The 69,072-nt window shown below is 54.2% G+C and overlaps 4 protein-coding genes and 1 long non-coding RNA gene across 6 annotated transcripts; 1 reads left to right on the top strand and 4 right to left on the bottom strand.

Annotated features, from left to right (window-relative positions):
* Window positions 1-1,794: 1,794 nt before the first annotated feature.
* CIST1 (colon, intestine and stomach enriched 1) lies at window positions 1,795-4,291 on the bottom strand. The gene is given in 3 exon segments (XM_072722130.1): window positions 1,795-1,934; window positions 4,014-4,179; window positions 4,181-4,291. Coding segments are annotated over 3 exon segments (417 nt in total).
* Window positions 4,292-8,209: 3,918 nt separating this feature from the next.
* Window positions 8,210-21,050, bottom strand: IQCN (IQ motif containing N). Its single transcript, XM_025989775.2, has 3 exons — window positions 20,967-21,050; window positions 16,087-19,767; window positions 8,210-9,150 (listed from the first exon to the last, which is right to left on the bottom strand). The coding sequence occupies exons 1-3, from the start codon at window positions 21,048-21,050 to the stop codon at window positions 8,224-8,226; spliced, it is 4,692 nt and encodes a 1,563-aa protein (XP_025845560.1). The 3' UTR covers window positions 8,210-8,223.
* A 6,733-nt stretch (window positions 21,051-27,783) lies between these two features.
* On the bottom strand, window positions 27,784-29,933 carry JUND (JunD proto-oncogene, AP-1 transcription factor subunit). The gene has a single exon (XM_025989629.2). The coding sequence runs from the start codon at window positions 29,889-29,891 to the stop codon at window positions 28,503-28,505; it is 1,389 nt and encodes a 462-aa protein (XP_025845414.2). The 5' UTR covers window positions 29,892-29,933; the 3' UTR covers window positions 27,784-28,502.
* Window positions 29,934-33,252: 3,319 nt separating this feature from the next.
* On the top strand, window positions 33,253-35,455 carry LOC140593953 (uncharacterized). Its single transcript, XR_011994444.1, has 2 exons — window positions 33,253-33,733; window positions 34,072-35,455. It is a non-coding gene; the product is annotated as an uncharacterized lncRNA (long non-coding RNA).
* Window positions 35,456-46,081: 10,626 nt separating this feature from the next.
* On the bottom strand, window positions 46,082-59,007 carry LSM4 (LSM4 homolog, U6 small nuclear RNA and mRNA degradation associated). 2 transcript variants are annotated; one of them, XM_025989627.2, is made up of 5 exons: window positions 58,786-59,007; window positions 54,022-54,063; window positions 51,668-51,766; window positions 48,495-48,678; window positions 46,082-46,724 (listed from the first exon to the last, which is right to left on the bottom strand). In XM_025989627.2, the coding sequence occupies exons 1-5, from the start codon at window positions 58,786-58,788 to the stop codon at window positions 46,633-46,635; spliced, it is 420 nt and encodes a 139-aa protein (XP_025845412.1). In that variant the 5' UTR covers window positions 58,789-59,007; the 3' UTR covers window positions 46,082-46,632. The 2 variants fall into 2 exon arrangements, with proteins under 2 accessions (XP_025845412.1, XP_025845411.1); XM_025989626.2 differs by having other exon boundaries at window positions 58,463-58,794.
* Window positions 59,008-69,072: the final 10,065 nt, after the last annotated feature.

Raw genomic sequence — 69,072 nt, 5'->3', positions numbered from 1 at the left:
GTATGTGTGTGTGAAGGGGGAGGTAGGCTCAGGGTGGGCGGGTGTTAAGTCTAATTGTTCCTGTGCTTGTAAAAGAGGGAGAGAGATGGAAAAATGAAGAGCCAAAGAGAGAAAAAAGAAAGAAATGGAGAGACTCAGAGACAAAAGGAGAGAGATAAGGGGACAGAGAGACAGAGACAGAGGCAAGTGCAGATTTAAGGTAAAAATGGAAAGATTTTGCCAGTTCCGGGGCTGGGACACGGTGCTTCATAGGACAGCCCATGAGGTGTGGCCTCAGGAGTTTAGGGGTGGCCTTCTGGGGTCCCTGGAGGCTCCAGGAAAGTTGATCACCATGCTGTGCCACCCCAGGCAGATAGATGACCCTCTCTGGCCAATGCACTCTTCACAAACAGCAGGGACTGGAACCATAGTGGAACCAGAGCCCCCAGGAGGGGCTGGCGGGGGGGTGGATGCTGTGGCCCAAGGAAAGGGCCTTGTGTGGCGTAGCCACCTCCTGAGCTACAACAAGTTAATGTTTCACCAGAATGGCTGCCTGCCCGGAAGGCCCCGTGGTCCGTCTGCCCCCAAAAATCATTAAAGCATGACCCTCCCCATGGGAGGCTTCATCCCCATGTGCTGTGTGACCTTGACCCCCCACCTCTGTCACCACCCATTTCATAGAAGGATAAGCCCAGCCTTGAGGGGGGGCAGCTCCTGCCAGAGTCCCAGCCAAGGCACAACCTGGAGCCTCCTCGTCCCCACTCTGGTAGAGAAGCCTGGAAGGTCCTGGGGACAGGGTCGGTGGGAAGCAGGAGGAACCCACTAACCCACCAAAAGTCCCTAGGCCCAGGCCTGCCCCTCCTTGCACTATTTTCCCTCCTATGCAATGGGAGGGGAGAAAGTGGGGGCCCCGGGCTCAGACCCAAGGAAACAGAACTGAGAAAATCAGGTGGGGGAGCCATTTGGACTCCCCGTTCTCAGCCTGCTTCTGGTGCTTTCCTGCCTCCAAGCCTTTGCACAGGTTGTTCCTGCCCCAGGAAAGCCTTCTCCCCCTGCCGATCTGCCCTCCCAAAGACTTGAAGGAAGACCTACCAGATTGTGGAACTTACTGGCTGGTGATGTTTGGGCCAAAACCCCTAGCCAGTGCAGCGCCCCACTCACCTCTCCCTCACCCTACTTTGACTCCACTCACTTCTTTGTTGTTTCCCAAATATTTCAAGTTCTTCCTACCACAGGGCCTTTGCGCTTGCTGTGCCTGCTTCCTGGACGCCTGTTCTCTCAACTTTCTCCAAGGAGGGTCCTTCCCACCTCTCAGGTCTTGGTTGAAATATCAAGCCCTCTCCACCCTCTCAAAAAACCTGCACACATAGGCCCTTGGGATGTGGCCACAGCCCCAATCTGTGACTCCATGACCCTCTGTGCCATCTGAAATGATGTCATTTGAGCCCCTGGCTATCGTCTGTTCCCACCTTTGAGACTATGGGCCCCATGAGGGTAGAGAAATGGTCCCCACTTTGACCCCAGCACATAGTAGGCACCCAGAAATGTTTGTCACAGGAGTCCATGACTCAGGAGGCCACAGAGGAACAGTAAGGGCTTTACTCTGGCAAGGCTAGCCCCTCCCAGGTGCTCTTGCCCCATCCAAGCCCCCCTCCTTCTCAGCCCCATGGAGATCACTCTGGTGGGTGATGGGCAAAATATGACCTTTGGCTCCCAGCTCCCTGGAGGAGGAATGCACACACGAGGACATTCAGGGCTTTGGGAGGGCCATCCCTGTAGCCCAGCCCCACCTCACCACGCTATCTCATGCCACTTCTAGGACTTAGACACACCCCGGTGGTGGCACCTCACAGCCATTAGCACAGCCCCAAGGAGCAAAACAGACACCAGCAGACACACAGCCACCACCACGCCTGGGTTCCTGTGCAATTCAGGGGCCCCGGTGTCACCTGGAGCTGAGAGAGGAGGCGAATCAGCCCCAGTCCCCAGTCCTCCCAAGGCCAAAACACCCACCAGGGCCCAGAGTTTTTCAGAGCCTCCTTCCCAGGAAGCCGTGCTCATTTCCCTCTCCTGTTGCAGCTGTCACTTTTTTAAAGCACATTTTTGTCCTTTTCATTTTCAGTATTATTTGCCAATAAGGCATTCGTTCCATTCTCTGTGTTTTTGCTGCCCTCGTTGGCCACTCTCAGGTGTTCTTGCAAAGTGAGAAAAATCTAGTCTAGAATTCTGTACCCAAATGCAGCAAACAAGCTGAGGACACATGCAAAAGTCAATGCTTTTCTGAAGATGGTTCATACTCTGCGACTTCAAGCATGTCATCACCCTTTGGACATTTAGGAGACAACATATGGGGCAGCCCGGGTGGCTCAGTGATTTAGCCCTGCCTTCGGCCCAGGGTGTGATCCTGGAGACCCGGGATCGAGTCCCACATCGGGCTCCTGTCATGGAGCCTGCTTCTTCTCCCTCTGCCTGTGTCTCTGCCTCTCTCTCTCTCTCTCTCTGTCTCTCATGAATAAATAAATAAAATATTTTTTTTAAAAAAGGAGACAACATATTATTTTGAATAACAAATTTTCCTAAACTCCTTAGCAGTGCTTGGCTTCCGCTGAATCCCCGGGGCCCTGTGTGGTCGCACTCTGCAATACCCTGCCCTCGCTGCCCCGCACCAGTACCCCACTCAGTCGCCCCACTCACCTCATTCTCATATGGACCAGGCACAGTGTAACCTCTGGACCTTGCTGCAGGCTGTGCCTCCTACATGGGCTGCTCTCCCTTTAGATGTCTATGTGACTCCCTCCTTCACCTCCTTCAAACTGAGACATTTGTTGACCGCTCTTTAAAACTTTCAATCCTAGCATGCAACTCTTGATCTTGGGGTTGTGAGTCCGAGCCCTATGTGTGGGTAGAGGCTACTTAATAAATAGAAGTTTTTAGGGACACCTGGGTGGCTCAGAGGTTGAGTGTCGTCTGCCTCCGACTCAGGGGGTGATCTCGGGGTCTTGGGATCAAGTCCTGCTGCATTGGGCTCCCTATGGGGTGCCTGCTTCTTCCTCTGCCTATGTCTCTGTTTCTCATGAATAAACGAATAAAATCTTTTTTTAAAAAAATCTTTTTAGGGATCCCTGGGTGGCGCAGCAGTTTAGCGCCTACCTTTGGCCCAGGGCGCGATCCTGGAGACCCGGGATCGAATCCCACGTCGAGCTCCCTGCATGGAGCCTGCTTCTCCCTCTGCCTGTGTCTCTGCCCCCCTCTCTCTCTGTGACTATCATGAATAAATAAATAAAATCTTTAAAAAAAATCTTTTTAGGGCAGCCCGGGTGGCTCAGCGGTTTAGCGCTGCCTTCAGCCCAGGGTCTGATCCTGGAGACCCGGGATCGAGTCCCACATCAGGCTCCCTGCATGGAGCCTGCTTCTCCCTCTGCCTGTGTCTCTACCTCTCTCTGTGTGTGTGTGTGTGTGTGTGTGTGTCTCATGAATAAATAAATAAAATCTTTTTAAAAAATCTTTTTAAAAATGGGGGGAAAACCATTCAATCAGCCTGTATTTGCATTCTGATTCCTTATCCTGTTTATTTTGTTCTTTTAGAAACAAGTCTATAATTTAAAGATTTCATATATATATATATATATACATAGAGAGAGAGAGAGAGGCAGAGACACAGGCAGAGGGAGAAGCAGGCTCCATGCAGGGAGCCCGACGTGGGACTCCATCCCAGGACTCCAGGAACAGGCCCTGGGCTGAAGGCAGGCACTAAACCGCTGAGCCACCCAGGGATCCCCTAGAAACAAGTCTATAATTTACTCATAATCTGTCTCCCAACAAAGCTGTGTCTCCAGGATCTGATACACACTAGGTGCTCAATTAAAGTGCATAGAATGAAGGCCTGAGGGCTTTAGGTGACACCTGGCGGAGGGTGGGGAGAAGCCCTTCTTGCACATATTCGCAGGTCTGTGTCTCTCCCTGGTGGCCGATCGCAGAACTGCAGCCTGGTACCCCCAACCACTCCCCCAACCTCCAAAACTCTCAGCACTCACCAGGGCCAGGGGCCACAGAGGTCCCATCAGTGGTGTTGGACGGCATGGAGGGGGGCTCTGTTCTGGGGCTGGGAGAAGAGGAGCTCCAATGCAGGGTCAAGGTGGTGGAATTTGGGGAGTGGGAGGTAGTGGTGAGCTCTGAACCGGGGGAGCCAGAACTGGGAGGGGGTGACTGTTTCTGGTTGTGGGAAGGTGGGCGCCAACCCTGGACTTGTGGAGCTGGAGCTGGGCTGGATGGTGGGGTTTGCCTCTGAACTTGAAGACCTATGGGAGATCATGGAGTCTTCCCCTGAACTAGGGGCGCCGCTCCATTGAGTCTGCTAAAAAGGAAACAGGTCCAAAATGGAGTCACTTGTGCTAAGCTCCACATCAGCAAACCAAGACTTAATACCTGATCGAATTGGGGTTTCCACACCTCCCACCAAAGTATGACCTTTGCCCCATCGATCTGGATTGATCTGGTCAGCCCGTGGGAGATAATCTGCCCAACAGATGCCTCTCCTCTGCTTTCCCCCAAAGGAAGGTAAACTTGCCTTTGCTAGAAACTTCCCTTCTCTTCCTATAAGAGGCTATAAGAGGCTTCTATTCTGTACAGCTCCTCAGAACTCCTTTGTATCTGCTAAGATGGGATGCTACCCAATTCATGAATCATCAATACAGTCATTTAGATCTTCACATTTTACTCCATTGAATTTTCTGTTTTAACAAGCCTGTCTCCAAACTTGGGGTTCTGGGATGGATGGTCGAGCCTGTCTCTGAACTCGGGGGTGCTGAAGTGGTTGGTGGAGGTTTCCACTGAACTGGAGGAGCTGTACCTTGGAAGTTGGCTTCTCCACCCCGCTCTCCAAGAGCACCAGCAAAAATAACCCAGGGAAGGAAACCACCATGGAGGGTGTGAGGAGGAGATGGTCGGGAATGAGGGTGTGCAGCCCCAGCTCCAGCCCCAGCCCTGGCCCCAGCCCTTCTCTGGATGTCAACTTCCTTATTATCCCAGATAGCAAACACCTGCCTCTCAGCAAGACCTGAGGGATTTAGTGCACCATGCAAGTGCTCAGTGGAAAACAAAGCACCCTTGTCCGAAGTCCCACAGCCAGGGTTCCAGGCCAGGTCAAGCCCTCCCAGCCCCTATTCTTGTTTCAGGGCTCTAGAGGTCCTCTGAACCCAGGCAGCCTGCTGGGGAACTCTTTCTTTAAGTAAACCCCACCCTCCCAATGTGGGGCTTGAACGCATGACCCTGAGATTAGGAGTTGCACACTCCACCAACTGAGCCAGCCAGGTCCCCCTGGGGAACTCTCTTAAACTTTCTGGGACTCAGTTTCTTTGTCTGTCGAATGGATATCATCATGAGGCAGAGCCTCTGAATGCTCACATAGGTTTGGCACCTAGTAGGTATTCAGTGGTGCTCATCTGCACGGATCCACCTCCGAGCTCTCAGGGGTGGGGTGGGGGTAGGAATCAGCCCTAATCTTCTTCACCAGATACCTGGAAGGTCCCCAAGGCTAAACTCAGAGTCCTTAATGAGGGCCTGGCTTAGAAGTCTGGGCTCTGGGAAGAATCAGAGGATTGGGTCTCTGGAAATCTACCCTGCTTTGTTCCAGCCACTCCCTGGCTCCTACCCCATCCCAGGCACTGAGCCCAGGAGCTAGACTGAGGGTGGGTAAATGTTTTACTTCCCAGTTCTGGGCTCCTAGGCATTTTAGCAGCTTGCCAGTTCATCCATCAACGGCTCCCTGCCCCACCCCATCCACTCTGCCCTGGGTGAGTCTGTATGCTTCCTCTTTTGCCTCACCCCAGGCATCAAAAATGCAGAAGTAACATCCAGTGCTGGCCCCAGGAGGGAGCTGGGTCTACACACAGACACCTCACCACCACCACCACCGCCGCCGCCAGTTCTCTGTCCAGTCTCCCAAGCTCTGTGGGGAATGACAGAGAAATCTAGAAGAGGCACCATGCACTGGCCTGATGGCATTCCCATTTCACACATGGGGAACAGAGGCTCAGAATGGTATGAGTCTGGCCTCAGGTGACTGGGAAGATGGTAAGAGGGCCCCTTAATGACCTCCAAGGAGTCAAGGACCAAGAGGCCAGCTTCCCCAGACTGCTTCCCATCACTGAGGAATTTCTGCTGAAATCAGAAGATTACTCAGGGCCACAGTGAATCCCCAGCCATGCCAGGACCCTAGAGAGCCAAACTTTTCACGTGAACGGGAGAATAGCAGTGGGACTTGAAAGAGGAGGCGGAGGAGGACACAAGCTCTGCTGAGCGCCCAGCACAGAGCTGGCAGGTGCACATGAGCTGCGGGAGACCTGACCGGAAGGTGAAGGGGGGCTCTTCCCACGCACTGTGCCAGGAGTTTGCTTTGCCCAGAGAGTCCTAGACCCGGAGGCTGGCAAGAGCCAAGTCATCTGGTTCTAACCTGGGCCTGGCACAGCTGGGAGACTCGGCTTGCCTCCGCCTTGGTTTCCTGGGCTCCGCAATGAGGGTAAATGTGCCTTCTGAGCAAAGCCCTTGCCTGCAGGAAGAGTGCCATGCGTGGTGGTGTCCACTGGATATTCCAGATTTGGGGCTGGGGCATGGGGTCAGAGAGAGCAATGGCCTGGTGGGAGATGGAGGGCGGGGGGAGGAGGATCTGAGCTAAACCATCCTGCACTCTGGGAACCATCTTAGGGAGCAGCAGATGGAAATTAAGTCAGGTGCCAAGAAAGTCTCCTGGGAGCCATAAATGCTTTGCGGCCGGGAAGTGAGCTCTCGTGTCCACCCCCCCACCATTGCCCTGGGGTCCTCACTCCTTTCTCTGGCGGGGAGGGGGGGGGGGCTGGCTAAAAGAAACGGACTTTTGAAATCCGGCCCTTCAAGTTTTGGGGGGAGGTGGGGGGGGGCAGGCTGCCCAGTGTGGCCTGAAGGAGGGCTCCAGAAGCCAGGTGTGCAGCTGGGCCCCAAGTCTGCTCCAGCTTCCTGGAAGCCAGGCCACCTCCTTCCCTGTTCTTACCTCTGGAGGTGTCTGTGAAGAGAAATTCCCCAGCAGCACCAGAACCAGCAGCAGAAGTGGCGGGGCAGCTGGGAGCCTGCCATTCCTGTGTGGGAAGGACAAAAGGCGGGTTCTTCGCAGGTGTGGGGCCAGGTGCTCTTTACACCTGCAGGTGCACACGCACGCTGCTCGCGGCATGTGGGGCTGTGCACATGTGGGGCCTGGGGATGTGGGGCCTCTGGGTGCTGCTACTGTTGCATGGGATGCCACTCCCCGCCGGCTCTCCACCTGGACCCCTTACCTCTCCTAGAAACCGCTCCGGGACCACAGTCCACCCTGAAGCCCTCAAACTCTCCCTATCCCCTCAAGACCCTCCTGCCCCACCTGCTCCCCTGCCCCTTCACTCTGTGGCTCCCTCCGCAGCTGCCCCAAATCCATGCCACCACCCTCCTCTGCCCCTCCTCCGCCCAGGCTGCCCCCTCTGGAGTCGCCCTCTCCCTCTCTCTGTCCCCCGTTATATGTGTGTCCCGAATCAGGAAGTGGCTGGATCTGCCTAGCATTTCTTTTTTCTTTTCTTTTTTTTTAATTTTTATTTATTTATGATAGTCACACAGAGAGAGAGAGAGAGAGAGAGGCAGAGACACAGGCAGAGGGAGAAGCAGGCTCCATGCACCGGGAGCCCGACGTGGGACTCGATCCCGGGTCTCCAGGATTGCGCCCTGGGCCAAAGACAGGCACCAAACCGCTGCGCCACCCAGGGATCCCCCGCCTAGCATTTCTTGAACGAGGCACACACTCATGCACCTGTAGGATTTTTCTAGGACCAACAATCTCATGGCAGCCATTTTAGGCCAGCCTTCCCAACACTGGCTTCTGGAATGTACTGGGGACAGCTTTCATCTGGAACTGACTGGACTCCACCCCATTAGGCCCCAATAGACACAGTAATATATGTGGGGCCACATGGTTGGCTCTGAGCTCTGGAAGAGGCTGAGGGTTCCGATCCCAGCCACAGACCCCATGTACTAACTGCATGGCTGGAGGGGAAATTTAGGGCCTCTCCCATCCAGGATGCTCCAGACCCTCCCAATTCTCCTACCCCCCATCCCGCCAACCATGCCCAAGACACCTTCATGAACACAGGTGGACCAAGACCCAGGCTGTGGAGGGCTTTATTCATTAGACCCAGAGAGCCACACTGTCCCTCCCCTGGTGTCCCCCCCCACTAGTCAGCCGATGTTCTAGACACCTGGCCACTGCATGTGCTGCGAGCTGTCCCACGCTGCCGGCCCCAAGAGCGCGTCCGTAGTGAGGGAGGCCCGGGTGCGATGGCCGCGCCAGGTGGCTTGAAGCATCTTGGCTGCCATCTGCTGCTGCTTCAGACGGCGGCGTACGCTGAAGCCTCTCCAGGCCGACTGGATGGCCGTGGCCGCCTTAATCCGGCGACGGGACAGCCGGGGGCTCCGGGAATTCATCTGGGTGGCGCAGCCCCACGGCAAGCCAGCCTGGACTATGGAGCCCCGGCCCATGCCATGCACCACCCGAGTGGGCAGCGTGTGGCCACACATGTGGCACGTGCGGGGGCTGGAACCCACGAGCATCACCACGCTGGGCGGGCTCCCCAGCCTGGGACTCAGTGACTGGCAGAGGGCGCAGATGTGTGGCTGGCACGACTGGAAGCAGCGGTGGTCGGATGCTGACCTGGTCCTGCTGCCCATTTTGCACCACATGGCCGGGAGCATGGTTTGCTGAGTCTCGGGCCGGCGAGTGAGGAAGCCTCGCCACACAGCCTGGATGGTGGTGGCGGCTCGAGAGAGCCGGGCTAAGTCCCGCCGCACACGGTAGCCGCGCCAGGCAGCCTGGATGATGATGGCCCACTGGTGCCACACCTTGACGGTACGGCGCACCAGGTAGCCACGTGCGCATGCCTGGATAGTGACCACAGCATGGATGATTATCTTCTCCACAGCCTGCATCGATGCCACCAGCTTCCCCGACTGTCTGGGATCCGCCGCTGCCTCTCTGCCCACGGTGTCCCATGGCACAGAAGCCCTGGCCAGATCCCACGCGCCACCAGGGGCCACTGCGCTGCTCATGGGCCCGACCGCTACACTGGGGACGGCAGAGTTCCATGCTTGGCCACCAGCTATGCCAGCATCCACGGGGCCCTGGAGTACAGTGGGAGTCAGGGATGCCCTGTCACTGTCTACAGGAGCCCCGGCGCTACGGAAATCCAGAGACCCCTCCATCGACTCCTGGGCTAAAAGGGGCCTCCGGGAGCCGTCAGGTGAGGACTCATAGCCCAGAGACACCCTCCGAAGCCCTGGGTGCAGCCTAGAGGTGGCCGTGTTGTGTGCCACCTCAGTGGTGCGGATGATTGGTGTTATGACGGGTGGCGCACTCTTGGAGTGTTTGGGACTTTCCTGTGAGGACCTGTAGGTGTGCTCCTGCACTTCATGCAAGGGCACAACCTTGGCTATGTTACTGTCTAGCATGTCTGAGACGGAATAACCATGTATGGACCTATAGGATTTTCTAGAGCCAAGAAACTTGTGGTTGTTCTGAGCCAGGTCCCCAGACACTGGCTTCTGGTGTGCCCTGGGGACAGCTGCTACCTGGAACCCATCAGATGCCATCCCACTAGTGCTGGATGGACAAAGCGACACATGGGAGGCCTTGTGGGTGGTTGCTGACCTCTGGGAAGTGCTTGGGGTCCCCATCCCAGTTATAGATCCTGGGTGCAAGCTGAATGCCGTAGGACTGCTATGGGCCAGCTTGGGTGACCCTGAAACTATAGTAGAAGCCCCCATATTATAGGCAGGGCTCTGGGGCACCTGAGTCACTGTGGGGCTCTGGGGTATGATGTGAGCCACCGAGGGGCTCTGGGGTATGATGTGAGGCGCTGGGGGGCTCTGGGGTATGATATGAACCACTGAGGGGCTCTGGGGTATGATGTGAGCCACCGAGGGACTCTGGGGTATGATGTGAGCCACTGAGGGGCTCTGGGGTATGATGTGAGCCACTGAGGGGCTCTGGGGTATGATGTGAGCCACTGAGGGGCTCTGGGGTATGATGTGAGCCACTGAGGGGCTCTGGGGTATGATGTGAGCCATCGATGCCTGTTGAGCCAAGAGGGCCCCAGGAGCCCTGACAGACTCCATGAGCACACTGGGGACCCTGCTAGCAGTCACAAAGTGGGAGCTGGGGGGCCGCCAACTGGTTGCTGACCTCTGCTGCAGAGTTGGGGTGGCACTACCAGCCATGGAGTGGTTGGCAACATTCAGGGGCTGGGGAGGGACAGGAGCCATGCCACTGGTCAGAGATTCAGTCTGGTTGGGAGCTACCTTCTCCAACAGTGGTCTTTGACTGTCGGGAAGGAATTCGTGGCTGTCGTTAATGTCACCTGACAGGGGACTATGGAACATCCATGGGGTTGCATCAAGGACCATGGAGTCCCCACTGGATATGGACACCTGGGACAGACCCTTGTCCAGGCCCTCTGGCTTCATCACGGCCTGGTCATCTGTGGCCTCAAATGGCATCGTCTCAAGGGTGTGGTTCAACTGTGAGGCTCTTTGTAGAACTGTGGGCACTTGGTGTCCTCTCCTGGTTGTGTCACTAGCTTCCAAGCCCTGGGGATGAAGCTGAGCCAGGCTAGTGGTATGGGATGCCTGGAAGGGGGCTATAGACCCTTCTCCAGCCAGGGCTCCATGGTAAGGACGGGGAGTGATCCCAACCAGCATGGACCCCTGGGGAAGGCTCTGGGCCACATTTCCGACTGTGGAGGGCACACCGGCTGCGTTAGCTGTGGACCCCAGAACCAGTCCCTGATTCAGTTCTCCAGCCACAGATGTTGGAAACACACTAGAAGCCACAGACTCAGGAGAGATATTTGTGTCTGTCTCGTTTGACACTGAACCTGGGATTAGGCTTGGAGCAGTGAAACTAACTGAGGGTCTCATGGAGAGGGTTTGTCTCTTCCCACCACCCCCAGATGCTGCCGTCAGACTAGGGGACTCCCTACTAGCCGCAGAACCTGGAGGAAAGCTCGGGGCCACAGCACTGGCCATGGGTTCTGGAGGAAGACCCTGGCCCATGCCGCTAATCACAGATCCTGGGGGAAGGCTGTGGCTGATACTACAGATCACAGACCCTACGGGAAAGGTTGGAGCCACACCACTGATCACGTAACTGGGTGGAAGGTGGGGAGGCACACCACTGATCACCGGCCCTGGAGGCAGGCTCTGGCCCACGCCCCTGATCACAGACTCTGGGGGAAGGCTGGGGGCCACACCACTGGCCGCAGTACCCGGGGCCAGGGCTGCGGGCATCCTGGTGGCTACAGAACCTGGCACCAGGCCACTAGCTGTGCCCATCAGGGGCTCCTGGCTGAAAGCATCAGCTTGTTGGTAACCGGATGCCACAACTGTGGACACAGGAGGATGCTGGTTGTTCAAAGATACTGGTAGATCAACATTGACCTGAGACATGGTGGGGTCTGCATTGGCTTGAGAAAACCTGAATGGCCTCATACCCAGTCTGTTGGGCACTGAAGCCTGAGAGAAACCAGGACCCACCTCTGTGGCTTGTTCGTGAATCAAAGGGGCCCCTGCCACGGAGGCTGGGAATGCAATGGGAGCCATGCCGCTGACTACTTGAAATTGGCCCATACTAGTCGCCACACTCCCCTGGCACACACTCCCTGTCATGCCCGGAGACATAGGTCCTGGAGACATACTGAGGAACATACCAGCAGCCAGGGTCCCCCTAGACATATTTGGGAACATGCTAGCAGCCATAGCGCCGGGGGAGATGCTTGCAGCCATGCCCCTGAACAGAGGCCCCGGAGATATACTGGTAACTCGGTCTAGACAAGAGTCCTCTCCACTAGCCCCGGATGTCTGGTAGATATTTGGGGCGGAGAGAGTGACAGCAGAATGTTCGGTTATGTTTGGGTGCCCCCCACTGACACTGAGTGGCTGATGAAATGCCAGGGGCACCTCCTTGAACTCAGGGGCCTGGGGGTTTGAGGCCACCCCATCAACCATTACAGGCTCTTGACATAGGGCCATCTCAGTGGCCACAGATGACTGGTTCAGATCTTGGCCCATGCTGCTAGTTGTAGGGGGATATGATGTACCCGCAGGGATTTCAGTCACAAATGATGGATGATGCAGGCTAGAGGCCACTGCATCCACCCTTGATGGTACATTTGAACCCACCTTAGGCATCCAATTTGACTGGCCAGCAGTGCAACCAGCACCACCAATTACAGATGGCTGGAATAGGCTGAGGGGCCCCCTGTTGGCCACAAATGGCTGGGCTAGGGTGGAGACCACCACACAGGCCACTGATGGCTGGCCTAGGCTGGGGGCCACCACACAGGCCACTGCTGGCTGGCCTAGGCTGGGGGCTATCCCACCAATCATAGATGGCTGTGCTAGGCTGGGAGCCACTCCACTGGTCACTGCTGGCTGGCTTAGGCTGGAGGCCACCACACAGGCCATGGATGCCTGAGCTGGGCTGGGAGCCACTGCACCAGTCACTGGTGGCTGGGCTACGGTGGGGGCCACCCCATCAGTCATAGATGGCTTAACCAGGCTGGGGGTTACCCCACTGGTCACAGATGGCTTAGTTATAGATGGTTTAGCTAGGCTAGTTACACCACTTGTCATAGACAGCTTAGTTACAGATGACTTAGCCTGGCTGGGGGCCAACCCACTGGTCACAGATGCCTGAGATAGGCTGGGGGCCACCCCGCCACTCACAGACGGCTGTGCCGGGCTGAGGGTCACCCCACCGGTCGTAGATGCCTGAGATAGGCTGGGGGCCACCCCACCAGTCACAGATGCCTGAACTAGGCTGGGGGCCACCCCACCAGTCATAGATGCCTGGGCAAGGCTGGGGGCCACCCCACTGGTCACAGATGCCTGGACTAGGCTGGGAACAACCCCACTGGTCACAGATGCCTGGGCAAGACTGGGAGCCACCCCACTGGTCACAGATGGCCGGGCGAGGCTGGGGGTCACCCCACCAGTCATAGATGCTTGGGCAAGGCTGGGGGTCACCCCACTGGTCACAGATAGCTGGGTGAGGCTGGGGGTCACCCCACCAGTCATAGATGCCTGGGCAAGGCTGGGGGCCACCCCACCAGTCATAGATGCTTGGGCAAGGCTGGGGGTCACCCCACTGGTCACAGATAGCTGGGTGAGGCTGGGGGTCACCCCACCAGTCATAGATGCCTGGGCAAGGCTCGGGGTCACCCCACCAGTCATAGATGCTTGGGCAAGGCTGGGGGTCACCCCACTGGTCACAGATAGCTGGGTGAGGCTGGGGGTCACCCCACCAGTCACAGATGCCTGGGCGAGGCTGGGGGTCACCCCACCAGTCATAGATGCCTGGGCAAGGCTGGGGGCCACCCCACCAGTCATAGATGCTTGGGCAAGGCTGGGGGTCACCCCACTGGTCACAGATAGCTGGGTGAGGCTGGGGGTCACCCCACCAGTCATAGATGCCTGGGCAAGGCTCGGGGTCACCCCACCAGTCATAGATGCCTGGGCAAGGCTGGGGGCCACCCCACCAGTCATAAATGCCTGGGCAAGGCTGGGAGCCACCCCACTGGTCACAGATGGCCGGGCAAGGCTGGGGGTCACCCCACCAGTCATAGATCCTTGGACAAGGCTGGGGGGCACCCCTCTGGTCATAGATGGCTGGGCGAGCCTGGGGGTCACCCCACCAGTCATAGATCCCTGAGCTAGGCTGGGGGCCACCCCACCGGTCACAGATGGCTGGGCTAGGCTGGGGGATACCCCCTTGGTCACAGATGCCTGGGTGAGGCTGGGAGCCACCCCACGGGTCACAGATGGCCAGGCGAGGCTAGGGGCCACCGCACGGGTCACAGATGGCCAGGTGAGGTTGGGGGCCACCCTTCCAGTCACAGATGCCTGAGATAGGCTGGGGGTCATCCTTCCAGTCACAGATGCCTGAGATAGACTGGGGGCCACCCTTCCAGTCACAGATGCCTGAGATAGGCTGGGGGCCACCCTTCCAGTCACAGATGCCTGAGATAGGCTGGGGGCCACCCTTCCAGTCACAGATGCCTGAGATAGACTGGGGGCCACCCTTCCAGTCACAGATGCCTGAGATAGATTGGGGGCCACCCTTCCAGTCACAGATGCCTGAGCTAAGCTAGGGACCACCCCACCAGATATAGATGGCCGGGTTAAGCTAGGGGCGATCCCACTGGTCACAGATGGCCGGGCTAGGCTGGGGACCACCCCACCGGTCATAGATGTTTGGCCTAGGCTGAGGGTCACCTTACTAGCCATAGATGGCTCAGTTAGACTAGGGGTGACCTTACCAGACACAGGTAATTCAGATGGGCTGGGGGCAACCTCACTGACCGTAAGTGGCTGGCCTGGGTTTGGAGCCACCTTACTGACTACCGATGGCTGGGACAGGCTTGAGGTCAACCGAGTGGCTATGGATGTCTGCTCATGTGTGGTAGGGACATTATCCAAAGACAGACTTCTGGTCAGTCCTGTCCTGTAGGATTTCTGAGATAAGCTTTCCTTCAGACCCATGGAGCTTTGACCTGAGGACACATCCCCATCATCCTGATCATCTGAGCCCCAGTGGACACTCAGGGTCACGCGACCGGACACTGAGCTCTGGTGCAGAATGGGGATCAGCTTTGAGCCTGCAGAGGGCTGGTGGTAGAGGCGTGGGGTTGTGTGGCCCCGGCCCACTTTCTTAGTTTCTTCCCTATCTCTAGGCTTCTGGAGCCTCCCCACAGCCTCTCCAGAGAGGAGGGTATCTAGATTAATTTCCCCATCCAAGTTGGCCTCCCAGGACTCCTCCTCTACCAGGTCGACAGCAGTCAGACTGGCCACAGACATGCTAGAGAGGCTGAGCGAGCTGCAGCTAGGCAGGGAGCTCTGGGAATTACTCACATTTAGGCCATAGTCTGTGGAGCCTTGAGAGAGCCTTCCAGGCAGGTCATTGTCTGGACCCTGGGGCAAACTGGCCACCAGTTCAGTGAGTATATGGCCAGTCACTCGCTCCTGTGGGCAGTACGTACTGGCAACGGTGCCCTGGGTTCGATTCCTCTCCTGCCTAGGGACGGCCGAACGGGAAAGAGTATGTGCCAACTTATTGCCTGGGGGGGCTGGGAACACACTGGGATCAGCCTGAGTCTTGAAGGCCCAGCGATGACCAGGAACCGTGGAGCCAGGCAAGAGACCCAGGGTGATGTCACAGGCCTTGGGGATCTGTGGTTGAGTCAGAGACATTTTGCTCATACTGGCAGCCCTCAGTGGACCTGGGGTCGACTTGTTAGTTCTCTCCCTGGTAGCTGCGGAGGCCCGTTTGTGATTTGGGGACGGGGTTTTCTGTGTGGTCTCCTCACGGGCCACAGAGGGCTGTTGTGACACCTTGGCAGCTGAGGATCGATACACACCGGGGGGCACCCTGTTGATCCCGGAGGGCTGACCCCAGCAAACAGATCTCCCGTAGGTAACGGTACACTGCTGGGAATGGGCAGCCCTCCCACCACCCGCGGCGCAGGGAAGTGTACCTGAGGCCCCCTTGCCCTCCCCGGTCGACGCCCACCGACGTGAGGCCACCCTGCTGACCATGTGTGGCTTATGGGCGCTTGGGGCTGTGCCACCAGCCACCAATGGCTGGCTGGTGCTTGGGCCCACGCCATTGGCAATGAGCAGCTGCCACAGACTGGGGGGCAGCTGCAGGTGGGGTGGTTTGGGCAAATTAGGGCCCAAGTCACTCTCCATGGGGTTGAGATCTGATGCCAATTCACTGGTGCCTGGGGCCAGGCACGCATTTTCCCTACTGACCTCAGGGCTCAAATAAAGGTTTGGGGAGGCCCTGCTGGGCTCCACCTCCCATAACAGAGTGGGGTCCAGGGCAGCAATCAGGGGATACTGATGAATCGTGGTGATCACTCTACTAGCCAGGGAGGCACCCATAAAGACCACCGATGAGCAGGGTGACCTCCCGAGCATGGCCCCATCCCCCATCTCTTCCAAGAACCCGGCAGGCCAGCCTGTGACGAAGCCCTCCCAGGCCCCGTCCTGGGGAACCCTGACCTTGCTGGGCTGTGGTCTCACGAGGCCTAGGTTGGGCACCCACGCGGCCGATGGGCTCCCCCTGTAGTCCACCTCCACCGGGGTGGGGACCATAGTCATCCTGCTTCCTGCTGTTTTCGAGGCGGCCTTGGGGAAGACTCCAGTCCTCAGGGCTGCCTGAGACAGAGACTGGCTCAGGACAGCGCCCAGCTCCCCCTGACATAGGGCTTGGCTCAGAGCAGCCCACTCCTCCTCTGTCAGGGCCTTGCTGAGCACGTCCGCCAGTTTACCCTGCTTGGCTTTAGTGAGTTCTGCCCGCAGCTCGCCGGGGGACAGGGTGCGCGACAGGGCTAGGCCCAGCTCGCCCCAGGACAGCACTTTCATCAGCGCTGCGCCCAGCATGCCCTGGGGCAGGGCCTTGGCCATCGTGGCGCCCAGAACTTTCTTGGACAGAGCCTGGTTCAGGGCTGCCCTCACTTGCCCCTGGGAAAGGGCTTTTGCCAAGAGGGCACGGAGGTCCTCCTGGGAGCCCAGCTCGGCAGCCAGCTCCGCGCACAGGGAGGCCAGCTGGGAGGTCGCCAGGTCTTCCTGGCAGGGTGTGGCAGGGCTGGCCATCGATGACTGGGTCCGGGTAGCCCCGCTATCGCCCCAGGATTCCACGTTACATGCGGGGTGTCCGGCAGACGCCAGCAGAGGCACTAGCATGCTCTGGGCCTCAGAGACCCCCTGGCGTGGGTCCTGCGTGGCTTTGCCTTGCGCACAGTCATGGGGCTGGATCTGGGTCAGTCTGTCCTCTGGTGTGGGTCGGGGCAGAGGGCCAAGAGCACCAACGTGCTGGCAGGGCTGGGTGGAGGCCTTGAACCCAGCCAGGAACGGCTGCGACTGGGTCTTGTTGCTGAGCTCAGCAGGTTGGTGGGCTGCGTAGAGGCACTTGGCTGTTTCTGTGACCAGCTGGGCCTGGGATTGCACCTTGGTCAGCCCAGTGGGCAGATGTGCCTGAGATTGGACCTTCATCACTCCTGTAGCCAGATGAGCCTGAGACTGTGCCTTGGTCAGACACGTGCCTAGATGTGCGAAGGACGGAGCCTTGGTCAGCTTGGCGGGCGAATGTGCCTGGGACAGGGCCTTGGACAGACAGGAGCCCAGGTGTGCCTGAGCCTGAGATGTGGTCAGCTCAGCAGGTGGATGTCCCTGGGACAGGGCCTTGGCCAGCTTGGCCGATGGATGTGCCTGGGACAGGGTCTTGGCCAGACAGGTGCCCAGATGTGCCCGAGGCAAGGCCGCAGTCAGTTCCGCAAGCAGCTGTCCCTGGGACGAGGCTGCGGTTGAACAGGTGGCCAGCCGTTCCTGGGGCAGAGCTTTGGCCAGACATGTATCCAGATGTGCCTGGGGCAGGGCCTTGACTGGACATGTGGCCAACTGTGCCTGGGGCAGGACCACGGCTGTTTCTATGGGCATATACACCTGCGACTGAACCTTCACGACATCCGTCCTCAGGTGTGTCTGTAATGAGGACTTGCTCCTGTCTTCAGCCACTTTTGCCCAGGGTGAATCCCGGGGCATTTCAATGGCTATGGTGGTATTAGACATTGTTCCTGTTTTCACCTGCTTCTGGGAGACGGCCTTGAGTTTTTCAGCTTCCAAAGGTGGTCTGGCTGGAGCCTTGGGGGCCCCAGCTCCCAGATGTGAGGAAAAGTATTTGACCTTTCCATTAGCCAGGTATGAGTGAGAAGAGATCTTGACCATGCCTGCTGTCTGCTTTGTGCTCACCACAGCCTTGGCCTTTGGTCCATTTAGATATGTGTGGGATGAGGTGTTGGGAATTCCAGCTGCTGCCACTGCTGGAGGCGAAGACTTCAGATTTCCAGCTGCTGCAGGTGGCAGGCAGAGGGTCCTGAGGATGGCAGCCATTGAGCGAAATTGGGCTGGGGTTTTGGTGACCATGGCTGCCAGACGCGTCTGAGGAGGGGTCTTGGTCACTGTGGCCCCTGGGAGTGTCTGAGATGGAGTCTTGGCCACACCAGCTCCTGGACACGTCTGCAGTGGGGTCTTGGTCATTGGGGCTGCTGGGCGCACCTGAGTTGGAGTCCTGGCCACAGCAGGCACTGGGCACGTCTGGGGAGGAGTCTTGGTCGTCGCGGCCACAGGCCTTGCCTGTGTTGTGGGCTTGATCATAGAGGCCAACAGGCATATCTGTGGTGAGATCTTGGCCATCATGGCTGCCGGTCGTGTCTGGGGTGCAGTGTTAGTTGTTGAGGCTGTTGGTCGCATCTGGATTGGGGTCTTGGACATTGGGGCTGCTGGGCATGGCTGGGGTGGGATCTTGTTCACCATGGCCGCCAGGCATGACTGAAGTGGGCTCTTGATCATTGTGACTGGCTGGGATGCCTGAGGTGAGGTCTTGGCCATTGTAGCCACTGGGCATGTCTGGGGTGGGATCTTGGCCACTGGGGCTACGGGGTACGTCTGGGGTGGGGCCTTGGTTATTGTTACCAGGGGCACTGAGCACGGCTGGGGTGGAGTCTTGTTCATCATGGCTGCCAGGCATGACTGGAGTGGGGTCTTGGTCATTGCAGCTGCTGGGTACATCTGGGTTGGGGTCTTGGTTATCCGGGACACTGGGTATATCTGGGGTGGGGTCTTGGCTATTGTTACCGTGGGCACTGGACATGGCTGGGGTGGGGTCTTGGTCACTGCGGCCACCGGATACATCTGAGGTGGGGTCTTGTTCATCACAGGTGCTGGGCCTGTTTGGGGTGGGGCTTTGAGGACCTCTGCTTCCATGTGGGCCTGAGTCTGGGTCTTGAGTGATCCATGAATGGCCTGAGCATACCTTCCACATGGTGGAGGCCCTGGGGCTCCTGCCTTGTTGACTCTGGCAGTTACTTGCTTGGCCTTCACCGTGTCCCCTTCTACATGGACAAGGCAGGAATTTCTGACAGGTCTGGTCAGCAGGCATGGGTGGCACTTTGTGTCTAGACTCACTGGACATGGAAGTCTGATGGCAACGGTCTGGTGTGGCAGGAAGGTGACGCTGGGGCCCCCAGTGGCACAAGGAGCCTGCATGCCAAGCTGTAGAGTACTCTGGCTCTGGAGCAGGGCCAGCTGGTGGGTGTAGGCAGCCAGGCTGTCAGAAGAAGGGAACTGGGTCTCTTTGCTCACCATGACAGGCTGGGTCAGAGGGGGCTTGCCCTCTCCAGGATGCTGGAACCGCACCTGCTGGGGGGCATGGTAAGGGATGTCCCCCTCTTCCATGCTCACTTTTTTTTCCACCAACTTCCCGGACCGGAGGAGACGCCTAGTGTTGAAGCGTCGCCAGGCCTCCTGGATGGCCTTTGCTGCCATCATCTGGGAGATCAGCTTTTGCCGGAGCTGGTAGCCTCTCCAGTTGGCTTGGATGAGGGTGGCTGCGCGGGAGAGCATCATGTCCATCTCATCCACCAGGACGTTCTTGAAGGCCTGGCTCTCAACCACAGCCCGTAGGTGTGGGATGTGACGAGACACCATCTTGTCCTTGTCATGCTGTTGCAGAAGGGTCTCCCTGGACACAAGTGGCTCGTGCTGAGGCTGTGGACTCAGTGTCCTTGCTCTGTCTTGGATATTAGAGACAGACTGGGGCTGGTAGAAGCTCTGCCCATCAGGTGACAACTGTAGCTGTGTTGCTTCCTGCATTGTCTTGGTTCCTGGGTGGGTCAGCTGTGCCTGTGGAGGGGGGCAGAGAGGTGGTCAGAGAGTGGAACCATAGAGATGAGAGGTCTCCTGGCTGGAGCAAGCGCTCCAGTACCTACATCTTCTTGTTTCTGACACCTTGCAATCTTTCTCCTCTCCTCTGTAGGCCCCCCTCTCTCCCAGCTACCTGCCCAGGTGGCCTTTGATATCTACATCTCCCTCATCATCCTGTGGCTACTTCAGTGCTGGCAACAATGCACATGCACATTCTCAGCTGAAAGCCCAATCACCTTCTTGCTTTTTGAACTTCCTTTATATCTGGAACATACTGTGAATATAGCTCTGATCAGACTATTTGGGAAATTTCCTCTCTGTGTGTGTGTGTGTGTGTGTGTGTGTGTGTGTGTGTGTGTGTGTTATTTGCCTCTCCCTGTTTACTGTGAATTCATAGAGGGTAGGAACCAGGTCTGAGTCATTTCTGTGTCCTCATCTCAGTCAAAGGGCCTGGGTTCCAGGCTGTGGACAGGTGAGTGTTGGGTGGGTGGCTATATTCATAAATGAATGATGGAGGGGATTGGAAGTTGGGTAGATAGATACTGAATGGATATATCTGGATAAATGAATGGTGGATGGGTTAGAAAGATGGATAAAGGGTTGTGTGGAAGAATAAATAGGTAAATGAAGTAGATGAATGAATTGATGAATAGGTCAATAAATAAGGAAATGGACACATGGATGGATGGACAGATGGGTAGGTGGATGGATGGATGGATGGATGGATGGATGGATGGATGGATGAGTGGTTAAATGGATGAACGAGTGGATGGATGAATAAGCATGAGGGGAAAGAAGGGTGGAATGGATGGATGGACAGACGAGTGAGTAGAGGATGGACAAGACCTGAGTAGATAAACGAGTGTGTGGATGGAGAGAGCTGAAGGAATTGGTGAAGAGATCAATGAATAAGAGGTGAACTGATGAATGGCTGGATGGATCAGTGCATAGATGGTGAATGATTAACAGGTAATGGGTAGATCACTGGCAGATGGGTGGGTAGAAGAATGAGGGGATCACTATGGCTTCCAAAAGCACCTTAGCTCAGAGGGAATTGGGATGGATACTGCCAAGCATCCTTGATATGTCACCTGGAGCATAACATGTTTGTTGGGCAGAAACCCACCCCCAACTTTTGGCTGAAACAGCCGATTCCCCTTTCCCAGCCATCTTCATACCTTGGAAGGCCATAGAGTTGGAGGAGGAACAGGAGAAGAAGGTGCAATCTCAGAAGCCAGCTTGTAAGAGGAAGCAGCCTTCATTCAGCCTTTCATCCCATGCAACGTACAGCAACACTGCCCTGGGCTGGCTCTGTTTTCAAGCCCAATGTGAGGAGAGATATTAAAAGAAAAACAAAAATAAAAAACCCTAACATTTCAAAACAAAAGCCAAAAACTTTTAAGTCCACAAATATGAATGCAAAAGGAATTTTACACTAGTGTTCTTTTATATGTAAAAGCAGATCAACTAGAAATAACCAAAAAGGTGATTGCTAGAGAGTCAGTTACAAGTGCATAAAGGAGAGTGTTCAAGGATGTTCATCACTGTATTATTTATGAAGAGTAAAAACTAAAAATAACTTAGGAGGTGGCTTAAATTAAACAGGACATTCATACAGTTGTATGCTATCCGGCCATTAGAAATGGTGTCAAGATCCACAAAAATGGCTAAAATTGAAAGGGTGGACACATCATGACCAAATGGGGAAACTGTCAGTCTTGAAGGTAACTTGTCAATTCCACCCTAACATTTACATTTAAGAGGTACAAGTGTTCATACTCACCCCAAACCAGAAACCATCTAAAAATGCCCATCAACAGAAGACTTAAATTCAACCATATTAGTAATTGACATGATAATAGATTAAAAACTTCAAGACAAAGATGATCAAAATAGATTTGTTTTCAAAGACCCCTGTGCTGCCTCCTTTCATGGTGAACATTCTAGCTTCACTTATTTGATGGCCTGAGTGTCCTGCCCCTTCCCAGTCTTCATCCCAGCCGCAAATGGGCTGGGCCCATTCAGAACAAGCATCAGTGTAATGGGCCTGAGACTGGTTCTCCAGGAGGCGGGCACAGTCATCGTCTCCACTTCACAGAGGAGGAGCCTGAGGCCCAGGGAAGCCAACATACTATATTTCATACTTCTTTATGTTATTTCTGATTTGCCTCCCCCATTGAACTATGAGCTGCCCATGGGTAGGGATGTCTGTCTCTTATTTGCTGTTGAATCCCCAATGCCTAGAACAGTGTACACAAGAGGTGCTCGATATGTTTATGGATAGATACATGGATGGATAGATGGATAGATGGATGGTTGAAAGAGGGTGGATGGATGGATGGATGGATGGATGGATGGATGGATGGATGGATGAGAACCACTCAAGCTAAGTTCTGAAGAATTTAGGGAGAACAGCTTTAGGATCTGAACTGACCTATCCTAGAGTCTGCAGTTTCACCAGCCACATGGTTTAGTCCTTTCAGTGAACTCAACCAGAATGAGTGAACAAATAGACAACAAAGTGAGAGGAATGTGATTATAGGGGACAGGAAAAAGGATTAGGGGCCCCCAGACATGTAAGCCGAATGGCTGGCTTGGCGATTTTGAGTAAACCCCTCTGAGTCTCAGTTTCCTTATACAAGCTAAAACCACTTTCCCAGCCTCCCAGGGAAACATGGTAGGCTCTCCAGGCTAGCACCTCAGGCAGACAAACCCACCATCCGTTTTTACGGGGGTCCCAAGTGCCCCTGTTTTGAGGGGCTGAGAAGCTGAACCACTTTTTAAAGTGGCCTGGAGGGCCCAAGGGGACTCTGAGGATGCTGGAGGCCAGGGGAGAACAACCCAGCCTCCGTGTAACCCCCCACCAAACCCTCCACCAGCCCCACTCACCTGCCCCTGAAGCTGAACCCACCAGCCCGAATGGCCAGCCTTGGGGCCCTGGTGCCACAATGGCTTTGTGACTCACGGCCAAGTTCTAGCCAATCCCCACCAGCTCCTGGGGGAAGAGAGTTCTAGAAGGCTAACCCAGGGATGCCTGGGTGGCTCAGTGGTTGAGTGTCTGCCTTCAGCTTAGGTCATGATCCCGGGGTCCTGGGATTCAGTCCCCCATCAGTCTCCCTGCAGGGAGCCTGCTTCTCCCTCTGCCTATGTCTCTGCCTCTCTCTGTGTCTCTCATGGATAAATAAATAAAATCTTAAAAAAAAAAAAATAGAAGGCAGACCCAGTGTTGGGGGCAAGCCCTAGATCAGACTAAGGGTCTTGGTGGTTGCTACATACTACCTGCCTGTCCTGAATAGAAAACTAGGGCTCTGAGCAGAGGGGGCCTCAAATTCTTCCCCTACATGTATCTCAAGGCAAACTCAGTCTCACATACCTTGGGCATTTGTTGAACACCTAACATTTTGTTTTTGTTTTTAAGATTTTATTTTTAAGGGCACCTGGGTGGCTCAGTCGATTCAGCATCTGCTTTCAGCTCAGGTCATGATCCCAGGGTCCTGGATCAAGTTCCCCATCAGGCTCCCTGCTCCACAGAGAGCCTGCCTCTCCCCCTCTGCCTCTGCCTCCGTCTCCTCCCTCTCTCTCTCTGTCTCTGTCTCTCATGAATAAATAAAATCTTTAAAAAATATATTTTAAGTAATCTCTACACCAAACAACCCCGAGATCCAGTCACATGCTCCACCAAGTGAGCCCTCCAGGTGCCTCTGAGGAACACCTAACTTTGCCTAGCGACACAGCTCAAATAATTTGGGGGTGTGAAACTGCTAGGAAGGAATCAAAGAGGGGGTGGATGGGCTGAGTCCCGCAGGAGGTGCAGGAGGCGAAGGAGTAATCTTAGGAGAGCTGGGGGAAGGGCACCACATGGCCCAAGGTGGGAACAGGACGGGCATGATTAGGGAACACGGGGGCTGAGGTGGTTGGAGGCAGGAGAAGAGGGCCAGGAGGTAGAATACTGAATTGGGAGGACCTCAGGAGTATGAGAGTTTGGGTTTTATCAGGAAGGCTCCAGGGAGCCCCGAGAGGGTCTAGAGCAAAGGAGGCACAGCTCTTATACTCTGGTTCACATCCTAAAAGGCCAGGTGGGTATCTGTATCTGGCTCTGAGGATGGGCCATCCTTAGAGCAGAACTGGGCCCAAGGTCCCTTGGGATCCTCATATGGGCCTGGCAAAAGTGGGTATTGACTCTGAGCCATAGTCCTAAAGGCGAAAGTGAGGCCACTGTCCCCATCCACCTCCTGGGGCTGGGCTGATGCCTGGGCTGAATCACTGCTGGCCAGGCTGGGGCTGACACACACCTTGGCCTCAGCTCAGCAGGGTCCTGCCAAAGCCACACAGCCTGGCCTAGCAGCCTCAGCCTGGCTTCTCTGGGGAGCCACTGGGAGGCACCAGAGCAAGAGGCAAACAGGGACACCCAGCCCCACTCAGCAGAGGTCCCCTCTTCTTCTCCATGCTGTTGGTGTAGCTTCAGGCAAAACCGGGGACATGGCAGTTGGACAGGATCTATGTCCTTTGTTTCAGCAATGACAAGGACAGCTCCCATCCAGGCTTTCAGTGAGCTAAACACAAATCCAGTGGTCAGGGCAATAATGGTGGAAGCACAAAGCCCTGTGGAAACGCAAGAAGGCCCCAGCCCAGCTTGGGGGTTGTTGGGGGCCAGGAGGGCAACCGCAGCTGAGTTTGAGCAAAGGTCATTTGGGTAGCTGAGGGAAGAAGTGTTATCAGACTTGAAGCTGTGCAAAGGCCCTGAGGCCATAAATTAAGGAAACAGAGTAGTTTTGATAGGGAGGTGCCTGGAAAGACATTGATCTTTCCGGGGCTAGACGCACTCAAGGACTTTTTTTCAGGAAGGTTTCAAGTAGGGAATCAGATCTGTGTTTTCCCAAAAGCCCCCGTGTCACATCCTTGTGAGAAGATAGAGCCTCCACTTAGACCCAAGGCTCCTTGGGAGGCAGGCAACTGTCCAGGGTTCTAACCACTGCTCTGCCATTTAGCAGGAGTGGGATATAATAAGATATATTTGGTCTTCGTCCCTGGTTCCTGGCACTCAGCTCCTAAAACTCTTGGAATCTTTGGGAGGGATGTTCCTTTCTTTTTAAAAACATTTATTTGTTTGTTTGTTTGTTTGTTTGAGAGAAAGACAGAGTGTGCGAGAGGGCAACTGGGAGGGGCAGAGAGAGAGGGTGAGAATAATCTCAAGCAAACTCTGAGCTAAGTGTGGATCCCAATGTGGGGCTGGATCTCAGGATTCTGAGATCATGACCTGAGCCGAAATCCAGTTGGATACCTAATCCACTGTGCCAGCCAGGTGCTCTGTAAGTATCTTTTGTATGTTAGTAAGATGCATGGTGGCTGGGGACCAGGATGGTGGCTGGTCCCCAGAAAAGTGGAGCCATTAGAGGGTTGGAGGTTTGTCCCACCTCCCAGACCTCCTGGGAGAGGACAGGGGCTGGAGATTGAACGAACCACCATAGGCCAATGATTCAACTAATCATGCCTGTGGAATGAAACCACTGGGGTTAGGACAACTGGATGGCTCATCAGTAGAGCGTCTGCCTTTGGCTCAGGACCTGATCTTGGAGTCCCAGGATTCAGTCCCACATCAGGCTCCCTGCAGGGAACCTGCTTCTCCCTCTGCCTATGTCTCTACCTCTCTCTCAGTCTCTCATGAATAAATAAAATCTTTGAAAGAAGAAAGAAAAGAAAAGAAAGAAAAGAAGAAAAGAAAAGAATAGAAAAGAGGGATCCCTGGGTGGCGCAGCGGTTTGGCGCCTGCCTTTGGCCCAGGGCGCGATCCTGGAGACCCGGGATCGAATCCACGTCGGGCTCCCAGTGCATGGAGCCTGCTTCTCCCTCTGCCTGTGTCTCTGCCTCTCTCTATATCTCTCTGTGACTATCATAAATAAATTTAAAAAAAAATTAAAAAAAAAAAAGAATAGAAAAGAAAAGAAAAGAAAACCACTGGGGTTCAGAGAGCTTCCGGCTTGGTGAATATATGGAGGTGCTGAGAGGGTGGTGAACCCAGACGGGGCATGGAAGCTCCAGGCCCCTTTCTCTGTACCTTTCCCCATGCATCTCTTCCACCTGGATGTTCCTGAGTGGTATCCTTTATAACAAACCAGTAATAGTAAATAAAGCACTTTTCTAAGCTCTGTGAGCTCTTCCTGCAAATTATCAAAACTGGAGTGGGAGTGTAGAAACCCTTGGTTGAGGGCTTGTTGTTCAGAACCTGAGATTTCCAAATGGCATCTGAGTGGCAATGGTGTGGTGGGACTAAACTCTTCACCTGTAGGGTCTGCACAAACTCCAGGTAGTGTTAGAACTGAATTGTAGGACACCTGGTTGGTGTCTAGAAAATTGAACTGGTTGGTGTGGGGAACCCCCCCCTGCCCCCAACACACTTGGCATTGGGATTATGAATAAAACATTTTGGGGGGAATTGCATGGATCTCCCAACCTCCTGGGCCTCCCATTCTCTATACATTGGGGGTGCACAGGGAGCACAAGTATCATTATTATTCATCCACCAAACTGATACGGGAGCTGTTACCTGGACATGAACATACCCATTTCCAAAGCACAGAAGGTAGAGGGGGCAGGGGAAGAGGACTTGGTTGAGGCTATACAGCAGCAGACTGGCACCCAAGTTGGGACTCGGTCTCCTGAAGACTGAAGCTCTGCTTCCCCAGACTGTGGTTCCTGGTCTCCTGTGTCAAGACACCCCCACTTCAGCTTGGGCCTCTCACTGCTGGGCCCCCTTCTGAAACATCTGCCTGAAGGCGGTGAGGTCACATGGCTAAAAACCAAACCCCAAAGCAGTTCTTGAAGCCTTGAACAGTAGGCAGCCAGGGTGATCAGAAGAGGAAACAGGTAGGTGGTGAGGCCCCACCCTTTCAATGGCAGAGGGACTATGGGTACACGCTGCTCCTTCTTTGCATCCCTGCTTCCCCATCTGTAAAACAGGCACAGTTCACCCACCTTTCCAGGTAGGACTGGTATAACTGCTGGTGCTCCACACATGCCCACCAGCTGGACTTGCCCTGTGTCCTTGGCCACCAATGCCTAAGTCCCTTCAGGGCCCAAGGGAGGCAGAAGCCCAAGGCCCGGAGTCTTTTGCTCAACAACAGCAAGGGCCAGAGTAGGCAGGGGAAGAAGGCAGCCTGGCCATCCAGGTTCTGGAAGTGAGAGGCCTAAGGTCCAAATGTCCCTGCAAACTCCTAAAAATTTCAGGCTGTGTGACCTTCAATCATTCAACCTCTCTGAACATTAGTTTCCTTAAAATGGGAGACTAGGCTGTTGGAGAGGAAGAGGTACTTCAGGGAGTACTTGGAAAAGGTACTTCAGGGAGTACTTGGAAAATCTGGATTCCAAGTCTGTGCCCTAAAAGGAAGGTCCCACAGAATGTAGACACACCTCCAGTCCTGGAGGCAGACTGCCTAAGTCGGATCCAACCTGGGCCACCTTCCTTCTGGTCCTGAGGCTCAGCATCCCCCATCCGCCAGCCAATCATAAAAGCTTACACTGAGCACCAACTGTGAGCACCTGTAAGCCAAGCACTGCTCTGTGAACAAACTGTTAATCCTCCAACTTTATGGGGCAAGCTTATAACTGTTCTGCCCATTTTACAGACAGGGTAACGGAGGCCCAGAGGTTCAAATTTCTGCCTTTTCCTACCTGCCTCGGATTGTCCTCTTTGCATCTTCTAGCCTCTCTTCCCCCAAGGTGACACCCGGGGGCTCGCTAGTTCCAAACGCCAGTTGGAGATCCTAATGTCCCCTACCTAACCTGGACATTAGTCGGCCCCAGGCCCAGGAGCGCCTAGATGGCGCTCGCTGCGCGCCAGATGTGCGAGGCCCCTCCCGTACGCCCGCTCTCCTCCTCTAGCAGGGGCGGAGAGAGGAGGGGGAAGGAGGCACGGGAGGGGGGAGGGGGAGCGTGCGAGCCAGGCCCTGCCCAGCCCATCAGGCCCCGGCGGGGGAAGAAGGAGGCAGAGAGCCGAGCTGGCGTAACGAGACTTTACTGAAAACAGAAAACCGGGCGAACCAAGGATTACAAACAGGAATGTGGACTCGTAGCAAAACAAAACAAAACAACAGAACAAAAAGGGCGGGAGGAGGGATGTCGGAAGGACGGAAGGGAGGGAGCAAGAGCAAGGAAAGGGAAAGGAGTTCTTTTTTTTTTTCTTCTTCCCATTTCTTTAAAAAACCAACACAAGAAAAAACACACACACACAACCAACGTTTGTTCCCAAGTAGAAACATAAATAGGGCAGAATCGAACACTCTGTTCTTCTCTCTTCCAAAGGCAAAAAAAAAAAAAAAAAAAAAAAAAGTAAAAGGAAAGGCAGGGCTTGAGGCTGCGCCCCCTTGGAGTCCCCTTCGGCGGCGGTGTGTACAAAGGGGCGGCCGGGGCGCGCGGGTTTGTGCAACACTGGGTGGCCGCGCTCGGGGAACAGAGGCAGCGCGAGGGCGGGGGGGTCATGCGCTTGCCCCCCCAGGAGCAGGGGGTCCAGCTTGTCGAGTCTGAGGCGCCCTCTCCGAGTCCTGGGCACCCCCGGGGGGGGGTCCTTCGGGACCGCGCCCTCTCGGAATCCTGGCACCCGGGGGGGTGAGGGGGGTGTCCCCGGGGCCGCGCCCTCTCCGAGTCCGGGGCGCCCACGCCCCCCCCACGCGAGCCCGCCTCCCGGGGAGGGGGGCCGCGCATGCGCCCCGCGCGCGGGCTCAGTACGCGGACACCTGGTGCTGGGGCAGCAGCTGGCAGCCGCTGTTGACGTGGCTGAGGACCTTCTGCTTGAGCTGCGCCACCTGCTCGCGCAGCAGGCTCGCTGTGGACGCCAGCTCCGTGTTCTGGCTCTTGAGCGTCTTCACTTTCTCCTCGAGGCGCGAGATGCGCTCCAGCTTGCGCTTGCGGCACTTAGAGGCAGCGATGCGGTTGCGCAGCCGCTTGCGCTCGGCCTTAATGCGCTCCTGCGTGTCCATGTCGATGGGCGACAACGGCGGGCTCTCGCCGAAGCTTGGCACGTCGGGCACCGTCTGCGGCTCATCCTTGAGCGCGGTCAGGCGGGGCGGCCCCAGCGCGCCTGGGGGCGGCGGCGGAGGGAAGGGCACAGGCTCGGCGGCGAAGGCGACCGTCGCAGCACCCCCCGAACCCCCGGTGCCGCCCGCGTAGCTGCTCAGGTTCGCGTAGACGGGCGCCTCGGGCGTGGCTGCCGCTGGGGCCAGTTCGCCAGGAGGCGCGGCGCCCGCAGCCGTGCCCGAGGGTCCTCCGGCGGCCGCGGCTGCCGAGGCCGCGCCCGTGCCCAGCTGGTTCTGCTTGTGCAAGTCTTCCAGGGCCTTGACGAAGCCCTCGGCAAACTCCTGCTCCTCGCTGGCCGCCACCTTGGGGTAGAGGAACTGAGTGCTCGTCGGCGTGGTGGTGACCAGCCCGTTGGACTGGATGATTAGGCGCTCGAGCTCGGGCGAGGCGAGCTTGAGCAGCCCCAGGTCGGGCGAGGCGAGTAGGCCGTCGGGGGGCGCCGTGCCGGGGGCGCCGTCGGTGCGCAGGGGGGCCGGGGGCGGCGCGGCCGCGGGCTTGAGCGCCGCCGCCACCTGCTCGCTCAGGCTCAGCGTCAGCGCGTCTTTCTTCATCATGCTGCCAGTCGCCGCCGTCGGGGGCGCCCCGGGGAACAGGCGACCCGGGGACGCGAAGCTACCACCGCCGCCACTGCTACTGACGCCGCCGCCCAGGCCGCTCAGCGCCTCATCGCCGTAGAAGGGTGTTTCCATCCTCCGCCTCCCCCGCCGCGCCGGCCCGGGGGGAGGGGGGGAGTGGCCGCGGCCGCCCGGGGGGCCTGCGCCCCCCCGTCCGCTCGGCCCTGCGCCCGCCCCGGCCGAGGCCGCTGCGCCCGGCCCTCCGCTGGCGGCGGCTCCTGCGCCGCGCAGTTCGCGCGCCCTCTTATAGCCTCGGCCCAGTGCGATGAGCTCACTGCCCCCGCTCGCCATTGGGTGTGGGTGACGTCGCTCATTTGCATGGTGGGGCGGGGCCAAACCACTGACGCCCCCCTGGCGCCGTTGCCCTGGTGACGCGCGGTAAACCGCACAACAGCGCGCTGCCTTGTGGGTTGACGTCATGGAGGCGGGCCCCACTCCTGGACCCGGTTACCCCGCCCCGGGAGCGCAGTGTACGACCAATGCCCCCAGCGCTGCCTCCCGCCAAGGCACGTCCCGGGTGGCGTGATGAGCCCGGCCACCAGCCTCCTGCCCGTCCCAAAGCCCCGCCCCGTATCCGCGCGTGGGGCCCCGGCTGGGCGGGGGTGGGGGCGGTGCCGGCCTCCGGGGACCGGCGGGGGATGGGGCCCGGATGGATAAATAACTCCCTGGCACCTCCCGCTCCACTACGTCTACAAGTGCCTTCCTCAGCGCACCTCTGCCCTGGCTCCGCACGGGCTGGGGGCAGAAAGCTTTAGGGAGCTAGCTGTTCCCGGTGGATCCCTGGGCGTTTGGGCCAGATCGGCCTCTGTCTCACTCCTACCCCCGAATCTCCGGTGGTGTGTTTGCCCCAGAAAGACGAGGGAGGGAAAAGGAAAACTGCCAGAAGTTGCTGGAAGCGCTTTGATCCTGATACTTTTCACTGAGGATTCTGAAAGTACCGAGTCTGGCTTCCTGACCTACAGATGGGAAACTGAGGCTCGGCAAGGTGTGACCAGGCCAGACCTCTTATCCACCTGGTAGAACCCTGGCCTCTTGCTTCAGGGCAGCCGCCTATATTTTTACTCTGCATCTGCCAGGGTGTTCTGTGGGTCCTGAGGTGAGGGTGGTTGCCTGTAGGTCCCCACAGTTTCCTCCTTAGCAGCCCTCCCCTTCCTGGTTGTTAGGCAGGAATCCTAGCTGGTAATTGTTACCTACTTAATACTGTCTTGTTTTTGTCAGTGCTCCAAGGGCCTCCCTAAAGGCTGGCTGGAGATGGACTATGAGGGAGGAGGAAGGGAACAACCTGTCCCAATGCTCCCTAGGGATTCTTGGGACATCTGGGTCTAGCTGAGAGCCCCTTCACATGACCCCTCCATGGCTCCCACCACACTCAGAATGGAGCCAGTTTCTCAGCCAGATGGTGGAGGCTAAGGCCCCTTCTACCACTGACCCCCATCTAACCTTTCACCTTCTCTGAGCCTTGGCTTCTGGGCCCACTGATGCCTCAGGGCCTTTGCATATGCTATGTCCTCTGTGTGATGCTCCCTTCCCCAGTGCAAACTTGGGGTTAGAGGCCCCTCCCACTCACCTTATTTCCATTATAGCCTTGGAAGCATTCAGAATGACTGGGTGGACCCAAAGATCCTGGAGGGCAGGGACCTTGTCTATCCTGAACTTGCTGGGTCTCCAGCATCCTGTACAGCACTTGACTTGGCATAAACAAGAACACTGCGTGGCCTGGTTGCAGTGGCAGTTTCTGGCCTAGGTTTGTCTGACTTGCCTGTGGGCATGAATGTTCCCAGCCCCCAACCCCCCTCTTCTACTTCCCAGCCTCACCTGGCCCTGTTCCTAACTGGGCTGTGGAGCAAGAAGGCTATGAAGGAAACTGTCACCATGAGCAAGAGACCTGGCCTGGTGGGCAGTGACCCAGGGGTGTGAGTATGTATCTATGTACACACAAATGTCTGTGCCTGTGTGTGTTCATGTATGGATCCCAGATGTGTTCACACATGAGGGGGGGTCTATGTGCCTGTGTGGGTGGGCATGTAGATCTGTGTGCCTGTGTGTGTATACATATATGTATACTGGTGGATGTGTATGTGTCCATTTGTGTGTTTCCAGGCACGTAGGTCTCTGTGTCCTCCAGACCTGCCCTCGCAAGGTGGGATGCAGCCCCCAGCCTGTTGCTAGCCTTGCCCTGGGACCCCTCTCTGGGCCTACGCAATGGGGCTAGATCGGATCAGATGGGGCCATGTATCTCCCCAAGGCAGGACATGAGTGGGTGGCCTAAGGAGCCTCTGCCCTGACCTTGGGCCTTCACCTTGACAAGTGGGTGAATGGTCTGGTGAACTCTGGGCAGAACCTGCCTTAGCTGAAAAACTAACCAGCAAACAGACCTTGGGATATGGAGGCACAGGGAGCCCAAGGCCCGTTACCCCTCTGAGTCTCCATTTCCTCCTCATGAAAATGGAGTGAGTAATCTCACCCACCTCTTGGAATCTTGTGGTTTTTGTGTTATTTTATTTTTTAATTAAGTAAACTCTAACCCCATTATGGGGCTAGAATGCACAGCCCTGAGATCAAGAGTCATATGCTCTACTGACTGAGCCAGCCAGGTGCCTCGAGTATTGTGATTTGTATTGGATGTGAAGAAATAGTAAGAGCTCATAATTGTTTTCTCTTAAGTGTTTTACGTTATTATAATTAGGCCAACCTTAACTGTGTATGTTTGTTTGGCCTGGAGTGCCCTTCCTTATCCTCCAGGCAAAATTCCTACTCATTCTTCAAAACCCAGTGTCTCCTCCTCCAAGGAGCCTACCCTAACTATCCGGCCTAGAGGTCCCCTAAGTAGCCCCTCCCCCCCATGCCGGGCTGAGCCTGCCCACTGTCTTTGTTGGCCTCTATCGCTCCTAGTTGCGGGAGGGGAGGAAGAGAGGACCTGTCTTAGCCCCTAAAGTATGGGGAGCTGCCCTGAGCAGACTCTGCCAGCAACACTTTTCAAGGCCTGTCTCCTTTGGTCCCCACTGCTGTGTACTTGCTCTTCCCTCTGATCCAACACCTTTTCCTGCCCTCTCCTTCCTCCTAGCCAAGGAGCCGTCTGGGACACCCCAGTCCTGCTCTTATCATTTGGATCAACCCTATCCCCACCTTGCCAGGCAAGTTGGGGGAGCCCTAAATCCACCAACCAGTCACAGGCAGTGAATTAGGAATAACTCCCATTCTGTCATTCATTCATTCCTTGTACACAGGGACGCCTGGGTGGCTCAGTGGTTGAGCATCTGCCTTTGGTTCAGGGTGTGATCCTGGAGTCCCAGGATTGAGTCCCACATCGGGCTTCCTCCATGGAGCCTGCTTCTCTCTCTGCCTGTGTCTCTGCCTCTCTTTCTCTCTGTATCTCTCATGAATAAATAAAATCTTTTTAAAAAATTCCCTGTCCACTGACTGAGCACCTATTATGAGCCAAGTGATGGGGACACACATGGATGTCACAAACACCATCACTCTCCCAGCACACGATCTGAAGGAGGAATCTAACACAACTTCAAGGAGAATGTGCCCCCTCCACAGATGGGGGTATGTCTTAGAGTTGGGTAATCAGGGCAGGGCACCCCAGGAGGTAATGCTGAATGAAGGAGGAGCTGGAGCAAATCGAACATCCTAGACAGTGGGACATCTCAGACAGTGGGCACCACAAAAGCCCTGGGGCAAGACACCAGCTGGCCACATTGATGGAGAGAGCAGGTGGGGCTGGATTGGGTGAGCCAGGGGAAGCCAGGGGGAGAGAAGGAAGGCAAGGGTGCAGGGCTTCCACGGGAGACTGGGTGGTATTTGTCCCGAGTAGTGGAAGTGGCCCAGGGAGACGGGATTGAGGGAGAAGTCAGCAACAGGGCTCAGCCTAGATTTTCGCGCTTACTCTCCCAGCAGCTCCACGAGTCTCAGGACATTAACTCACTTCCCACAGCAGCGTCCAGGGAGGGCGTGCGGCCCGCCGGGGTCCACACAGCCCAGGCCCCCTCTGAAAATTCAGCCGGTCCCCAAGTAGTACCCTCGGTGGGGAAGGGAAGCTGAAACTAACCCTCCACCCCTTTCCCAGCGAGGGTTCCAGTCTCCGCCGCTCTGGGGCCTCTCAAGAGCCAGGAGATTATTACCCTTCTTGTCTAAAACAACCTGCAACTCGGTTTCATGTTTGGTCTTTACTTGAAGACGCAGGGAACTCCAAGCTAGTGGATGAAACGGAAAGCCCCAAAGAAAGAATAAAGGAGTTAAGCAGGAAGCAGAAAGGGGTGAGGCGGATGGAACCTCTCAAGGGGGAGGTAGGCGGGGGGCTGCGCGCAGGACGCCGCGGGGCTCCGTAGGGCTTCTGGGGAATGTCCTGCGGCGCCTGGGTCCCCGGGCTGGGGGGGCGGGGCTTGAAGGGGCAGTCCCCGGGTGGCGGGACCCCGCAGGGGGCCGGGGGAGGGGCGCCGGCGAGGGGCTGGGGGGCGCGTCTGGCCTCCGCGCATTCCTAAGGATCAGGTTACCGGCCGAGGCGGCGGCCCCTCCCCTCCCGCCGCTCCCCTCCTGCCCCGCTTCCGCCCTCGCCGGGAGCTGGAACCACAGCCACCTCCCCCGTCCAGTGCAGGTGCTCGGCGGGCCGCAGGGAGGGGACCCACACCCCGTCCTCCGGGCGGGCACTGGCGTTTTCCAGTCTCCCAAGACCATTTTACGGACGAGGAAACGCGTCGTCAGCTCCCTTGAGCAGCTGATGCAGCCAGACCGACGGAGCCTGCTTTACGACCGGTGGCCCTGTTGACTGCACCCGGAGGCTGCAGTGTCCCCAGCTTCCCGCAGGCCCGGAAGAGCCGCTCAGCCCAGAGTTCCTTGATTGACCGTCCAGAGTGAGCCCGGAAGGGCGCCCGAGCAGGGAGAAAACAACTCACCCCACCTTCCCCCACCCCCGGCCGGGCCAGAGCCCTGCCCTTGCCCCATGTAATGTGCATCTGCTGTATACCCAGGCCCAGGTTAGGCCCTTTCCTAGGCGGACTTGGGGAAACCTGAAGGTTGGGGGTGGGAGGGTGGTGAGTTCACTAAATTAAGTTCAGAAGCTGATTTGCTTTGCTTTTGTTTTTCTTTTGGCCAACCTCCAGCACCGTCATTCAGCCATTCCACCACCGTCTGTGGAGCACCTACTGTGTTGTGTGCCGGGCCCTCTGTGGTAGGCCAGGGTTTTCCACCATCCCTCATCACCTCCTCAGTTGATGCTCCCCTATGGGCCAGGAAATACCCACCACAATGAAGAAGTCCGCTTTAGGCTGATGTCACAATTTCTCCTTTAGGTTGACCCCCTTTTCTGTTTTTACTTCAGTAAATATATTTCAAAAGAGAAACTTAATGTCACCACCAAGAATGGAAAACCAGTTTATCTTGCCATAAATAGAAAGAAATTGAAAAAACGATGAAATGAGAGCAAAACCCAGGAATTCCTTCCTCGGGGACACTCTGGGCCCGGCCCAGAGCGGGAATGTCCAAATATCCAGAAAGCATTAAAAGCAGGGAAGCCCTAAGCCAAGCCAAAGAAGGATGCAGGAGAGGCCACGGGAATCCACTTTGTGGTTTTGTTTCTGAGGGCCCCAGCACACAGTAGGTGCTCAATAATGTGCCAAGCCTTGGCAGTGAGCACCTACTATGCGTGTGGTTTACCTGCATCCACCAGCATCCTTTCAGGGCCTTCGAGTTTATAGACCCATTTCCAGGGTCACAAATGAAGGTGGTAGTGGTGGCAGGTAGCAGCCCCTTGGGGGTAGGACCCCACAGGGCCTCTCTGGGGAGACTTCAGTTTGGTTCAGATAAATGGAAGCTCCCCGCTTCCGCCTCAAGACCTTGGGGCTGTCCCCACCCACAGTCCTGTGGCTCCTGACAGCCTTCTGCAATGAGCTATGGGTCCCTGACGTCCTGCCCAGGCTGCCCAGGGATTGGGGAGGGGGGGATGTGTGCATCAATGAATATGAATTAAATAAGTAAATGAATTAATGAGTGGATGGTGTAATGGATGATTTGGCGACGTAATGAATGGATGAGTGAATTAATGGATGAGAGGATGCATCCATGTGATCAAAATGGGAAACCCACTCCCCACATTTTTCCTTAGTATCCCCACACCAGTACTGCAAGGAGGGACATCTGTTCACATTTTTCAGAGGGACAAACTGAGGTTCTGAGCAAAGCGTGGCTCCCTGCCCGCCATTTTCAGAGGGCAGATTGGAATACAGGCAGCCTCGCTCTCTGTGAGCTGCAGGACAGGGGGGCGAGTAAGGGAGCCGGGGCCCAGTGGGGGAGTAGATGGAATGGGGGCCAGGCAGGCAGCAGACAGCAGGGAAGCGGTGGTGGCTGGGCCTCCAGGGCGGGGAGGAGTAGCCAGAGTCCCAGTTGATTAGGAAAGGCTTCCAAGGAAAGAGTAGGTTTGGGGGGCCTCCCAGCACTCACGGAGACACACACCAGCCCTGCGTCTCGCGGGCGTGGGGAGGCAGAGACACCCCCCCCCCCAACACTCAGAACCTGAGGCCACCACCGTGTACTCCCTCGCTCGCCGCTTCCCCCCTTCCTCCGCCACCGCCTCTCCTCGGGAGGAAGTGGTGAGGGTGCGGGGGAGGGCCCCCCATTCTCACTTCCCCTGGGGCAGGGCGGGGCCTACAGGGTGCCCTCCCCCGCCGCGATAGGGGGGCGACAGGAGTGGGGGCTGGGAGCCCCAAGAGCCAGGGCTCGGCCCGGGGCGGTGCGGCCCCTCGGTGGGTGACCTCTCTAAGTTCTCTGGGTTTCGATGGTTCTCATCTGAAAAATGGGGGGAAGAAAGTGGACCTGGAAACAATGGATTGCTGGGGGAGAGGACCCCGCCCCACCCCCGAGGAGACAGGCCGGACAAGGACACTCCCAGGCCCGGGGGGTCACGGCCGGGCCGGAGGGAGAGAGGTCGCTGTAAACACGGACTTGGACCGGGGCGGGAGGCGCATTCCAGGCGGAGCGAACGGCGCCGGCGAAGGCCTGGAGGCTGCTCGGGACCTCCCGCCTCGCGGGGCGGCCGGGCCTGCCCGGGACCTGCAGCTCGCCGTCCCCCCCAGCCTGGCCCCTCCTCTGGCGGGGGTGGGGGAAGGATCTGGAGTCTCGGCGCGGCCCGCAGCAGCCGCAGAGTTAACCCCGCGCAGCGGCCGGGACGGTGGCGAGGGGGGCGGGTGGCGTCAGCGCCGACGTCAAGGCGAGGCGGGGCCGTGTAGACTCTGGCGCCGGGCCGGTGCCCCACGCCGCGCTAGAAGCCGTGGGTGTGGTGGTAGGCAGGGTCCGCCCTCCAGCTGCCCCCGCGCGGCGCAGAGAGGGGAAACTGAGGCACGGAGAGGCGAGAGGCCTCGCAGACGGAAGCTGGGCCAGACGGCTCCGGGTTCCTGTCCCTCTGCCCCAGGCCGCTCCGGCCCCCACCGTCGCCCTTTCCCGATGGCTCACTTTCGCTGGTGACTAGGGTCACCCGGCTGCGACTGCGACCAACCGGTCTTTTGTGTTTTGTTTTGTATTCCGGCACGTAGACCAATCCCTGCAACATCGCCCAGTTAAGTGCCAGACATCCCAGAGCTGTGCCCTGCCCTGGCAAGCCAGCCCACCTTCGTGGGCCTCAGTTTCCTCAACCGGGCAATGAAGGAAAGCTGACCTTGGGCTGCGGGGGTCACCGCCTGGCCTTTGGGAAGGGGTGGGGTGGGAGGCGGTTCCCATGCCGAGGGGCGGGGTGGAGGGGAGACAACCAAGAGGTGAGAGGTACGAGTGGGAGGACACCGGCGAGGCGGGATTCGAATCCACGGCTGGCTCCCGACCCCCGCCCCCCCGCCCCCGCTTTTGTCCTCCTTCACCTCTGCCCCCACTCGTCCTTCCCCCTCCATTTCTAACCCCTCCCGTCTCTCGGATCCCCCTCGCCTCCCCTCTCCCTCCCTTCCCCCCACGGCCCAGCTCGGCGCCCCTGCGGGGCCGCTAATTAAATGCAGAGCTGGGGGGAGGGGGCGGCTCGCGGTTAACCCCTTCCCGCCCGGCCCTGGAGGGCTTCCCGGAGCCGAGGAGCGGAAGCGCCAAAGCCGCTCAACGCCTCTCCGCCCCTGACTTGAGGCCCCAAGACAAGCCCATTTGATGGACGGGTAGGTAGAGGTTAAGGGGCCAGGCCCAAGGTTCTAGGCAAGCCCCGATTAATCGCCTCCAGATAGGAGGGCCAGAGCGTAGAAATACTGTGAGCAAAGGGAGATGGGGGGGGGGGGGTCGGGGGAGAGAAAGGAGGCTGGAGACAGAGGGAGAGAGAGCAGGGAATGAGGGAGGGAAAGTTCGGTGGAGCAAGAGAGAAACAGCCAGAGACCAGAGAGAGTGAGATAAATGAGTTAAGGGACACCAGCTGGAGAGGGCAAGAGACAGCACGGAGACAAGGAGAGAGAGAGACATGAAAGTATTTTCAATGGGATTCTCAATCCTTGGCTGGGGACTAGAACTAACTAGACTCTGGTCTCCTTGGACACAGAAAAGGTGACCCCATACATAACTACGAGGGACACAGAGTGACAGTCTCCCAGGGCAGCACAGTTGGAACGGTGGGGTGAACACCAAGGTGGCCCTGAACACCGTGAGCACGTGGGTCAGGTGGAGAGGACCCAGGCCCAGCCGGTCCACTGCCTGGCTCCCCCTTCCCTCCCCACACGGTCCGCTGCCATCGTGGGCCTGGGGAAACTGAAGATCTGAGAGGCGCCCAACATTCTCAGGGTGGGAACAACTGAAAACAATAGGTAATAGAATGTCAAGCAGTGACGGGGGCTATGAGGGACTCTCTGGCAAATGTGTAGAGGGTCAGTGACAGATAAAGGGGCACCATGAGGGGGTGCCAGGGAAGGTTGAGTTCTTGAAAGCTGAACAGCACAAACCAAGGCCCTAGGGTAGGAATGTATGGTATGCAGGTGGAGATTCATTTTTTTAATTTTTTTTTAATTTTTATTTATTTATGATAGTCACACAGAGAGAGAGAGAGGCAGAGACACAGGCAGAGGGAGAAGCAGGCTCCATGCACCGGGAGCCCGATGTGGGATTCGATCCCGGGTCTCCAGGATCGGGCCCTGGGCCAAAGGCAGGCGCCAAACCGCTGCGCCACCCAGGGATCCCGCAGGTGGAGATTCAAAGAGGAGGCCTGGAGTGGGGTGAGGAGAGGGGAGATGGGGAGAAGGTAAAGTAGGACGGTCACAGGGGAACCCAGGTCACCAGCAGCTGGGGTGGGGGGGTAGGTGGAGTCCTTGCCAGCCCGGAAGGACCCCGTGACCACCCTCCCTGATGTTCCAGAGGATGCAGTGGAGTCTCGGGAGCATAAGGGCTGCCCAGAGTCCCAGGGACCTATCTTCTGTCCTTTGTGGGTGCCACTCAGGCCTCCCCTTGCCCTCTGTGGCTCCCTGCTCTGGTCTGTTACCCCCTAGCTCTGCCGCTCCTATGGCTCAGATTCCCAGAACTTGCCCGTGGTGTTCCCTGGCCTGCAGTACCTGCCTGCAGTACCTGCCTCGTGAGTCATTCCCCGGCCCCCTCCCAAACAGAGCTCAGAGACCCTCCCTATGCTGGCTCTCCCACCTCCTGGGCCCCTCACTCGGCCCCCTCACCCCACCTCTGCAAAGAGGGCATGGAGGCTCAGGAGACAGGGCTGAGGGGAATGGGGGAAGGTGGACAGTGTGGTCCTTGAGCCTGGGTAAAAATCGCTGCCCCCTCTGCCCCTGCCCCCTTAGAGGAGGCATGACGGTGGCTGCAGTGACGCGGGATGTGCCAGGAGGAGCATCCGGCAGGGCCTGCGTTGTCATGGTGACGCTGACTCAGAGGCAGAGGCAGGTAGCAGCATCTAGTACCAGCCAGCCCGCCCCTGTGCTCCTGGCACCCTGCCCAACCCCCACCCTTCAGCCTCCGCTCTGGGGACCTCTCCTGAAACTGGAGAAGGGTGGGTGAGACACCAGGGCAGCTGGATAAATTCCTCCACCCACCCCCACCCAATCACCTGCTGGAAGGTGGGAGATGCTATTTTATCACACTAACCTGATTCAGGACACCCATCTTCCCATTCTTCTGTTTATAGGGCCATCCATCCACCCACCTACCCACTCATCTGTCCATCCCTCTGTTTACCCATCCGCCCATTATTCATGGAGCACCTACTCTGAGTCCACATTGCTCTCAGCACAGGACAGTTGTCCCTTGCTCCAGGAGTAAGGGGATCCTTCTTTGATGCAGGTGAGGGGATGCAGGTGAGGACAAGGCCTCTGTGACCCTTTGGGCCCAGGCCTTGAGAAGTTGAGGGCCCTTCTCTACCTCCTGCTCACAGTCTCTGTCCTCTACCACTATCTGTGTCACTGTCTCTCCATCTCAGAGTACAGTCCAGACCCTTCCCCAGCCCTGACCCAGGCCCTAAAGCCACTGTGTATCCCCCTTCCTTTTTTCCCCCTCACTTGTCTACTCCAGCCACATCTGCCTCTGTTTTTCCTCCAACACACCAGCTCATTCCCACCTCAGGGCCTTTGCATATACTGTTCTCCCTGTATGGAAAAATCTGAAGTTCTTTACCTGGCATTTGTCTTGTTTATTTCTTGATCTCCTTATTATCTGTCTCTACCCCCATCTTCAGAGCATAAAGACCTAAGAGATGGCCCGTGGTTCCTTTGGTGGCCCATCTACCTATCTCTGCCTTCATTTTACCCACTGTGAAATGAGCAAATGGGAATGGTGTTCCCAATAAGACCTTACACAGGGGGTTGGGGGGAGAGATTAAGCCCTTAGAACTGTACCTGGCACAGAGTAAGTGCTCAGCAAACACTTTCTTGGAAATAGTCCAGATGTCCATGAGCTGATGAAGGATAAACAAAAAATGGTCTGGCTGTACAATGGAATATTGCTCAGCCATAAAAAGGAACAAAGCTCTGACACATACTACACCATGGATGAACCTTGGAAACATCATGCTCAGTGAGAGAAGCCAGACATGAAAGGCCACCTGTTGCAGGATCCCATTTATCTATCTATCTATCTATCTATCTATCTATCTATCTATCTATCATTTATTTATTTTTTGTAGGATCCCATTTATATGAAATGTCTAGAACAGGGCAATCCATAGAAACAGAAAGCAGATCAGTCGTTGCTCGGGCTGGAGGACAGGGTGGAGGGTGACTGCTGATGGGGAGAGAGTTTCTTTTTGGGGTGGTCAAAATGTTCTGGAACTAAACAGAGGTGTTGGGGCACCTGGCTGGCTCAGTGGTCGAGCGTCTGCCTTCAGCTCAGGGCGTGATCCTGGAGTCCCAGGATCGAGTCCCGCATCAGGCTCCCTGCATGGAGCCTGCTTCTCCCTCTGCCTGTGTCTCTGCCTCTCTCTCTGTGTCTCTCATGAATAAATAAATAAAATCTTTAAAAAAAAAAAAAAACTAAAACACAAGAAAAAAAATAAAAATAAACAAAAAACCCCAGAGGTGCTGGTTTCATAATACTGTGATGTATTTAATGGCACTGAATTGTTCACTTTTAAGTAGTTAATTTTGTGTTAGTGAATCTTACCTCAATAATAATTTTAAAAAGAACATTGGGTAAAAACTAAGGGAATATAAATAAAATGTGTACTTTAGTTAATAATGATTAGCCTACTGCATCTTCAAGATGCCCAGCACTCACCTGCCCCCAGGCCTTCGCACCTGCTGTTCCATCTCGCTTGGAGGCTTCAGGTAAGGGAGAAGCTGGATCAGACCCGGGCTGAGCCGCAGTCTGACTCCATTTGCCCCACCGCCCATTCCCCTCCTCTAATCACAGGAAAGGTCAAGGTGTTTGGTGGTTAGGGATGATGTTGAGGACATTTGGGTGCCTTGGAGGGTCAGTCTGCACCCTCTGGGGGAAGGAAAAGGATCCACAAGCTAGTGGGGTTCTGCAGCAAGTGGGCCGGGAGACACAAAAGATTTCCATCCAGCTGGGGGCCCTGTTCTGTTTCCAGCCACCTCATGAACACAAACAGCTAGAGGAATTTTTTTTTAATTTTTAAGGAAAATTGCTGAGTAATGAAGATCTCCCTGGACAGCATCACTATGCCCCAGTCTCCCTTTCCAGGAACTGAGTCTTCTTGGGGTTTTGGAATAGACAGCCTTTCCAGAAGGTTCTGGGGAAACCGTGTCTGAGTCTCTCCATGGTGACAGGGAGGGAGGGAAAGAGGGAGGCCACCTCACCAGTCATCCACACGCACTTGGGCATTTGGGGACACCCCTCCAGCCTTGCTTGCCAGGGACGCTCAACATGCTAGAGGGACACAGTGTGGAGGGACAGGCCCCGGGGGTGCTTACAGGGACAGTTTTCAAAGGAACAGAGAAGGGAATGAGGGAGGGGAAGACGCAGGAGGACGCACTAAGTATTTTTAGGCACTGAATGCAGCCCTTAAATATTTCCACGGCCACTCCCGAGGGTGAGCAGGGTGACTATTTCAGTGCCTGGTTCCAGTGGAGGCGGGGCGGGCAAGGGTGAGTCACCACTGGGTGGCTGGACCCAGACTGGGAGGGGGCTCTGAGGGCAGGACTGGGGGCCTTCAAGGTGACCGCTCACCAGCCAGGGCCAGGCATCAGTACTGGCCTCTGGGGCATGGAGGACAGTGGCCTGGCCACTGACCATGGTGCAGGCCAAGTGGCACCATCAGCCGGGTCCTCCCAGACGGTGAGCAGCTCAGGCTGGGCCCAAGGCTTACAGAGATGGAGAGATTCCCAGGGGAGGTTTCACACACTCTACAGGTGGTCAGTGAAGAATGAAGCAGCCCCCCCCCGGTGTGTAAAGTACACATGGAGTGGGCAGCCCAGGTGGCTCAGCGGTTTAGCACCTGCCTTCAGCCCAGGGCCTGGTCCTGGAGTCCCGGGATCAAGTCCTGCGTCAGGCTCCCTGTATGGAGCCTGCTTCTCCAACTCTGCCTGTGCCTCTGAGCCTCTCTCTCTGTGTGTCTCTCATGAATAAATACATAAATAAAATCTTAAAAAAAAAAGTACACATTGAGCACCTGCTGTACATCAAGCCTCCTCCTCCCCCATGTAATCTTCCCAAAAATGCTTGTGAAGTAGAGGCCACTATTCTCCCTCTGACCAGCAAGGAAACTGAGGCACATTGGGGTAAAACTTGCCAGGCACTTTGTGTGTCTCGAACCCTGTCCCTCAGTTGAGGCTACAGTCAGGGGAATACATTTTAAAGCAGGTGCTGACCTCACCTGCTGCCCCCTGCCACCCAGGTGTCCCTTATCTCCTGGTTCTACACCAGACACAGGTGAACTAAGAGAAGGTAAATAGATCCTCCAAGTTCAAGGACAGGACAAAACAGGCAGCAGCTCTGAGGGGGCTCTGGAGCTGTGTGACCTGGGGCAGATGGCTCACTCTCTCTGTGCCTGAGTGTAGGCTTGGGCCACGGTAGGCTGTTAGGATCATGCTGGGTCTGATGACTCCTGACCTCATCTCTGCCCATCCGGAGCAGGGCCACAGAAGCTCAGGGGCTTTTTGCTTGCAGTTCCCTCCAACTGTTCCCTGCTCCCTTCCCATGGACAGTGGCTTATTGACCTTTAGGAGTTGGTCTGAACATGACCCTCTCAGCGAGGCCGTCCCTTCCATTCTGGAAAACTCTCATCCCAGCATCTTGGGCTTCCTGCACAAAGATGAGTCCATCTGCCTGGGCCCTCATGGCACCCCTGCCTCTTCTCTCACCACCCCTGTGACCTCTACCCTGGCTGAGCCCCCAGCCTCACCTCCTCATGATCTTCCAGCTTCCACCCTTGTCTCAGTCTGTCCCAGAACCTTCTGAGCTTCCCATCTTGCTCAGGGCCGCATCTGCCTTGTTTCCTATCCCCTCACTTTGTTCCCGTCACCACTCTGTGTAGGGCCTTGGGACTCATACTGGCTGTTCCCTTATCTGAAATGCTCTTCTAGATGGCTGGCTCCCTTGCCTTCCTTAAGCTCTTTTCTTGAATGTCACCTTCTGGCCTGCCCTGACCACCTCTTTCTCCCACTCCTGCTCTCTTCTTTCTCCCCACCTGATGCATTCGGCTTGTTTGTAGCTAGCTCACTCTGTGGATGATAAGGGTCACTGGGCCAGGACTCTGCCTAATTCATGCTGAGTCTCTGCACCCAGTCTCCTGGGACAGGGCTGTGGCCCCAGTTCCTCCACCTCCAAACCAGCCCCCTGTTCACTGAGGCGAGTGGCTTCTCCCACAGAGGTCCTCTAAGTAGACATCAAGCATCTCCTATACCTTCATCCTCAGAGAGACAGCGGAGGACACCAGGACATGCACTGAGCTGCTGGAGATACACACACTGCTGATACCGGGACAGGCTGGGCCCCAGGGTCCAGATGGGTGGGTGGGAAGGACACCTGCCATCATGCCACATGGATTCAGTGGCGGGGCTTCCTGGCAGAGCTGCTTTTGGAGCAGCAGGTGAGGTCCAACAGAGGAGGAATCGGGGGAGATGTGTGCAGGAAGGGATGACGCAGGAAAGCAAGACAGATGCCCTCCCACTACCGCCAAGTGGGGCTGCTGCTCCTGGTTGCTGGCTGCATCCAGGTCCCCAAAAGGGGCTCTTGGCCTCTGGTCAGACAAGAGGGGGCTAGGGCCATAAAGACCGGCCCTGCAGAGCCTGGGTCCCAGGCTGTCACACCTCTGCTCGGGTGGGAGCTGGAGCAAACTCCAGGGGTAGGAGGTCCCTGGTTCCTGGGAACCACCTACGTTTAAGAAGTTCTGCATGGCCAGAGTCACGCACCAGTCAGCTGATGAGGGCTCCCACCCCAGTGGACAGCCATCAGAAGGGCGGAAAGATCGAGGCTCAGTGTTTAGGAACTACAGCACTTTTGGTTTCTTTTCTTATTGAGGGGGCTGAGGTTCATTTCTCAAAACCAACCAGGAAGGAGACTAAAAAACGGGGCTGTCCCGACAGCCAGATCATAAGGACAGAACCTTCCGGAAGCCCACCGCATCTAAGGGCCCGGGCTGGCTCACGTCACCGGCAGCCGAGGAGGGGCCTGGGCCACCAGCTCCGGCTGCCTGGCTGGAAAGGTCAGGGTCGGCTGGCGTGTCTGGCTACACACGCGGGAAGCCGCGATTACGCACGGAGGCTCACGCAGGCTCACGCAAGCTCAGCGGGGCCATGGTGGGCCGGGGTTGGGGGTGGGGGCGCGCGGGGGCCCAAGACCCTGAACTGCGAAGGGGCGATAGAACCGGCGGTAGAACGAAAGCATTCTACAGCAGAGCTAAGTTAGAGAGGAAAAACCAAAGCTCCAGAAGCAGGAAGGGGCGGGGCCACCAAAGGACTGGCCTTTCGCAGCCTTGCTGGACACCTGACCCCGGCTTTTATCAAAGCCTCGCCAGCCCAGGGCCCCCAGGGCCATGGGGGAGGGGAGCTGGGGACGCAGGTAAATCCTTTCCCGCCAGTCCCTCCCTTCTTGCTCCTGCCTCAAGTCTCGCCTCCAACCCCCCAGCCCCCCTACCTCCCCTTGGCAGCCCACGTCTCAGAGGGAGGGCATTTCTTCCGGCCTGGGGCTTGTCAGATGCCCCCAGGTCCCACTGAGACTCCATGCCCTGTCCCCAACCTGTGCCAGAGTGCTGCTTTGACACTAGGTATTCAGGCTGCAACAGGTACCACAAGCAGTACCTGGGGGAAATGCAGTGATGGGGCGGGGGCAGGGGAAGAGCACATTCTCGGAACTGCAAGACTGCTTGGCTAGCATCTGGCAGCTCTAATAAGTGGAGGTCTCTGGCAACACCTTTTATTCTGATCACCCCTCAGAACAGGTCTAAACACAGTTACAATTAGAACCGGCTCCCACGGAAACCAGCTGGCGCCCCATCTTGCCTCCCAGCACCAGGCTGTCCTGCAGCTCCCCTCACTTATAATAAAAAAGGAAAGTCAGTCCATGGACAGACAAGGTTACAGAAACATTTTGCCAAAGTGCTGGCTCAATGTCCCAGGCAAATCACCATGGTGTGGACAGGTGGTGCCCCAACTTGGGAGAGGAGGAAGAGCCTCATGAAAAGCTTCTGAGCACATTCCTTGAGGCAGGCGCTTGTCACAACTTCTCACTGAACTCTGGTGTGAATCGTCCTTACAAAGCAGGGATGGGGTCAGGACATTGGTCCCAAGGATGGCCTGCATGGGTGATCACACTGGCTCTTGCCTGGGACTTCCCCACTCTGCCTCCCTCCCCCATCAATTCTTTACAAAGGGGCAGGGATTACAGGGAAACATGGTGCAGGAGGGCCATTCCCACTGCCCAGATAACAGCCTCATCTTTCTTTCTTTAAGATTTTATTTATTAGAGAGAGAGAGAGAGAGAGATCACAAGTAGAGGAAGAAAGGCAGAGGGAGCAGACTCCCTACCAATCCCAAGATCACAACCTGAGCCAGAAGCACACACTTAACCGATTGAGCCACCTAGAACCCCAGCCTCATCTTTGTTAAAATGACATCAAGGGACACGGAACCAGTGTCCTGTTGAAATACTTCCCCTTGGCGAGACAGGAAGCAACCCTCGAAAGGAAACTTCTCTTACAGGGCTGTGATTTCCTGAGGATACCACACTCTAGATGTGCCCAGTGGCTCAAAAGGAATTATGAATTGCAGTTTGTAGTTGTATTTGTTTTTATTTTTGTAACACAAACAGGGAGGGCAGAGGCAAAGGGGGCGGGGCCCAGCAATGTCCCAGGAACAGCTTCTGTGGTATATGTTCATACAGATTTGTTTTCAAAAGGCAATCCTGAGGTCCATGTTTCAGGAAACTCCCAAGGCTGTCAATCTCAGTGCAAACAGCTTAAAATAAAAACCTCCGGTCTGTTCACCACACGAGGATCCAACTCAAAATGCAAAACAAGCCTGTTTGGAAAGTGCCCGCCCTTAAAACAAGAGCGAGGGCTTTAAAGACACATTAAACACAGAATCTTCCAGGAATCAAGTTGGCTGCAGCTTCACAAAACCAAAAACACTGAATAACATACCCAACTGTAGAACTGCTGGCTTTAAAAAAAGGGGGGGGTGGGTGACTTTATGTAAAAAGGATCACCTGCCTCTTCTTTTTGTTCTGAACACACTTGTGAACTGGAGAGTAGAAACACAGCCTCAGGGAGTGGCAGCAGATGCTTAGTAGTGGCTCAGTCTCTGGGGGACAGAGAGGCGGCTCACTGTTTGCCCGCCTGTCTGCCTGGCTTCTTTTCCGGCTGACCTCTGCCTGTGCCTGGGATCCCACCTCGGCCCCGGCCACCAAACACACCTGTGAGACAGAGGAGGGGGCTATAGCAAAAGTGGGTTTGGAAGCCCAGCTGAGAACGTGGGATGGTGTTCCAGAGAGTTCTCAATGTTGATAAGCGACAAGAGGGATGCCAGGGTGGCTAAGTCAGCTCTAAGTCAACACTGGGGCTTGGGGTAGGCTTCCTGGGAGAAAGCCTGGGGCCAGCATAGGGGGCAGTCATCAGAAGGACAAAGCCAGATGGTTTCCAGGAGGAGGGGAACAAGAGCCAGAAAAGGGGTAGGACTTAGCCCAGGGGGGCAGGGCACAGGCCCCCAGCTGAGGACCCAAGCTTCCCCCTTTCTCCAGCACTGTCCACATCCACTAGCCAGGGAGAGAAACAATTAGGAGATTCTGTGTGTCCTGCCTAGGGGTGGGGACAGGGGAGCCCCCTGCCCTCTAATCTCTGCTAGCCAGTGATGGGGCTCTGCTTTTAAGATTTTTCACGTGGAGTCCAAGGTAGGAACTGTGTAGGAGGCTGAGTAGTCAGGAATGGAACACACCCCCACTCAGGGAGGTCCCGGCGGACCAGGGCAGATGGGGACACAGAATGGTACACATGGTCCCCCTTCTACCACAAACATGCAGCGGGCCCTGTAGGGATGGAGACCCACCCTAACCTCACCTCCCATGGGGCAAGGCCATTTACCACACAGGGTGAGATTTCCACCTGCTGCCGAGGGCCCCATGGTCTCTCTCTTCAGAGTGACCCAAGCAATCACCCCTCCCTTCCTCTCTGCTCCTCTAGGCAGTTCACTCAACAGTGGTGGCCCCTGGCACGAAGAGCCTGGCCCTCAGGTATGGAAAAGGCCCTGCTAGGCCTTGGCAACCTCCCCACCTGGAGTGTCCTCCTGACCTCCTCCCTCTGGGTCATCCCTGCCTGTCATGGGAGCCTCATCTCAGGGCTGGGTCTTGTATCCTTCCTGGCCCTGCCTATGAGCCCCCACTGGGGAGCCTGGGCCTGGCATATGGAAGGCCCCTACAGATGGAAGAGACAAAGCCAGGGCCCTCCAAGAAGAAGGGGGTGTGGGGGGGGGGAGGGAGGGTCTGCAGATGGCCTCTAGGCTCAGGCCCCAGCTGACTGCACAACAAACTGAAGTTTATGCCAGATTTATCATCTCAGTGGTGGTGGTGGGGGAGTTGGGTGAGGGGAGTCTATCAAAGAGGGATGAACTCAACCTTGTGAAAAGGAGTGACAGCAGGGAAGGGGCTTGTGCCAGGCCCTAAGCCAGGATCCTCACCAGCAGCCTGGTGAGGCAGGAATTACCAGACTCTCTTTGCAGAGGGGAAATGAGACAGGGAGGTGCCACACCATGCCCAGAGCTCCTGCCAGGAGACATAGGCAGCCATCAGATGAAGGCAAGCCCCAGGTGGGCACTACATTGGTCTGCTGGGCTGGACCCAGAGTTCAGGAGCACCGGGGACCACTGCTGGATGGAAGGGCCCAGGTAGGTGGGAGAATCAGCACTGTTCACCAGAACTATACCAGGCTTCCTGGGTGGGGGCTGTGGGGCCAGGGCAGGCAGCAAATAGCAGCATCAGCCACACCAGAGGAGCCCCATGAGTCATAACCCCAGCTCTATGTAGGGGGCTCAGAGCCAGGCCTGTGGCACCATGACAGCACCACCCAAGAATGTCAACACTGGGACAGGATGGCTGCCATGTGCTGCAGTCACCCTTCGGTGGCAAGGCCTGGGCAGACTCTGGCCTAGCCTGCTGGTGGGAGGGGATGGATGAGGGGAGAGAAAGGCCTACCTCGCCCAGCACCCCCCATGCCTCGGCCCTTTTGCTGCTTCTGCTGCTGCAGGCCACCGCGGCCACGGCCCTTGGCCACCACCTCCTCCTTGACCATGTCGATGATCTCATCAGGGATACGCAGGTACTTGATGGTGCTGCCACGGATGTAGCACTCGGGCATCCGCCAAAACTTGTCCCCGTCCTGGGTGAGAAAAGGATGAGTCTCAGATCTCAGTGGGTTTTGGTGGGGAGGAGGGGGGGTATCCGTGCAAGGTGGGTGCTGATGGCTAAGGCACATCTGTCCCCTCAGGCCCCATTCCCATTTGGGCCACAGTCTGCACCTGCATCACCCCTGCAAAATTCTCAGTCCTGGACTTCACATGGGGGTGGGAGAGCTGCCTTCCAGTGGACTCTTTCCAGACTCTTGATATCCTTTTACACAGGAAAGGTCAGGGAGTCACAAAAGATAGCTTCCTCATCCTCAGCCTATCCTCCAGTGTGGGATGGGGTTTGTTACCTGCAGCCCAAGGGAGGTTTGTTACCTCCCTCCAAAGAAGGCCGGGGACCTACACACCAGGCACTGCCACAGCCCAGCTGCAGCCCAGCTCCTCCACCCTCCTGCCTCTAGCCTTTCAGAACCTACCTTCTGGAACCCTTTCTATGTGCCCTGACTCATTCATTCATCCACTTATCTTCTGACAGGCTCTGGGCTGGGTGTGGGACATAGGTAAGTAGGATAGAGACTCTGTGACCAGGGCGGGGAGGTGGGTGGGGAGGCAAAGCCTGGGGCTGGCCAGAGGCAGCAACCAATGATGCTAGTTTTTAGGGGAGCTAATTAAGGCTGGAGAGATTAGGAGGCTTGCAAAGTCACAGATTCCAGAGCACTGCCAACCCTGCAGGTCCTAGGACGTCAACTGCCTCCCCCCAACCCCCACCCTCATGTACCCTGTGATCAGCACAAGGCCTTCCTCCACACCCCCTCCTGCTGCCCTTGGGCAGGAGCCCGGGGCCTCTTCCTTCAGATTAGTTCTCTAGCCCCACCCCTGGTGCCCTGAGCCAGAAGTCTTGGCAGCCCTCTCCTTTCCCCACATCCCTAGAAATCAGACCAAGACACTTCCCTGCTTAGAACCCAATCAGGGCCCCCTTGGCCCAAGGACAAGGTCCAAACTCCTCAGTGTGGCTCCCAAGGGCCTGAGATCCAGCCCCACCCTGGCTGCCCTCTCTCAGCTCTCGATGACTCGCCTTCCAGATGGAAATTTCTGGAACACACACAGTGAGCTTCTTGCCCCCAGCACTTTGCACATGCTGTTCCCACTTTCCTGTGTCTGGCTAACTCTGACCCCCAACAGGCCTGGCTTCCCAGCCTCACGTCAGCAGTGCCTGGGTCAGGCTGGTCTGGCCCAGCGGAGACACTCAACACGATAAAGTTCAAGGGTCAGCTCTTCCTAGGGATATGCACAAGCCCCCAACCCACACAGGAACCCCATGAGGCCTTGGGGCACTCCTTTCCCAGGAAGGACAGGCAAGGGGCCAAATCTGTAGGGATGCAAAGATACAGCCTGACATTAACAGAACAATTCCATGGAAGCTCAGGGCTGGGGCTGGCTGCTCAGAACTTGGCTCTCCCCTAGCCAAGGACAGGCTGGGCCCAGCACACTCCCTGCAGGACCAGAGCTTACTCTGCGTTCCATGGCAAGAGCTGAGCAGTCTGAGCTAAAACTACCCTAGCTTTCCAGTGCTTTCTCAGCTCCTGGGATGTCTGCATCCTGCCCATGTTGCCTGCTGCCCAAGGAAGGTGCTGCTACCGCTTTTTTTACAGATGAGTATGCTGGACAGCCCAAGTGACACTGAACCTCATACCAGCCTCTCCTTCCAACCAGCAGGTCATAGAAGGGGACCACCCCAGGAGGAGTGACATGTCCAATCTCTGCTGGCTACGGAAGTCTACTGACCTTGCTCTGAGAACAGGTGGTGGCTTCCAGGTCCCAGAGGTGGACACAGACCTACTGGCCATGTTCTTGGCTATGCACTGTGGCAGTGTGTGCTACAGCCATGCTGAAATTGTCTGGACATCTGCCGCCAGAAGTGTGGCATGAAAACCAGGAGGAAGTTTCTAGTGGAAGACCTCCCACAATGTACCATCACAAGAAGCAGAGCACAGAGCCATAGATGAGGGGAGATGGTCATGCTTACCAGTTTGGCTGTTGGGGTGTGAACCATCCAGGAGGATGGACTAGAGGTGAGATGGGCTGCCTAGTTCTCTGCTGTACTCTGGTATGGCAAGCCTCAGAGGCACTTGCCCCCGGCTTAAGACAGCCCCATCTCGGCTGGGCCTCCCTGCACCTTCCTCCCCAATAAAATAGGGGGCTGTCGCCGACAGGGGGATGGAGACTAGAATCAAGGCACAAGGAAAGCCCTAGCAGACCCAGCACAAATTAGCAGGAGGGAGCCCTGCCTTCACCACTGTCATCATTCTCATTGCTCTGTACTCATCCTGAGGACTGGGAAGGCCTGTGACCCTAGAGGATTGTTCCCCCAGCCCTGGCCCACCCAGTGGTGCTCTTGGCCCTGCACTTCCTGATTTCAGGCCTTGGGAAACAAACAGTCTCCTGGGCCCCTGGGCCCCTGGGCCACAGGGCCACCCTCGCCCCCTGGTGGCCTGGATATCCCATGGCCACACCACCCTGGCCTGCTGGGCAGATGATATCCACAAGCCAGGACTAAAGACAGCAGAAGCTGACAAGAAAGGTCAGGCCTGCCTTGGAGGCCACCCCTGCTCGTACACTATGGATTAGTAGCCAGAAGGGCCCCCCAGCCTAAGTCCTTCTTGTTTAGGACTGGTATCAAGGATGAGGGGATAGGGCAGCTTCTCCATAGGTGCAAAGTACAGGTACAAAGTCCAGGGAGACTCAGAGGCCTGCCCTTCTGCCCCCTCCACCCAGCTCAGAGTCCCTCAGCCCTGCCCTTCATAAGCCCCACCTCTTCCATAAGCCTCACCCTGGAAGGATGACCTGGCTGAGGTATGCCCCTCCTCACTCCTCCCACAAGGGCAGCGAGGGGCCTTCACTCCACTGAGGATGCTGAGGTAAGCCCCAGATCCATGTGGGCACTGGTGTCCATGCCCCTCCCCCCACCAGCCTGGCCCTGCGTGACCAGGTGTGCCAGAGGGACCCTGGGCACAGGGCACTCACCCTGGATGTGCAGATCACCTCTCGAAGGTTAATGTTCATCCAGTTATCACAGCTCACCAGGTGCCCATTGTATGTCTCCCCATTTTTGAGTTCCACCAACTGGAGAGAAATGGCCCCAAGTAAGCCATGAGCTCCAAGGGAAGGGCAGCCCTACCCCTAAGAGGTGGGTGACTATTGCCTGGCCTCATTCAGACGTGGGACCCAGTGGCCATAGCACATGGTGCCTAATACTGTTCTCCCCTCCACTGCCCCCAGTGGCCCATCTTACAGGTGACATGCTCTGCATCCTCTACATTTTGCTGGGCCTCTATCATGAAATCATTTTTTTGTGCAAACAAAAAGCAAAAAAACCCCACAAAAAATCCTCTACAAATTTTCAAAGGAAAGAGCGAAGTTGGGGGGGGGGGCACAAAAAAAAAAAAAAAAAAAAAGAAAGAGCGAAGTTAGGGTAACAGTGGCCACTGATTCAGAACAGCCATGAAGGCACATTTTAGTTGGTCCAAGCAGGTGCCCCAGAGGCAGGTGTTCTTTGACAGCACATGTGTGAGCTTTGATGGTCTGGAAATACTTTTTCAATCCAATAATTGTTGTCTATTTAAATTTGTTCTGGGAAAATACACAAGTAGCATATCATTTTGAAGATATACTGAGATTTAAAAAAGACTCAGGTCTTTTTTAACTCAGTTATCTGTCTGAGAGAAATAAAGGCAAATATCCATGCAAAAATGAGTGCACAAATGCTTTTTGCAACCAAAATATCCATAAATAGATAAAAAGCAGAAACAACTCAAATGTCCATCATTAGCGGACAAATGGATAAGCAAAATGTGGTATGTCCATACAGTGGACAGGGCCATCAGGTATGTCACATGGTCAGGGCCATCAGAAATTAAACCCTGACACATGCTACAATGTGGCTGAATCTCAGAAAACATCATGCAGAGTGAAAGAAGCCAGACACAAAAGGCCACACAGCATATGATCCCATTTATAGGAAATGTTTAGAACAGGCAAATCCATAGTCAAAAAGTAGATTAGTGGTTACCAGGAGCTAGGGAAAAGGGATGGGGACTGCTAATGGCAATGGGGTTTCCTTCTGGAGTAATGGAATTGTTCTGGAACTACATCGAGGTGGTGGTTTACAACACTGCAAATGTACTGAATACCCCTGAGTTGTACTCGTTAAAAGGCTGAATGGTAAGGGTGCCTGCTGGCTCAGTCAGAAGAGCATGTGACTCTTGATCTCAGAGTCATGAATTTGAGCCCCATGTTGGGTGTAGAGATCACTTAAATAAAAGATTAAATAAAAACTTAAAAAGAAAAAAAAAAGGTAAAACTGTATGGTCTGTGAATTATATCTGAATAAAAAACAGAAAGAAAGAAAAAAAACAGAAAGCAAACAGAACGTATTGACACTGTATCATTAAGGGCAAAAGTCGTTTAGGGAATAAGATGTTATGTGATCCCATCTGTTTAAAAAAAAAAAATCAGGGCAGCCCGGGTGGCTCAGCAGTTTAGCACTGCCTTCAGCCCAGGGCCTGATCCTGGAGACCCTGGACAGAGTCCCACATCAGGCTCCCGGCATGGAGCCTGCTTCTCTCTCAGCCTGTGTCTCTGCCTCTCTCTCCCTCTCTCTATCTCTCTCTGTGTGTTTCGCATGAATAAATAAATAAAATCTTAAAAAAAAATAACATTCATGTTTCTACACAGATGTTTAAATTTTTTTTTTAATTTTTTATTTATTTATGATAGTCACAGAGAGAGAGAGAGAGAGAGAGAGAGAGAGGCAGAGACACAGGCGGAGGGAGAAGCAGGCTCCATGCACCGGGAGCCTGATGTGGGATTCAATCCCGGGTCTCCAGGATCGCGCCCTGGGCCAAAGGCAGGCGCCAAACCGCTGCGCCACCCAGGGATCTCTCTACACAGATGTTAAGCCTGGATGTGCAAGGTGCTTGGCTGGCTCAGTCAGTGGAGCATGCACCTCCTGATCTTGGCTTTGTTGAGTTCAAGCCCTATGTTGGGCATGGAACTTACTTTAAAAAGAAAAAGTCTGAATGTGCACATATTAAGGATATGGTTAATTTGCTGGCAAGGTTAATGGAAGAGGAGCTTCTAGTTTCTACTTAGCTCTAGTGTTTGACATTTTTTAATAAGCATGTATTACTTTTATAAGCAGCAAAACTAAGAACAGGTCCCGACACACGTAGGTGGGGGAAGAGCACGGGCTGCTGTCTCTTGAGCAGACAGGAAGCAGGTTCAGCTGGAGGCACCTCACCCTTTGCCCAGTGTCCCCATCCCTGTTCTGAGACTGGTCCCCACCGAAACTCACTGCCCCCCAACAGGCAGGTACTCACCATGGGATGATTCTGAGCCGTCTTCAGCAGCGACAAAGGAAGCTGTAAGACAAACAAAGGCATCTAATTTGTCAGATCAGTGCCAAGGAGCCCTGGCTCTGGTAGGACTGGGATTCCAATCTCACGAATCTCCCAGCTCATCACAGCGCTGGGGGTGCAGGAGCACCTGTCCCTCACCCCCACAGAAAGTGCATGCTCTTAACTGCCCAGCCCAGGACACATACCTTCCTTCTTCCCAGGTTAGTAAATAAAGCCTTGAACACTCCCCCACATCCAATCTGAGAGGCAGCAGTCATCTGGTCTTGATGCTGACCCTTCTGGGCATTTCCTTCTAACTCATGTTGCATATATTCACACCCTTGACAGGAAAGGCTATGGCCTTCCATGCTTATCATTAGTGCCACAGCACACAGGTCCTTCTGCTGCTTGCCTTTTTTGCTCAACTAATGTCTCTGAGATGCACCCACATTAATACATGTAGATCTTTTGGGGTGCCTGGGTGGCTCAGTCAGTTAAGTATCTGAGTTCAGCTCTGATGGTGATCTCGGAGTCCTGGGATAGAGCCCCATGCTCGGCAGTGGAGAATCTGCTGGTTCCGCTGGTTCCTCTCCCTTTGCCCCTCCCCCCTACTCATGCACAGGCACCCCTTCTTTCATACAAATAAATAAAATCTTTAAAAAAAAAAAAAAAAAAGGATTCCTGGGTGGCTCAGTGGTTTAGCACCTGCTTTCGGCCCAGGGCGTGATCCTGGAGACCCGGGATCGAGTCCCACATCAGGCTCCCTACATGGAGCCTGCTTCTCCTTCTGCCTATGTCTCTGCCTCTCTCTCCTTCTCTCTGTGTATCTCATGAATAAATATATAAAATCTTAAAAAAAAAAAAACATGAAGGGTGCTTGGGTGGCTCAGTTAAGTATCTGCCTTTAGCTCAGGTCATAATCCTAGTGTCCTAGGACTGAGCCCTGCAATCTCAGCAGGAAGTCTGTTCTCCCTCTCCTCTTTCCCCTCCTCAAATAAATAAATAAATAAATAAATAAATAAATAAATAAATAAATAAATAAAATCTTTAAGAAAATATATGCAGCTCTTTCATTTTCATTCTTGTATACAGTTATTGTCACACCCACTTTACAGATGGGGATACTGAGTCTTAGACACTGAGGAATTTGCCTGGCACTATAGAGCTAGTAAGAGATAGAGCCTGGCTTGATCCCACCTGCCACAAGTCAATTCATGCTGAGCCCACGCCTCAAGGGGCAGCCCCGCCTGGGCTAAGAGTGATCTTGCCAGGCAGTGGGGAGTCAACCTTGATCTAGGTGGCTACCTCTGAGCTGAGGTTTCAGAGAAATTCATCAGGTAAGGGGAAGAAACGTTCCAGAAAAAAAAAAAATCTGTCATTACTACAAGTGATGGCATATACAAGATGCGATTTTTTTTTAAAACTCACCCACTGTAAAGTCAGCATTCAAGATACTAAAAAATCATTTCATTTTGGGAACACAAATCATGACCCATACACTGGGGCCAGTCTCCAGGAAGGCCATTCCAGTGGTAGCGCTTGAGTGGCTACCCATCCAGCAAAGCCGAATGAAGGTTCTGGTCTGAGTGAGGGTCCTACAGATGAGACATTGCCTCAGGCAGGACGGTAGCTTCACTGCTCCTTGTCCTGGCTTCCTTGGGATTCTTAGCCCAAACCCCAGAAGCTCGCTGCAGGGGAGTCTCGGCCTGCCCTCACACTCCTACCTAGTGCAGGGCAGCTGCTTCTCTAGGTGGTGGGGACTGGAGGCTAGAAGTGGCCCTCAACCCCCACAGGATGGCTCCCATGGAGAGGCTGGAGGGGAATTCCCACATCCCACAGCCTTTCCAGAGAACAGCCGCCTAGGAGTGGTCCAGTGCCGGCAGGAAGCCAGGCCCAAGCCCACTTCCTGCACTGGCTTCCTGGAAGGGCAAGATAAAAAGGAAGAAAGGGCCACGTGGAGAAGGCGTGGCTGCTCAAAGGAGGACAGACCAGCAGGCCAGGGCTTGACCTAGCCAACCTGCAGCTCCTGCCCTCTCATTTGGAGTTCATCTGTGCAATGGTACCCGGGTACAGAGAGCCGCGGAAAAGCAGGAGGATCTAACACACGGGGGCCATGAGCCTTGGCCGCTGTTTACTATGGTGAAGTCTCAGGCTTTCTCGAGCAAGCCTGTTTTCTTGTGTCAAAGATGGGAATGTGGACCAGGATGGCAATGACACGCTTGGGTCTTCCTCCCAGATCACCTAAGAGGGGACAGAGCAAGGTTGGGCTTGGAAGGCAAGAATAAAGACAGACTCAGCACTGAGAGACAGAGAGGTATAGCCAAGGTCCCCCTAGATGAAGGACTAGCAGCCAGAGCAGGGAGGGACCTTCCCAGGGACACCACAGCAAGATCCTGGGGAAGCCCACAAAAAGTAAGCTGAAGCCTGTCACCAGGAAACCCACAGGAGTCCTTTTATGGCATGTGCAGCTTCTATGCCCCTGCTGGCCTCTCTTTTGTCCCAGCAACTGGCAGCACAGCCCTGGAGAATCCCAGCTTCCCTGTCACGGGCAGTGCCCTATTCAGAAAGCAGCAGAGAGGACATCTAAGACACAGAAGTGATCCACACCTGCTCCCAACACTCCCCTGCACATCCACTCCCCAAAGGAGTCACAAGGCCAAGCCAGCTCCAGCCAAAGTGGCCCATTCTGTTTCCAGCAAGCCACACCCAGTCCTGCTTTCTGACCTTTGTTCCTGCAGTTCCCTTGGCCTCAGCAGTCCTTCCTCAGGCTGGTGGCTGCTCACATATCACCTCTCACCTAGCTTAGCCAGGCCCTCATAATAACCTCATCTGGGGATCAAGATTTCCACCTGGGCCACCCCCTGCTGCTTCCATTCTAGGACACAGCCAGTCTCTAATTATCTTGTTTATTATGTCTCTCTGGCTAGACTGGAAAATTCAGAGGGTGTGGACTTTGTCCAACACCGAGCTCAGGGCCAGGCACTCGAGAGGGACTCAGTAAATATTTGCTGAACAAATACACAAGAAAATGCACACACCATCCGGGGAGGCACATGGTGTGGTTGGGATGCCTGCCCCACCCCACAGATAAGAAAAGGAGAGGCGGCATTGGGAGGGACAGCCCTCTAAGGCTGCAAAGGCTGGGAGCAGTGTCCACATCTTGCCATTTTTGAGATTCTCATCCCCAAACTGCTGGAGACAGAGGCAAGAGGAAGGGGAAGATCCCCGAGAACTTTAAAAAACTTGGTGGGGAAGAAAATTTTGAAGGTGCCAAGGGAGATGGGACAAGCCAGGACACCATTCCGGGGAAGACAGGACCACCTGGAGTTGGGAAAGTCAAAAGCTTCTGGAAAAAGCATCCTTTCCCCTGGCTTTTTTCAGAATGTCTGGAATCTGGTTCTCAGGTCTAGACCAATCTAAGATTAGACCCGATGGCTTCCTGAGGCTCCCAATTCAGGAAGCTGTGACGGACTCCACCTTGCCCCCCTATACCCTCAGATCCCTGCTTCCGGCCCCACTATAACCCACGGGGAACTGGGAGTGTGTCATGCCTTGTCCCTTCCTGGACATTCTTCAGGCTGAAAAAAAGTATGTTCTTTGCACAAGCACTGTTCTAGGCTCTAGGAACATACTGGGGGATAAAATCCAAAGATCCAGGGAGCTTAAGGAAGAAGGAATTTTCCAGTTCCACCCCTCCTCTCAGGCCACCTCTGCCCTCCAGCAGAGAGGAACACACTACACTCCCTTCTCTCATTTCCTGCACCAGTGAGCAGTACTTAGTGCAACCCTCAGCTGAGAAACATGCAGGGACCCTGAGGGACTCTGGTGCTGATGGGCCAGGTACTCTCCTAGACCTGCTCTGAATGTGTGGTCTTGTTTCCCTGTCTATACATAAAAAAAAAAAAAAAAAAAAAAAGTAAGCTTTACTCCACGAGCAACGTGTGGCTTGAACTCACTACCACGACATCAAGAGTGGCAGGCTCTGTGACTGAGCCAGCCAGACGCACCTCCCTGTCTGTACACTGAAGGCAGGAGACACTCTGACCTAAATCCAGAACTTTCAGGATCTGATACCAGCATGATCCAGAAGAGGCTTCTCACCAGGACCTCAATTTCTCTTCAGTGAAATGGGAAGGTGCAGTCAGTCCACTCCTGGCTCAAAATGCTTCCCCTTCTCCGGAAACGACACCCTATGTGATCCAGGGAGAAGACAAAGCCCCCTCTCTGGGTCTATTTTTTCAGCCTTAAAACGAGAGGCGTAGAAGATCGTGCTAACATTCTAAGAGCCTTGCAAATCGTGACATTCTCAAACTGGTTTAGTTTGAGAACTCAGATCGGGCCCCCTCGGGTCGCTCCCACTTTCCAATATATGAAGCTAGATTGGGTCGGATGCACTCGGAGCCACTCCCCTGCCCGAACTCACTCTGCAGCATTCACCGGGCCCTTTAGCGGGTCTCTCAGGCCCCGGTATCCCCATCTGCAAAATGGGAAGACTGCAGCGAGGCTGACCTAGGATTACACGTTCGTCCAAGTCTAATTCCTCCCGAGACTGACAGGCTGGATGCTCTGGGAGACCTCCCTGCCCTCTCCGGCCTCAGTGTGCCCGTCACGGGCCGAGGCGGCAGAACCGAGGCCCTGACAGCACGCTAGCTCCGCGTCGCCCCTGCCTGCAGCGCCCGCCCCGAGGGCCCTCGGCCGCCGCGTTCCCCGCCTCCCGAAGAGACCTCGCCGGCGCCCTGCCCTCACCATGGTGTCGGCGGGGAGCGGGCTCGCAGACCACTTCCGCCGCCGCCGCCGCCACTCACGCGCCGCCCGTAGCCGCCCTGCCGCGCGCCACTAGGCTGAAATGAAGTGGCAGCGACACGAACCAATCAGCGTGGGGCTCGAGGGACGAGCAGCCAATCCACGCGGAGTAGGGAGGGGTCGGCTAGACAACGACGGGCGAGGTTGGCTGTGTTCTCGCCGGCCAAATGAGAGGCCGTAAAGTGTCGACGTGAGTGCTGAAAACGGGGGCGGAACCGCGTGCGCCAGCGCAGGAGGCCTATGGGTAAAGGCGCATGCGCAGGTGAAACTCTCTCAGCTCTGGGCTCCACGCTGTGGGCAAAGCCGGTTATTGCCGCAATTTGCAAAGGAAGAAATCGAGGCTCCGTGGTTATTGGGTTGTGCCTAATGTCTCCCTTAGGGCTCCTACACTTTTGATTTTCGTTATTGTAGTTGATCCTTATCCAAGGTACGTCCTTTGGTTAGGTTGGAATCCTGACTGTGCCCCTCTGAGCCTCAGTTTGCCCCTCTGAAAATTGGCCTCGTGATAGTGTCTACCCTCGGTTGTAGTAAGGATGAAAGGAGTTAAGCCAGGTAAAAGCACCTAGAACAGCGTCTAGCACAAACGGAGCACTTGGTACCCAGGCGTGTGATAAATATTTATTGAGCACCTGCTAGGTGTCTGTTCCTGGAAACAGAGTGAACAAACCAGACGAAACTGGCCCTCCTGGGACTTAGGAGCCCGTTGAGAAAACAGGTGGCAAGGAAAAAAAATAGGCAAATGTGTTAGTTTCCTTGGGCTACCATACAAATTACCATAGACTGGGTGGCTTAAAACAGCAGAATTTGGGGCACCTGGGTGGCTCAGTCTGTTAAGCATCTGACTTCTGCTCAAGTCATGATCCCAGGGTCCTGGGACCGAGCCCTGTGTGGGGCTCTGCTCAGTGGAGAGCCTCTGTGGTTTTCCTTCTCCTCCTCCCCTCCCCACTGCTTGTGCTATCTCTCTCTTGCTTGCTATCTCAAATAAACAAGATCTTAAAAAAAAAAAAAGAGCTTTATTCATACGTCTGAAATCAAGGTATCAGTAGGGTTGATTCCTTCTGGAGATTCTTAGTGGCTATTTGTCCCATTCATCTTTTCCAGCTTTTGGTGTTTGTCAGCAATCCTCATAGTTCTTGGCACCCAGAAATATTGATTTCTGCCACTGTCTTCACATGGCTTTCTTTGTGAGTCTCATTATCTCGTCTTCTCTCTTTTTCTTTTTTAAAGATTTTATTTATTTATTCATGAGAGACACAGAGAGAGAGAGAGAGGCAGAGACACAGGCACAGGGAGAAGCAGGCTCCCCGCAGGGAGCCCGATGTGGGACTCCCCTCCTGGGACTACAGGATCACCCCCTGAGCTAAAGGCAGGCGCTAAACCACTGAGCCACCCAGGAATCTCCTCTCTTTTTCTTATAAGGACACTCCTTTCTCTTATTAGGCCCACCCTAAATCCAGGATAATATCATCTTGAGATCCTTAATCACATTTGTAAAGACTTTATTTCCAAAAAGGTCCTATTTGTAGGAACGGGAATTAGAATTTACCTGCGTTATAATAGAACATATCTTTTTAGGGGCACTACTCAATCCACTACATCAAGTAATTACCAATTGGGTGACCATCAAAGGTTCCTTCCTCTGCCTTGACCTTTACCCATTCTTTGACCTTCAAGCCTGTAAATGAGCAATAGGTGCCCTCCTCCAGTGACTACCCTTCTTTAGGTCTCCTGAGTGTCAACATTGGCTTGAGAGCCTTTCTTACCAAGACCAGGGCCAAGTTCTTCCAGCTGAAAAGACCCTGTGCTTCCTGGAGCTGGCTTGGGGAGGCCTTGATGCTCACCTTCTCAATAAAAGATTTCCCTGCATCAGGCTTCAGAGACCTGGATGGAAGAAGATGGGAACCCACAGGCCCAGCCACCTCCCACTAGATAGGTTTTAGGCATTAAAATTTCCCCTCCAGGACCTGGTGAAGAGAGGGGCATCTGTGTGCCCAGCTCTGCTACAAATGAGCTGATTGGCTCAGGCATGTTTCTGCCTTTCCTCCTTTTTTATTTTTATTTTTTTATTTTTAAGATTTTATTTATTTATTCATGAGAGACACACACAGAGGCAGAGACACAGGCAGAGGGAGAAGCAGGCTCAACTCAAGAAGCCTGACGAGGGACCTAATCCTAGATCCTGGGATCACACCCTGAGCCGAAGGTAGATGCCCAACGTCTGAGCCACCCACGCGTCCCCCTCTCCTCCTTTTTTAAAAAACATGAATAATCATCTCTACCAACCAGGTTTACTGTGTGGATTAATCAAATGTGGAACCCACATAAAATGCCAAGCACCTGGTCGCCCTGAACCAACAGTTGCCCTTCATGTCTTAGTTTAGGGTCCTCTTGCCCCTGGAAACCAACCTTGAGATGAAGACTCAACCGCACAAATATATTCAGAGGGTGACCTCAGGAAGCCCTCATTGGAAGTGGAGACTTGAGAAAGGAAGGAACGATCCCTGCAGGGGACACCGATGAGTAGGCAGCAAAGTGGACAACTGGGGATCAGTCCAGCTGGAGACCTCATGGAAACAAGCATAAAAGCTGGTTTCTTGTAGTTGTCCCACCTAGGGTCAGGGCAGCTGGAGTATTTATTCAAGTTCCATCTATCATTGGCTCTTAGGGGTGTTGGTGAGGTCTGAGATGTGTGTAGGACTCAGGTAGGTGGCTAAATAATGACATGCCAACTCCGTTAGAAGGATTGGAATTACCAGAGAAGCTTTGTTGGCCAATGGTAAAGGCTGATTAATTAAATAATTTTTTAAAAAAGATTTTATTTATTTATTCATGAGAGACACAGAGAGAGAGAGAGCAGAGACACAGGCAGAGGGAGAAGCAGGCTCCACGCAAGAAGCCCAACGAGGTACTCAATCCCCGAATCCCAGGATCACACCCTGGGGCTGAAGGCAGGTGCCAAACCGCTGAGCCACCCAGGGGTCCCCAAAGGCTGATTAATTAATAAATAACAGAAACTGGGATACAGTGAACTGTCTCAGCATCCACATGATGGTGGAAGTAGGAAGAAAATCACGTGCGGGTACACTCCTTTCTGACTTTTCTCCACTTCTGTGTGCGGTCTTTCTCCTTTTGCCCAACTAGCAAACTCCTATTCATCCTTGAAAACTCTGCTTGGGTGACCCCGTGTGGCAGATTACAATCACTGCAGTTTTTGTCAGACCTCTCAACATTAGGGTGGCCAATCTGAGTTTTCCATCCTCCTCCTGGCCTTAGGCATTGGTTAAAGGAGGAGCATGTGATCAACCAAGGCTAATTAATTAGGACTCCCTTGGGAGGGATACTGAGGCCACAAGAGAGTGCTTTCCATGGGGTTTATTAAAAGTGAGATAGTGAAAGCCTAGGACTGATTTTCTGGATGAAACTTTCTGCAGGGTGATCCAGCATACACACAAGAGCTACTATGTGGAAAAGGAGGCATGCGGTGAGCTCCTGGATTCAGCTATACCTGAAGCCATAAGGCGTAACTTTCCACTTACATGAGCTCAAAAAATTGTCCTTTATTGCTTAATTCTCTTGCAGTTTGCACTCTGTCCCTGGCAGTTGGCATAACATGAACTAATGCATTGCTACTCTGAGAACACTTCAACGACTGCCCCCCAAATCTGATCATTCCCTCTCTTATACTTTGAACTTTAGTAGCTTGCACTGATTTTCATCGCTCCCTGGTTTGTGCCACATTGTCATTGCTTGCTTGCACACTTAAACTTTCTCAACTGACTTGTAGAAGCAAAAAAAATGACCGTTTGTGTGGACCAGTTTGCAGCTGTCAGCCCAGATCCTTCCTCCATCTCATCATGGACACACCACCCAGGCTCCACCAGAGGGCCTTCCCTGGGAAGGTTCTGAAACCACAGAGCTGGGGTAATGTGAGTCAGGTACAGACCCTGCTGTCTCTTCAGAATCTTGGCCCTGTTTAATCCTAGATCCCACCATACCTAATGTTTCATTAATCCACATCTTTCCTTATCCCTTGAACCAATAATGCTATTTTTAATAATGCTATTTATTTAATGCTATTTTAAAAATCCACTTTAAATTGTATTTCTGACAGCAGAAACCTCAAGAGTGCAGGTCAATATACATATCAAAGTACCAAAAACACTCTTCCCTCCACAAAGAAAAGGAGAGGAGGATTGTAAGACCCAATGCTGTCAAGGTTGTGGTGAAACGGGTAGACATATATGTTTCCTTTTCAGTGGGGAAAACATTGGCTTTATCTGCCAGTTATGTCTCAAAGTCCATAAAAGTGTCATGCCCTTCAACTCAGTAAGCCATTTCTGAAATTTTATACTGAGGTCTTGCAAATGAAGGGAAACACTCTATGCCAAGGCCTTGCAGCAATGTTGCCAATTGTAAAAGAACAGAAAGAACAACAGTGGACTGGTTGAGTAAGTTATGGTTCACCCACTCTACAGAATATTTTCCATTCATTAAAAATTATATGTAACCTCACCGCCAGCACCAGGGGTGGGCTGGGCCCAGTGACTCACTTTCAAAGAATAGAGTAGAGAAATGGGGAAATAGTGACTTGACAGTAGAGACATGTGACAGTTACCACACACAGTGACCTGAATGGCAGGCCCCAAGGACATATCCAAGTCCTAACTCCAGAACCTGTGAACGTGACTCTATTTGGAAAAAGAGTCTATTCAGATTTAATTAAGTTAAGGACCCTTGGAGAGATTGTCTGGTTTTAGGCTGGAACCAAAACCCAGTAACTGATGTCTTTCTAAGAGAAAGGCAGAGGGAGATTTGAGACCTAGAGAAAACAGAGACAAGAGGTTGGAGCCATGCAACCATAAGCCAAGGAGCCCACAACTTCCGTTCTTCCAGAACCTGGAAGATACAAAGAAAGTATCCTTCCTTGGAGCCTCCTGAGGGAATGTGGCCCTGATGACACCTTTATTTTGTACATCTGCCCTCCTGAATTCTGAGAGAATAAATTTGCATTGTTTTAAGCGACCAAGTCTGTGGTAATTTGTTACAGCAGCCACAGGAAACTCACACACCACCTGCACCAAGTGACCCAGATTACGCCACTGTGATAAATTGTGGGGATGTCGGAACCCCTGATATGACAAGATAGAAAGAGCATCTCACCTCTGTGGTCTTCCCCAAACACCCACAGCCCCATTCTAATCACAACAAGAACATCAAACAGATGCAGGTTGGGGACATCTTGCAGGAATTTGGCCAGGGTTCCTCAAGGCTACTAAGGTCATGGGTGCCTGGGTGGCTCAGCTGTTAAGCATCTGAACTCCACCCCCCCCTTTTTTTTTTTAAGATTTTTATTTATTTATTCATGAGAGACGCACACAGAAAGAGGGAGACATAGGCAGAGAGAGAAGCAGGCTCCCTGCAAGGAGCCTGATGTGGGACTTGATCCCGGATCCCGGGATCATGTCCTGAGTCAAAGGCAGACACTCAAACGCTGAGTCACCCAGGCATCCTGAGCATCCAACTCTTGATCTCAGCTCAGGTCTTGATCTCAGGGGCATGAGTTCCAACCTCCATACCCAGCATGGAGCCTAGTTAAAGGAGGAAAAAAAGACTATTAAGGTTATGAACAGCAAGAAAACACACATATCCCATCTATTTAAAAAAAAAAAAGATCCTCTTTATTCTGTATGACCACATTGCTACCCATGCTAATACTATTATTTTAGACTCTACCTTCCTTCCCAGTACTCTCTGAGGCCCCAGCACTTTGTTATCCCCATTTTACAGGTGAGCAATGAGTTTTGGAATGGGAAAGTAACTCATTTGAGGGCATGCATTTGAGTTCAGGTCAACTGGCTCTTACCACCACACTTGCTGTCCTTCATAGTCTCTCTAAGAAAATTGCATAAACATTTTATTTATTTTTTATTTTTTTCATTTTATTTATTTTTTTTTAAAAGATTTCATTTATGAGTGAGGGAGAGAGAGAGAGACAGAGAGAGCATGAGTGGGCGAATATGCAGAGGGAGACAGAGAAGCAGGCTCCTTGCTTCGGGAGCCTGACATGCGGCTCAATCCCAGGACCTTGGGATCACCACCTGAGCCAAAGGCAGCCATTTAAACAACTGAGCCACCAGGCACTCCTTGCATAAACATTTCCAAAGAAACAACTTTTTATAAATGAAACTTCCCCCCCACCCCAACATCCCTGGGACATTAGGTGTGGTTCCTGAGTCCATGACATTGTACCAGTGTCAATTTCTGGTTTGACAATAGTTTAGTAAGATAAATCATTTCACTGGGGGAAACTGAGTTCAGGGTCCATGGAAATACTATTTTTGCAACTTTATATTAGTCTTAAGCTATTTCAAAATAAGTTATGGGACTCCTGCGTGGCTCAGCAGTTGAGCGCCTGCCTTCGGCCCAGGGGATGATCCTAGAGTCCCAGGATTGAGTTCCACATCAGGCTCCCTGCATGGAGCCTGCTTCTCTCTCTGCCTGTGTCTCTGCTTCTCTCTCTCTCTCTCTCTCTGCCTCTCATGAGTAAATAAATAAAATCTTAAAAAAAAAAAAAAAGCAGAGACCCAAAGAGATACCTGTACACCCATATTCACAGCAGCTCTATTCATAATGGCCAAAAGGTAGAAGCAACCAAGTGTCCAGAGCGGATGAATGAATAAACAAAATGTGGTGTATTCATACAGTGGTTTATTATCATCCTTTAACAGGAAGGAGATTTTGACATATACCACAATGTGGATAAACCTTGAGGACACCATGCTAACAACTGAAATAAGCCTGTCACAAAAAGACAAAGACTGGCTCCCTGCAGGGAGCTTGCTTCTCCCTCTGCCTGTGTCTCTGCCTCTCTCTGTGTCTCATGAATAAATAAATCTTAAAAAAAAAAAAAAAAGACAAAGACAGTATGATTCTACTCATATGAGGTCCCTAAAGCAGTTATATTCATAGAGAAAAGAAGTAGAATGGTGGGGGCCAGGGCTGGGGGAGAAGAAATGGGGAATTAGTGTTTAGTGGGGACAGCATTTTAGTTATACACGATGAAAAGAGTTCTGGGGCGGCCCGGGTGGCTCAGCGGTTTAGTGCTGCCTTCAGCCCAGGGCCTGATCCTGGAGACCCGGGATCGAGTCCCATGTCAGGCTCCCTGCATGGAGACTGCTTCTCCCTCTTCCCTGTGTCTCTGCCTCTCTCTCTCTCTCTGGTCTCTCATGAATAAATAAAAATAAAAAAGAAAAGAAAAGAGTTCTGAAGATTAGCTGCACGGCAATGTGAATGTACCTTTAACACTACTGAACTTAAAAGTGGTAAATTTTATGTTATGTTTTACCTCAATTTAAAAAAACAAACCAAAACAAAACACTAGGGCACCTGGGTGGCTCAGTCAGTTAAGCATCTGATGTTGATTTCAACTCAGGTCATAATCTCAGGGTTGTGAGATCGAGTTTGGCATCAGGCTCTGCGCTGAGCAGGGAGGCTGCTTAAGCTTCTCTCTCTCCTTTTGTCCCGTGCCCCCCGAAAAACACCACCACCATCAAAACCCTAGTGGCATTTCTTGAAAGCAAAAGTTTCTGTATTGTATTTATTTTTGAGCACAGGTATACTCGCCTTTTCAAAAGTTTGCATTATACCACTTGCTTTTACAAAATACTGACACATTAGTACCTGTTTTCCCCAACTGAAAGAAATCTGAAGGGATTTTTGCTCTAAGGAAAAAGGGTGAAAAGCAAAGATAACCTTCAGCGTTTGTTCTGCAGCAAGCCAAGTGCCTTCTCTGAGAACTGCACTCAGCATCCCAGCATCAAGCCACCAGAGCATTGAACTGTGGCTGCGGGCATCTGTGTTTTATTTTGACTTATTTTGTGCATCCACGAATGGGATGTGTCTTCAGGTACCAGAGAAGCCTGAGAGAGCTTATTCTTGGGGGTATCTGGGAATGCTCAAAATGTTTTCTTTCTTTCTTTTTTTTTTTTTTTTAAAGATTTTATTTATTTATTCATGAGAGAGACAGAAAGAGAGGCAAAGACACAGGCAGAGGGAGAAGGAGGCTCCATGCAGGGAACCTGATGTGGGACTGGATCCTGGGACTCCAGGATCACGCCGTGAGCCAAAGGCAGACACTCAACCGCGGAGCCACCCAGGTGTCCCTCTTTTTCTTTTCTTCCTTCCTTCCTTCCTTCCTTCCTTCCTTCCTTCCTTCCTTCCTTCCTTCCTTCCTTCCTTCCTTCCTTTTTTATGATAAAATGAACATAATGTAAAACTTATCACTTAAACTACTTTAAAGTGTATAATTCATTGGCATTATATACATTTACCATGTTGTGCAACCATCACCTTTATGTCGTTCTGGAACATTTTCATCACCCAAAAGCAAACCCCACCCCCATGAGCAGTCTCCCTGCCCCCTCCCCCAGCCCCTGGCAACCATTCTATCTCTATGGACTTCCCTGTTCTGGAGATCTCCTATAGGTGGAATCCTACACTCTGTGGCCTTTTGTAGCTGGCTTCCTTCACTAGGCATGATGTTTTCAAGGTTCATCCATGCATGTATCAGAACTCCCTTTTTATGGCTGGGTAATAATCCATTGCCTGGGTAGACCAATTTTCTTTCCCCATTCATCCGTTGATGGACGTTTGTTCGTACTGACCTTTTGGCAATTGTATGGTGTTGTCATGAACATTCACGTACAAGCATTTGTTTGAAGACCTATTTGCAATTATTTCAGGTCTATACCTAGGAGTGGAATTGCTGGTTCTCTGGTAACTATGTTTAACTTCTTGAGGAACTGCCAAGCTTTTCCAGGTGGCAGCAGTACTTTATTGCACTTGGCTTTCCAAGTCACCATCTTGCTTTTTTTTTTTTTTTTTTTTTTATTAAGATTTATTGATTTAGGGCAGCCCCGGTGGCGCAGCGGTTTAGCACCGCCTGCAGCCCAGGGCATGATCCTGGAGACCCTGGATCGAGTCCCACGTCGGGCTCCCTGCATGGAGCCTGCTTCTCCCTCTGCTTGTGTCTCTGCCTCTCTCTCTGCGTCTCTATGAATAAATAAATAAAATCTTAAAAAAAAGATTTATTGGTTTATTTGAGAAAGAGACAGAGTGAACACACGCCTGTGAGCAGAGGGAGGGGTAGAGGGAGAGAGAATCCTCAAGCAGACTCCCCACTGAGTTTGGAGCCCTAAATGGGGCTCGATCCCAGGCCCATGAGATCATGACCTGAGCCAAAATCAAGAGTGGCTGCTTAATTGACTGAGTCACCCAGGCACCCCCTAATCTTACTTTTTTTTTTTTTTTAAGTTCTCTCTGTTTCTCCCTGCCCTTTCATCTATCCCACCACTGTTGCAAAGCAAATCCTTGAGCACAGACCTTGCAAGTGTCAGCCAGGATATTTTGGGGGCTGTTTGTTCTCCCTAAGGACAGGCCTACGTACTTCTGCTCCAAATCCCTGTCTCTCCCATATGTGACCCTGGGACAAGTGACTGAGCTGCTCTGGGCCTCAGTTTCCATACTTGAAAAGTGGGATAAGGGATCCCTGGGTGGCGCAGCAGTTTGGCGCCTGCCTTTGGCCCAGGGAGCTATCCTGGAGACCTGGGATCGAGTCCCACGTCGGGCTCCCAGTGCATGGAGCCTGCTTCTCTCTCTGCCTGTGTCTCTGCCTCTCTCTCTCTGACTATCATAAATAAATAAAAAAATTAAAAAAAGAAAAGTGGGATAAGAACAATCTTCCCTCAAAAGGGTTTTGTGAGGTTAAGAAGGAAAACACCAGTGACATGCTCAGACGGGGCCCAAGTGTGGCTTGGGCTACCAGTGTATCTGAGCGTTTCTCCTGTCCAGTCTCAGCAGTAGTGTGTGACTCAGTTTCTCCCCATCAGCACCAACTCTGGATGTTTTTTTTTAAAGATTTTATTTATTTATTCATGAGAGACACACAGAGAGAGAGAGAGAGGCAGAGACACAGGCAGAGAGAGAAGCAGGCTCCATGCAGGGAGCCTGACGTGGGACTCGATCCCAAGTCTCCAGGATTAGGCCCTGGGCTAAAGGCGGCACTAAACCGCTGAGCCACCTGGGCTGCCCACCAACTCTGGATGTTATATATGTTTCCTCCCTCTTGTACAATAGGGTGAAGGAAAATGATGTAGCTTCTCTCCCTCCACAACGCTGGCTTCTAGCAATGCGGGCAGATACTTATTACATGTTGGAGTTATGAAACGTGAT

This window comes from Vulpes vulpes, chromosome 9 (genome assembly GCF_048418805.1).
Source record: "Vulpes vulpes isolate BD-2025 chromosome 9, VulVul3, whole genome shotgun sequence".
Lineage (NCBI taxonomy): Eukaryota > Metazoa > Chordata > Mammalia > Carnivora > Canidae > Vulpes > Vulpes vulpes.
This window is presented reverse-complemented; position numbering and strand designations above follow the sequence as displayed.

Excerpts from the sequence above, each read along its gene's own strand:
- LSM4 (XM_025989626.2), bottom strand. The coding sequence starts at position 58,516 with ATGGGGATACCGGGGCCTGAGAGACCCGCTAAAGGGCCCGGTGAATGC. Across the intron at positions 54,064-58,462 it reads GGCCCGGTGAATGCTGCAGA|CTTCCTTTGTCGCTGCTGAA; the intron begins GTGAGTTCGGGC and ends TTTGTCTTACAG. Across the intron at positions 46,725-48,494 it reads CATGGGGGGTGCTGGGCGAG|GTGTGTTTGGTGGCCGGGGC; the intron begins GTAGGCCTTTCT and ends TCTGTCTCACAG.
- JUND (XM_025989629.2), bottom strand. The coding sequence starts at position 29,891 with ATGACGTCAACCCACAAGGCAGCGCGCTGTTGTGCGGTTTACCGCGCG.
- IQCN (XM_025989775.2), bottom strand. The coding sequence starts at position 21,050 with ATGAAGGCTGCTTCCTCTTACAAGCTGGCTTCTGAGATTGCACCTTCT. Across the intron at positions 19,768-20,966 it reads CAACTCTATGGCCTTCCAAG|GCACAGCTGACCCACCCAGG; the intron begins GTATGAAGATGG and ends CCCCCTCCACAG. Across the intron at positions 9,151-16,086 it reads TGAGACCACAGCCCAGCAAG|GGCCCCGTGGATGCTGGCAT; the intron begins GTCAGGGTTCCC and ends ACTGTACTCCAG.